General features: G+C 39.6%; 2 long non-coding RNA genes and 1 pseudogene across 2 annotated transcripts; 1 reads left to right on the forward strand and 2 right to left on the reverse strand.

Moving 5' to 3' along the window:
* Positions 1-945: 945 nt before the first annotated feature.
* Positions 946-27907, forward strand: LOC112170016 (annotated as a pseudogene).
* LOC112170018 lies at positions 15120-16328 on the reverse strand. Its single transcript, XR_002924995.1, has 4 exons — positions 16303-16328; positions 16022-16137; positions 15272-15361; positions 15120-15175 (listed from the first exon to the last, which is right to left on the reverse strand). It is a non-coding gene; the product is annotated as an uncharacterized LOC112170018 (long non-coding RNA).
* A 2646-nt stretch (positions 27908-30553) lies between the features above and the next one.
* LOC121049752 lies at positions 30554-34712 on the reverse strand. Its single transcript, XR_005801228.1, has 2 exons — positions 34652-34712; positions 30554-30879 (listed from the first exon to the last, which is right to left on the reverse strand). It is a non-coding gene; the product is annotated as an uncharacterized LOC121049752 (long non-coding RNA).
* Positions 34713-72089: the final 37377 nt, after the last annotated feature.

A 72089-nucleotide genomic window follows, 5' to 3' on the forward strand; every position in this document is an offset into this window, starting at 1 on the left:
CTAGCAGGAAATATAAAAGGGTAAAATTGGTGTTGCAATAGTATGATGTGGCAAGATTTATTATGTGGAATTGAAAATAAAATTTGTATTTGCTTACATGTCATGACACCTAGGATTTGAGGCCACAAATCTCAAGCCTCATTGAGACCCTATATCATTGCCCTTCACGGACAAACTTCACAACTTCAAAGATTTTAGAACATGGACCTCATTTATAGAGTTTTTGTAATAGTCCGTATAATATTCTTTCGTGGTAATTGTTCGATAAATGGGTGGATTTTCTTTGCATGTCAACTCTTTAATTGGCTCGTACAGCCTCGACGAATTATCCGATGTAGCAGGTCGGAAAAAACATCCCACAGATACTCTTGGACCTTCTTTCTTTGCCAACACTCTATGATCAACGCTTACGAACTTATCATTTGAGATTATCTGCACTAAAACATGCATTATCACAAACAACGAAACAGCTGCATGCAATCAATTTGTATACAATTGCCAGAGACACTTTGGTATAGGTCCAAATTCATATATTTTACCCCAAGCTACATGAATCTGAGTTGTATAACGAAACTCATACCAGGCCATATATACTATTTGTTTTTTCTTCTTTTCTACTTTATTGTTTTTATATCCAAAGAATCTGAACTACAAAATTTATAATTGAAGATCTACCTATATATTATACATGGTACGGGAAATGAATGTTTAGTAATCACCGAGAAATTAACAGATTAGAGGATTTACTGGATCTATATTAATGGTAAAGAGTGTTTGTTGGAACATATGTACGTATAGATCATAGAGAAAAGCTTGCCTGCATAAAATTTCCAATTTAACATATACTAAAGCTCAATCCACTGTTCTACTGTTCATACGGTTGACAACTGTTCATAAGCGTGCGTAATGACCGTCTTGCCCTTTTTTTTCCGTCTATTACTGGCTACCACTCTGACTAGAGGTTAAGAGGTTGGTCGGTGGCCCTCCTTTGAGAAAAAAATCTCCTGCTGTGTATCGATCTGATCTACTTCTCTCTTCTAGAGTCATCTACTCTAATCCCTCACACCTAAGTACCCAAAAATCACTACGAAAAAGAGCAACAAAGCAAGAGAGTTGTGAGCAGCCAGAACAGTGTTGACGACCATGGCTTCCAAAACAGAGCCGACCCAGAGGCTGGTCTTCTCAGACGAGTACAAAGCCACCATCTTTGCGAGGAATTCGGTTCCTTAATTTCTCTGCAAAGAATTCATCTTCTTCTTCTTTCTTTTTTTTGGATGGATTGATTGATTGGGAATTGGGTTTTCAGTGTCCATCGGTAGTGTGGAGTTTGCCATCGGAGGCTTAATCGTGGATACCAAGGTGTTCTATGGCCAAGAAAGGTCTTTTGCTATGGATTTCTGGTATTTATGTAGATTTGGACCCTTCTTAGCTTTGCTCATTAAAATTTTTCGGTGAAGGATTGGATTTGGGTTTATGTTTTGGTGAATAGATATTTGGTTCTTTGGCTTTTTCTTTCTCTAAATTTTTCTAAACGATATGTAGTGATATTTTTGCAGTGTGCTTAGCTTTGCTAATTGAAGAAGATGAATGGGAAAATGAGCTCTTCTTCAGCTTCAGAAGGTATTCTAACTGGGAAGTTTGTTGCTTCCTTCCTTTCTTTTATCACTTTGCTTCATGTCAAACCATATATTTGATAATTTGAGTTCTTCTTACATGTTTTTATTTATTTTTATTTATTTTAACTTTGTTTTCTTTATATATTATTTTCTTTGGCACATTTTTTGTTTTATTATTTTCATGGTTCAGTTAGTGTGTTATTTGTTTTATTACTTTTTGTGTAAGAGTAATTAAATTTACAGAAAATTGGATGCAAGTGTTTTGAATATCAGTTGCAAAGAAATTTGTAGTCGAATACGTATTGATGTTTTGAATTGTGATTTTGCAGGGAGCAAGACGATACTGGATCAGTACGTCTGTGCTTAAAGGAAGGAGCTTTTTTGGTGTTTGAGGGAAGTAGGATTTGGGTGAGTTGCTATGTGTGGTCATAGTGAGTTGTTAAATACACATCCCTAAATGTTCAGTGGTAGAGATCTATGTTTCAATTATAGAACTACATACTTCAAATTCATTTTAAATATACATTTGGACTTCTTCTTAACAGCTAAGTTCTGTGTTCTAGGATAAAAATCAGTTCTAGGTTCATCACATAAATGTATAAGTTTGGTTCCTGCTTTTTGAATGTTATTTAAGCTGGACATTGAGTGGTCGTGAGGAGATGTTTCCCTTTCCCTAACATTCTTGGTTTGATTTTCATGATTCTTTGTGGTTTTATAATCACAAATTATAAATATTTTGTGTCTTTTGGTTCTCAATTACATTTTTTTACAGAAAATTTTGTGGCTCATTAGGTGGGAAACATTGTAATACTCTTTGAATGAATCTTCAAGTTGTCCTAAGCTGTTCTCTTCTTTTGAAAGAAGCATTGCATTTTCTTTCAAACTTTTGTTTGATCATGTTAATCATACCACAGTATACATTACATGAAAGGAAAAAAAAATGAAGACTATCTGTTGTTGGTTGAAAAACTGTGGCTTTATTTATAATTGTACCAAGTTAATAACACCTCCAAATGCCAGAAACTATGATTTCCTTTTTGAGCTATAGATGTTATTGACACAATATGCAAGACTCCCTTTTCTTTTTGTTATTCATCAGCATATATTGTGACTGTGGCTTTTAATGATGAATTTAAACCCAGTTTGTCTTTCTGCCCAAGTTTATGTAGAGTATGGTTTCCTGTTTCTTTTATGTTTTGTTTTGGATTCTGATTTTGGGTATTTTTGATGCGGCAAATCTGATATAAAGAGCATAAAGGTAAGGCTAGGGGCGATTAAGAAGAACAAGAACGCTGTGCTGAAGTATCTGAAGAATAGTGTTGCTGATCTTCTCAAGACTGGCCTTGATATTAATGTATATGGAAGGGTAAGTTTCATGGTTCATTAAAATTTTTGCCCAAGTTATCTGTTGTTGGTTGAAAAACTGTGGCTTTATTTATAATTGTACCAAGTTAATAACACCTCTAAATGCTAGAAACTATGATTTCCTTTTCGAGCTATAGATGTTATTGACACAATATGCAAGATTTTGTTATTCATCAGCATATATTGTGACTGTGGCTTTTAATGATAAATTTAAACCCAGTTCGTCTTTCTGCCCAAGTTTATGTAGAGTATGGTTTCCTGTTTCTTTTAAGTTTTGTTATGGATTCTGATTTTGGGTCTTTTTGATGCAGCAAGTCTGATATAAAGAGCATAAAGGTGAGGCTAGGGGCGATTAAGAAGAAGAGGAACGCTGTGCTGAAGTATCTGAAGAATAATGTTGCTCATCTTCTCAAGATTGGCCTTGATATTAATGTATATGGAGGGGTAAGTTTCATGGTTCATTAGATTTTTTGCCCAAAAGCGCTTTCATATCTGGGTTTTTGATTAGTGAACGCCTATCCATAGCTAGCTTTATGATGTGTGAATTTCATCGTTGTTTTGCTTGGCCTTTTCAGTTCTCACCTAAAAATAAAAAAGCTCATTTTTGTGCTGCTGTAGGTGGAGCTGGGAGCAGCACAGCAGGTCAAGAAGTCATGCCTGATGCTCTAGCAGATATGACATAAAGGTATTTATGTTTTCCATAGACCCTTTAATTATAATAATCTAAGTAGAATAGAAAGAAAAAATTTAAAACCATTCAATTTATGTGCCTCATATCAGTGTACTTTCAACAAATTGAAGATGTTCAGAAATATTCAAAGGCTTTAACGGACATGAGAAGGGAGTTCTTTCCAAACAAAAGACATGAATGAGCTGTTAGAGTTCCACAAGAAATTAGAATCCATTCTTGAACATTTGATTGGTTGAGACACAAGTTATTATAAATCATCTTCCACTTTTGTTGTTACCGTTTGTTAATCTTCATTTTCATTATAATTACGTAATATGCCATTTTCCAATGTGCAGGTTTTATCAAGGTTTGAAGGAATCACTACAAAGAAGTTAAGAACTATGAGGACAACAGCAGCACTCCACTCATAATTAAATGCAATGATCACAGAACTACACATTTGGAAAATAGAGGCTCCCCTTTTGTCTGCTCATTAAGAAGACTGAGCATTATTTCACCAAAGTAAACTCAACCTCCTATAAAGAAAATTTCATTTCATGTATTTTGATTATCTCTGCCCTTGACTAACAAAAATGAAGCAACATGCAGATCAAAAGGAGAAATAGGTAAACCGGAGCAAACAAAAGATGAAGAAATTAAGAAATTTCAATCAAAAGACCCACCGACTTCAATATCCTCATCCGGGTAAGAGAAGTTGCATGGAGCTGGCGCTATAGAGTAGTTCGGTAAGAAAGTTTCACATATTTAGTTACTGTGTTTGAACTTTGGAAAACTTATTAAGAATCATTAAGAAAAGTGGTCAACTGACTTTGAAATAGACCTTATGTTGCAGGAAATAAGAGAAGTACAGACCAGTGGAGAGGCGTAGACTACTGGAACCCAAAATTATAAGAAGCAATTAAAAGGATGCGCTAAAATCTCAAAAATGCTCTGGAGGACTTTTCAGTATGCGTTCAAGGTTTGCACATTTGTTGGTGGACATGATGATCTTGCAATAATTTTCCAATAATTTTGATCTCTTTAATCGACTTAATTTTCGTGTATTTGTAATGTCTTCAATTCTGGAATTTTGCTTTGCTTTGATCATCAAGTTGCCAGCATTGAGTTCATTGCTTTGCTTTGATCATCAAGTTGCCAACATTGAGTTCATTTAGAAGTTTTAGTTTTTAATTGTGTTAAAATATGATTAGTTTGATGTGTGATATGTGTGAATTATCACTTCACTCAAATATCACCTCCTTTTCGGTTATGTTGATGATTTTGATTCCTTTTTACAACTAAAATGTTCACAAATAGGAAATTCTTGGCAACATTAGAACATTTATAACTAGAGATCCTTTGTTTCTCTGTTTATAAATGGGTCATAGTTTGCTTAAGTTGGAATTTATGATTGTTCAATTGTTCATTCCCAAACTTATGTTGTAATCTATTACATTTTATCAATAAACCTTGCACACATAATGGTTAACAATAACAAATCCCGCGGCAAAGCGCGGCCGCTATTTCTAGTTATTATCTATAATCTAAAGGGCGTGGACTGTTCACCGGAGCTTCACTGTTCATTCACGTTTCACTGTTCATTCGAGCCCGAATTAAATGACGCTTCTGCCCTTCATTTAAAAAAAAAAAATTACGGGTTGCCATCATTTGATTGTGTTCTTATGCTTCGGTTTTTTTATACTTTCAGACTCATGTTGTTGAGTAGAAGAGACTGAAAAGGCCAAGAATATATCTATCAGATTCTAGATCTATCTAATCAATATTGCCCTCATACCTTTGTACCATTCGTAGTCTGGGTATATAACCCATTACATCGGCTCACGAGTGGCTTCGGGAACTCTCCATTTACGTCGACTCCAGCTCCTCCACTATTTGCGATCTCCGATCAACGTCAACCTCCATAGAAACTGAGTTAGTATCATCAATCAATCACTTTCTTTCGGCTTTTTCTCTTTAAAACATGCATCTGATAGACTGTGGGTCTCTTATTTCAATTGAATTTAAGCTTGAATAGGATTTGTAAACCCATAAACACATATTTTCAATTAGAAAGAAAAATTCGAATCCGGTTTACAAATTGAAATTTGGTATCCCGTTTGCTTTTAATTACAGGATGCCATCATTCTATAATCTTCTGTACGTTTCTTTCTATAATCTATTCCCTCAATTACGGGCTGCTTAATGAGAAGTTCGATTTGCTGGTCTTAACTCGGTAGACTACATCGAAGTCTGAGACCTCGATGATCGATTGGACCGGTTTCAAGTACCGTTCGAAAGCCTTCTTTATCATTACAGCCTTGACATTGGCCCTCAGTCTTTGTTTTGTCTCTCGCTCTCCCTATGCTTCGCACAGGTAGTTCTTCATCGAATTGGATAGAGTGATAAAGAAAGTGAGAGATTGCTGGCACCCATAGAGAAAGTGATATTTGAGAAATTGGGTTCATTTGGTCAAATTGGAATATCCGATTGAGCTGGCATCCTTTTGATCAAATCGGGGGATTTGTTTGAGCAATCCGAGATCTTTGATGGATTGAGCTCCAGATAAGCTTCTTATTTGGTTGATTGGTTTTGAATTTCAGTGCATGCAGTTTTGGGTGGTGCAAATGAATTTGGGATGTTCAATTTTGTTTAGATTAGCCCTGTTTTCTTCATACTTATGCAGATAGTTTTAAAAATTCCAGGTTTGGCCGAAAATCTCCCAACTGCTGGTATCTATTGGGTCTCTAGTTGATGTGGTATACATTCTGAAACCTATTAGCCTTAATAATAACTTAATAAAGTTTGTTGCTTCTATTTATGATCATAAGGATGCAAATATGTGTCGCAGTTTAAATTTCAACTATAGTGATTTGCGTACGCATTAGATAAGATATTGGAACCTCATAGATGTTATTGACACACTCCCTTTTCTTTTTGTTATTCGTCAGCATATATTGTGACTGTGTGATACGCCCAAAATAGACGCTCAACTTAACCCTGCAAAATGTAGTCGTTAGCAATATAGAGTAAGCAGAGATCGTTCAAGCCGGGGATTGAGGGTAACTTTATTAATCACACAAAAGAAAAGAAAACTAAACTAAACTAACACTAAAAGAAACGTCACACGACAAAAAGAAAAGAGAGAAAGATGGAGGGACAGATAAGGGATAGAAGAGGGCACTGCAATCCTAAAAACGAAACTGATTTGGGGCTTTTGGGTTTTTAACGAAAATAAACAGAAAACAAAGAAAAGAACACGATTTTGAATTTAGGGTTTTGAAAGATAATGATGAAGATGTTAGGAACTCGGAAATCCACCACCAAAATATGCTTGAGACAAATTTATCATCCTAGTTTCAATTACTAAGTCGTGAAAAAGGTTTCAATCAAGAACAAACCATGAAGCATGCGTGAGTTCTTATTACTTCCCTAGATTACTCAAGCAAGATGAACGCACCATTACTAAGCCTTTAGAATAAACAATCAAGATATAGAACGCTATCCTATGAACAATTTATTCTAAGCATTAATCACATGTGGAAGTTTGATTGAAACAAGTATGCAAAACTAGTGTGGAACGCCTACCTAGCATGCAATCCTTTTTATTTGGTTTCACCTATTGTCCTATAGGTTTTACTACCATTGAAACAAGCATTATTAACCGTTTAGGAGATTAACATACCTATTTCTAGCCCCACTCACATGATCATAATATTTTATGTGCGCATTCATAAAACATAAACATGCAAGAGTTATCTGTAAACCAAAACCAAATAAACAATTTCACCACAAAGCAATCACGAAACTAGGAAGCAAAATATTGTCAAAAACATATCTTAGGGGCTTCAAACCTCGCCCCTAACAAAAGTAGATTAGCCACACATTGTCTCAAAATTCACAACTAGAAACATATAAGTTTGAATTACAAGAAAATAAAAACTGTAAAGGGCAGAAGATGAGACCCACGAATTCACTTTTAGGTAGTCTTGAACGGAAGAACTCCCTTCAAGATAGTACACGGCAAGGCTTGATGAAGATGGATGATGGTGTGCACGGTTTTTGCTCTTGCACGGTTTTTGCTCTTGGAGGACTTTTGAATTTCAAGACTTTGTGTGCTCGGTTCTATATCAGAAGATGGCGCTGTAGGGTGGTGTGTTTGCAACGTGTTCTGCTTCTCTATATATATGTGGAGCACCCCCAAGTTTCCTTTTTCAATTCTGCTTTGAAAGCCTCCCCTAGTTGCTTGAGAATTACTCTGATTGGTGCACAATTAAATGATTTTCAAGGCTTAATAATCTTCCAAAATCTTGATGAATCATTCTAGGACTCTCCTTCATATTTGCAGCAGCAATAGCCTTCCAAAAATGCCCAAGAAATCCGTCCAAAGAAGATTTCTGCCAAACTGTCCTGTTTTGACTAGGATTCAATTTCTGACTCTAAAGCTTCCTTCTTGGACAAGGAACGACTTCGGCTTGACAGGTTTCTGGATGGTTCTTGACTCCCACGTGTTCTATGACATCATATCTTCTAGAATGATCAACAACCTTCTGGAAGAACTCCAAGAAAATCGCCGGAAAAGATCTCCCAAAAAGCTTCGTGAAAACCTGACAGTTTCTGCCTTATCGGGAAGCCTACTTTGCATTTGATTTCCTGCTGCCTCGTTGACACTTCTGACCAGTTCTTTGGCTCTAGTTAGAGTATAACATCATTTCTTCAAATTTCGCTGGCCCTTTCTGCAAAGTTGCAGCTGTAAGGATGCAATAATTTCTCCTCAAAACCGTTCCCAGAAAGCTGATTCTGAAACTGCAGTTTTCTGCTTTGCAGCAACTGTTTTGCACAATGATTTCCGTGGACTTCCCTTGTAGTTTTTGGCCAAATGGTTAATCAAAATTGGTCCTCTGCATCAGTACTTCATGTTCCATGGCTTCGTTGCTCCCTTTAATCTCTTATTTCTCTTGAACTACTTCATGAACTACCTAAAAAGAAAACAAAGTTAAAACTGACTTTTTAAAGGAAATAGCTAAGAAAAGTGTAGAGGATTTCACATTATATTTGTCGCAGTTATGCTCCTATCACTGTGGCTTTTAATGATAAATTTAAACCCAGTTCGTCTTTCTGTCCAAGTTTATGTAGAGTTTGGTTTTCTGTTTCTTTTAAGTTTTGTTTTGGGTTTTTTGTTGCAGCAAATCTGATATAAGGAGCATAAAGGTGAGGCTAGGGGCAATTAAGAAGAAGTGGAACGTTGTACTGAATACATGCTGCTGATCTTCTCAAGATTGGCCTTGATATTAATGTATATAGAAGGGTAAGTTATATGGTTCATTAGATTTTTTGCCCAAAAGAGCTTTTGTATCTTGGTTTTTGATTATTGAACACCTATCTGTAACTAGCTTTATGATGCGTGAATTTCATCATTGTTTTGTTTGGCCTTTTCAGTTCTCACCCAAAATATAAAGAAGCTCATTTTTGTGCTGCTGTAGGTGGAGCTGGGAGTAGCACAACAGGTCGAAAAGGCATGGCTGATGCTCTAGCAGATATGAAAAAAGGTATTTATTTTTTCCATAGACCCTTTCATTGAAAATTATAGTAATCTAAGTAGAAAGAAAAATTTAAAACCATTTTTTCTGTGTCCCAGATCAGCTTCAAAATATATATGCTAAAAGTGTGAACAAGGGTTGTATGCTCTTTTTTGAATGAGCCTGAGCATCCTAATATCTAATCATAGTAATCTGGTGATTCTAAAGTAGCTTCTTTGAAAATGTAGTTTAAAAGTTCTGTCATCTCAATGGTTTATTAGTTTTTTGATATTCACTTCTGATCATATTACTTAGTGACCTTTTCTTTTGTTTGTTATATATAGATGGTGCTTCACCTTCTGAAGGCCATCCTACAGTTAACCTAAAGAACAAACCTACTAAAGATGTCCACAAACATCCAGACACATCAAAACCAGCGTGGCTTTTGGCTTTGGAAGTAGTGACAAGAACCACTTAATGCAGTTATACTACCCGCAGCAAAGCGCGGGCTCTCAAAGTGTAATCATTTTTGCTTTCTAATTTCATTGCCTATTAGTTTGTTAGTTTTGGTCCAGTAACACTTACACCAGAACATCACTTCTTTACAAAATGATGCATTAACATTCAGCTTCACAATTGACATTAGGTTTAAACTGAAGCTGAAGCTTCAGCCTTTGGTGTCGAGGTCCATCACTAGGAGGGGGGAGTTGCCATCGGAGGCTTGATCGTGGATACCAAGGTGTTCTGCTGGCCTAGAAAGGTATTTTGATATGGATTTCTGTATTCCGTGTAGATTTGGATACTTCTCAGCTTTGCTGATTGAAATTTTTCAGTGTTGGAGTTTTGGTGAGTGGATAGTTGGTTCTTTGGCATTTTTCTTTCTCTATCTGATTTCCCTAAACAAAATGTAGTGTTTTCTGCAGTGCACCTAGCTTTGCTGATTCAAGGACATGAGTAGGAAAAGGAGCTTTTCTTCAGCTTCAGAAGGTACTCTTTTAACTAGAAAGTTTGTTGCTTCTTTCTATTTTAGGATTTTACTGATATCTTAGATTTTATTGGGTGTGGAACTGTTAATGCTTTAGTAATTGCATGGACGGTCTTCATTCTTATTGTTTTTCAACTTTGATTTTATGCTTGGTTTTAGTTTTAGTTTCTGCGTCAAATTTGTTTCTTTTCTTTATCCCTTTTTCTTTGATTTGCCAAATGCTGATCGATATTCACACTTTTTGTTACATTGTTCATGTCAAACCATATCTTTGTCATATTTTTGTTTTCATGGTTTTTTTATTTTATTTTACTTTTTTTTTTTTAATATTTTCTTTGGTATTTAAAATGAGTAAACTTTTGAGTTATGTCTACGTTTTTGCGATTTGCAGGCCTTTGTTTGGATTTGGCGATACTTTAGTTTTAATTTTGTAAGTTTGTAGTTCCCATACCCTATATAATTAGCCTCTCACTTCTGTTAAACTTCTGATTCTCAGCAACCATCTTAGGGTGCTCTTACAAATCAAAGCAAAGATGAAATACAAAGATAGATATATTTTTGGTCTGTTTGTTCCAAATTGAGTCAAATTATCTCTATCAGGCTAGGATTAGTAGAAGATTTGGTTTGTTAGATTTTCCGATTAAGAAAGCCTTGAAATTTTAATTTCCAGTAAATAAGCAAATAACTTTGTGGGATTCCATTGCAGAACATATTGAACTAGGTTGTTTGCATAATGCTAATATTTATTATCCCATGGTGTACCTTGAGTCTTGATTGCAGCCATCCAAGATGTTTCTTTTGTGTGATTGTGTGTGGTGTGTAAGTCTAATGTTTCATTTACCAGCTTTAAAATATGCAAGAAAGTGGTCGTGTTTGAATTATATAATGAAACCTCAGGCACCAGGTGATTGTGTTTGTTTTTATTAATGTTCTCATGGTGAGCTATTTCGCTTATAGATATTGGATTGGGGTGAGAACAATATTGCCATTGCTGCTGCAACTACTACTCCTGGGGCGTTGTTTCAGCAAGTTGTTGTTGTTTGGCATAAGCTTGACCATCCAAATATTTCGAAGGTAAAAGTTATATCTATTGAATTTTCATATCAGAATGTATGATGCAATGTCATATAACAGCACACACCCTTTCAGTTTCTAACACATAAATGTGATGCATTTTTCATATGACTAAACCTGTTTCTGGCTGTTCTAATGTTGGCCTTTTAGAGTAGTTCCCAAAAGTTTTTCCAAGCTAAGATGAAATACTGTAGTTTCTCCATATATTAAAAAAATTTCAGTTCAAACTTTTAACTGTTTATATTTCACAGTTTGTTGGAGCTTCAATGGGAAGTTCGAATCTTAAAATCATTGCCAAAGGCACATCAAGTGGTGGTCAGTCATAAGTCACCTCCCTGCAGTTCCAGAGATTAACTTCAATTTTGCAATTTGTAAATATACGTCTGGTTTAAACATCAACTTTTGTAATTTGTACGGTTATAACATTTTCAATTTACGTTTTTAGCTTATGATTGTGGCTGTTTTACATACGACATTTGAGAAAACAGAAAAAAGCAAACCTGCAGGGTTGATATCCTTTGTAAACTCGAAAACGTTTTTAGAGGCAAGAAACTCTTATTCTATCACTTTGATCAAGAATCAACTCATTTTCATTCATATTCTTTATTATTATAAATTGTTAGCAACGACGAATCCCGCGGCAAAGCGCGGGGGTCATTGCTAGTTTTAATATGATTCTAGCATTCACGCTTTTTCATTATTCCTCTTTTGATTTAGTCACTTTCAGCTTGTGTGCGCGCGTGCAACAAAGTGGCGGTGGATGGGACGTACATGTTTTTTTTAATAATTCCTCACCAGAAATTCTTCCATCTTTATATCTAACAGTTCTTAGTCCCGTGTCCTCATGCTAGCTCTATATTTAACAGTTCGAAACCATTTCATGTAAACAGAGAAATGATGGAGAGAACTCGCAAAGCTCATTGTTTAGTCCTAACCTATCCAACCCAAGGCCATATCAATCCCATGCTTCAATTTGCCAAGCTTCTCCATCACAAAGGACTCAAAGTCACATTGGTCACCACTCATTTTCTCCTCAACTCATTACAACTCCATGCCGGATCCAGTAAGTGCAACATTGCCCTCGAGACCATTTCTGATGGCTACGATGAGGGAGGGTATGCAACAGCAGAAAGCACAGACGCTTACTTGAACCGCTTTTGGGAAATAGACTTTAACTAAGCTCCTTGAGAGGATGTCCAGCTCTGAATACCCAGTAGATTGTATTGTTTATGATGCATTCATGCCTTGGTCCTTGGATGTTGCCAAGAAATTTGGGATCTGTTGGAAATATTTATTATCATGCCCAAAAAGGACTGCTGAAGCTTCCTGTTAGTGGCGGTGATGGGGAAATTTTGATCCCAAGGTTGCAGCTTCCGCTTGAAGCTGTCGATTTTCCATCCTTTCACTACACCAAAAATCGCATCAGACAACGGCAGAAAACCGATGTGGGATTTGGAGTCCCACCGTTGTAGAGTGAGCCGTTGTCTGATGAAAAATCAGACAACGGTGGAACACAGTTGTGTGATAAACATACAGACAACAGGTATGTGTTATAACTGTTGTGTGATAGCTCGGCAGAGGGCTCGGCAGATGCGAAGCGCAGCTGCGCAGCAGTTGAGGCGCTGTCTTCAGACAACAGTGCCAGTTTTAAGCTGTTGTATGTTTAGCGTTTCAGACAACATTTTTTTATTTTGTCTGTTGTCTGATTGATCTTCTAACTTCAGTTCTTGGACTATATTTGTTGTGTGATGAACTTTAGGACAACAAAGTTCAATTGGTTCTGTTGTGTGATTAACTTTTAAGACAACAAAGTTCAATTAATTCTGTTGTCTGAGTATAAATCAGAAGACACTGATTCGTTAAAAACTGATGTGTGATATGATTGATTACAATGTGTTTTTGTCCTCTTTTTGGCCATTCAGACAACAGGCAGTTATCATTATATCTAATCTGTTGTGTGATCATTTGAACATTCCATTCCTGAATTAGATTGTGCATTCATTTGGTCCATTTACCAAATGAACAGTACTCTATCAAATACAAACATTCCAAACCATCAAATGATTCATATAACCAATACTTTAAACTTCAAAAACAAAAAGGGTGCATTTCCCAATCATTGAAACCAATATTTTACACAAGAAAAGCATTCTAGTGCATGCCCTAAACACAAGCAAATGAATGAAGTGAAAAGTCAAATAAATAGCTCGGTATTGATGTGCCTTGACCAGCTCTTTAGAGATCTGTGATCCACGATTGGGTTGAGATAATGAAGAGGACTTTGTCATGGTTGAAGTATTCTTGGAAGCAGCAGCATCAGCCTGCGTAGAATCAAACTAAGAAATAAGGAGAAAAAAGCAAAATGCAACACACAGGCAATGAGGTAAGAATAACATTGAACGATAGCATGTACCAGTCATCATATATATATTGATTACCCTGAATATCCGGTGAATGCCTCAAAGTAGCATGTACCAGACCAAATGCTATATTTGTGTAGAAGTAGCAAATCTGAAAAGCAAAATATTTCCATCAACAAGTGGATGAAGTTCAAAAAAGAAGACTAAGTAGACACATGCTCTCGTGTTCCTAAGCATGTGCAAGTATACAGCATACAACATACAAGCACAAGCAAGTGGCATTTTAACAAATCTGTGACAATGAAGTACTAGATGAGCATACTGATATTACCATCTGAGCAATCCTTTTATAGCACCAATGTCCATGGACAACCAAAAGTCTCTCCAAAAACTGAAACTGGGCAATAGCAAAGTCACTGACCATCACAGCCTGCAAGCAATTACGAACTATCATGAGATTCACTGTAAAATGAGAAACTGGTTCTTGCTTCCACCACAGATACCTTGCTTCCCATTTAGACATGTAATACAAACATTATCACATGTAAGCTATTATATGTTATATAAATACAGACCCAGACGACCCTCCACCCACACACACACAGACAGACACACTATCTGTTCATAGTCAGGTAACAATTCCAGCGAAGCATCACATGTCATTGTAGTATCTCTGTTACTAGGAGTACTAATGTGCCCGTAACTCCTAATATGGCTCCATTACATGCACTATTAACTGAACCTAGCCAATGAAAGACATAAAAAGTATAAAAAACAATCAACTTTATGCAACTACTTGTTTACCTTTTCAAATATTATTAGGTTTTGGTCCACATTTATTAGAGTAAATAATTTTTTTGGCTCTTGTCCTCCATTATTGCAATCTTTTTAAATAAATAAAAACAATAAGAAATGATGTTACATGTGTATAAATTTTAAAAACATTTAAAAAGAAGGGGTAAATGTAGCTTTATTATTATTCACGTTAGTGCTTTCTACTTAAATGGTTAGAGACAAACCCTATGTTGATTGCAGTTTCCATCTTATCCCCTGTCAACACCCAGATCTTGAGATCAGGTTGTGCAAGATTGTATATGCATTGGGGCATCTAAGAGAATAAAAAAAGGTACTAAGTTGCCGTAAATCAAAACGGCAGTTCCTTATTTACTACTGTAATAAGAAGCTTATCTTACCCTTTTTTGCAATTTGTCCTCCACAGCTGTAGCACCAACCATGATCAAGTCTTTTTCCATCTTCTCTGCTACTCGCTCGAGCATCACCTCCTTATCAGCCCCGATAGATGATTTTGCTTTTGAAATTCATTGTTCCAAGCAGAATACTCAGACTCCTCAAGCTTTTTATAAGCAAAGCCCTCTCCCCCTGTTTAGGATGCTTTGGGGAGGGGGGTTGAGAGAGGGAATGAAATATTGCAGAGTCAGAGTCCAAAGAAATGTTTGTTATATCTAGATATCAACTAGGCAAAAAATTGTTAAACCCAGAACACAAAAAGAACTTTCAAGCTCATATTCATGACGGCCTCCCCAGTGAACCTCCAATGTCCTCTGACTCATATAGGGTTCCAAAGCATCCTAAAATAGAAACAGTCTATTTTAGTGGCAGGTCACTCAAGGAATGTATAATGATATGATATGTCAAAAATTTAGAAGGAGGGATTCTGTACTTACAAGTTTATAAGGTGGTTCCTTCAAGCCATAGTAAGCAACAACTCTAGAAGCTCTCTGTGACCCATGGGTCCATCTTTTCTGCTGCTTACACTGCTGAATACATAAAATCAACAGACACATTATGTAACCAATACAACGTAAAAGAAATCTACAATGGAGCATATGAAATTGAAATAGTAGTCCAGAACTATTTAAATACATTCAATAGAAGCTCAAAAAACTAATGAACTGAATTCAAGAAGTCCTCAACTTCCCCTGTGGAGTACTCATCCCCTCGAATCAGACAGTAAAAGATACATAAACAACTATCTGGAATTATAAGCTTTCAAATACTAAAAGAAATAGTTCGTAATATTAGACTTTCAACATTTCATAAGCAAACACCTACATTAGCGGCTTCATTGTTATTGTCGCTAGCTAATCAAAAAACCAATAATAGGAGAATGTATAAACTTCGATCTCAAAATGTATTATAATCAACACAGGAGAAAACCCAGAACTTTCATCAACATTTTGGATTTCTAAAATGTTTGAATGAATGCACATCTAGTTCACTGATAATACTCTAAAGAAAGTAGCAATAGATGTTACAGACCAAAAGCTGTTTACTAGAAGGTGGCATTGAAGCCATATATAAAGTTGCAGAAAGACATATCTAAATAAATAAATAAAAAGGAAGAATTATTCCCAATATGCATATAGCACAACCAAAGCATGGAAGAATTAAGAAGAATAGAAAGCGGCAAGTACCTGATGATGAGAAAGGTTGGGAGTCTTAAAACAGTGAGAAGAGTGAGTCAACAAAAGATGAGAGCTTGGAGGAGAAGAAGAGGATAACATTGCTCTGGTGCTTTACAGTAGAAGGTCTGTGAAATCATTCTAGTTTGAGTTATCAGAGAGAAAACAAGAGAGTGATATACTGAACAAGTGAAGAGAAGAATTATATATTTATGCCCACTGTCCCCCAACTCATCCAATATGAAATGGAAAGTAAAGACAGACAGAGAGAGAGAGAGAGAGAGAGGCATTACCTGGGTGCAGTCAAGTTTAGAGCTTTTCGATTGCGGCTTCAGGTATGATTGCTTTTGGGTAAGGTTCAGTCGAGTTGAAGCAAAGCCCTCTCCTCCTTGGACTTGGACGGACACGAAGAAGCAGCAGTAAAGCTAATCAGACAGTAAAAGATACATACACAACTATCTGGAATTATAAGCTTTCAACTACTAAAAGAAATAGTTCGTAATATTAGACTTTCAACATTTCATAAGCAAACACCTACATTAGCGGATTCATTGTTATTGTCGCTAGCTAATCAGAAAACCAATAATAGGAGATATCAATTTGTATTAGTACATAAAGTACGATCATTACTCTAACTATAACAAATAGCACATCAATTATCTGTCACAAATAGTCCAAGCTCACTTGACTAAGAGAATGAAAATATGAAGGCTGACCTATCTTAAAACCATTATATTCAATGGTTGAATCATCTGGTCTTGCATTTTCTTTACTATAGAAGTCCATGGTATACAACATGCCCGAATATCCACCCTGTTTAACACCAATTCCCAGGCATAGATCCTCATTATGTTTGGATCTCATCTTATTGAAGTGCTTTGATGCATTCTCTGTGAGTGAAATTGCAGGTGCAATGTCGTCGGATGTTGAGGCAGCTGAAACACAAATGGGGATTAGCATTGAGCAGGCCATAATCAAATAAATGATATGAAAACGAAATGAAATTCACATTTGCTTTGCATAATGTGTTTCAAACTATTATAGACAATTTAGATCCAGCTAAATATTATCCGAAATTCTTAATTTGAACATCGTAATAAATAATTCACATCCAAACTAAATTCATGCAGCATTTATATGACGAATTTATGCTTCTAATTGAAAAAGCAAAGCCCTTTTGTTGTGGAGACCTAACAAATTTCAATTACAGCGAACAATTGGAAATCAAAACCAAATTATAGCAAACTAATTATAGAAACAAAAAAGAGCGCAGCTCACTGGAAGTTGAATTGAATGGGTATTCCATGGCTGATAGTAGTGGATGAAAATCAGAAAGAAATTGAATTCCGAGCTGAAGAGGAAACGAAGCAGAGAGGAGAGGCAGTGCGTAATTACCATATGCAGAGATCATCATAACCAGAACCAATTCTTGGCAGTAGGCCCGGAACCATAACCTGTTTCCCTTCCCTTTCAGGGCATGCAACCAAAGCCAATAACTCAGAGCTGAATCAAAACAATCGCAACCATTACCAAGCACAATCCTGCAAATCCCAAATAGCCCAAAAAATGAAATCAAAAAAGCATGCCAACAAAACATTAAAGAAGTCATAAATTGTCAAATACCAAAAGCCAAAAAACCAAATTTCTTTCCACCAGAGAATGAGAAGACCAACAAAAAAATCTTCTTGTACGATCGAGCAAACAATCCTAGCCCCCCTCTCTTTTCTACACAGATCGAGCAAACAACTGAAAACAAACAAACACCTCTCTATCTCTCTCTCAGCAAAATAACGAAGACCAAATCTAGAGAAGGAGAAAAGGGAATTACCTTCATGATGATGTTGCTCAGAATCAAAACTTCGAGCTTCTTCCTTTTTGGTTTGCAGGTGAGGGGAGATGAGAGAGGAAATGGGTTGGCTTCGGAGAGATAGACATGAACAAGAAGAGGGATCGAAATCTTAATCGATGAGTGTAGTCGAACCCTAATCTAGATGTGTTTGATAACAGAAGGTGTTTTGATGAGAGATTGATGGTTTTTGATGATGTTGAGAATAATCCCATTCATATCGAGGTACAGATTGTCATACTCGCCGTTAGGATTTGGCTTACTGGTGTGGACCAGAATCGAAACGTCGTCGATTACAACCGGTTCTTCTTCCACCACATCGACGACGACGAGTGGATACTTCTCCGCTAGCCATCTATAGAAAGCTGGAACTCCCATTGCCGATCGCGCTAAGCTCCGAGCCCAGCAGATCTCTCTGTTTCTCTATCGGAAAAGGCAGAGCGAAATCGGAGGTTGAATCAAAACCCTAAGCTGAGACTAAAACTTTGAATTGAATAGGAGAAGGAACAAACCGCGCGCCGAGCGTGATTTTGTTTGGCAACTTAGCAAAATGGTTGAGAGCTGCTCGATGAGGAGAGGAAACGGCTGTTCTGATAAAGTCTTGACGGGGAGACAGCAAATCTAATAAACCTAGCTAGCTAATTAAGTTGTCAAAGGCGGGCTTTTAATTTTTGCTTTATGAATCAGACAACATAAAGAAGAAGTTTTGTTGTCTGATTGTGAACAACTTAAACCTCAGCTAAGGTTTCAAAGAGGGAAAAGTTCCCGCTATAATATCGACCAAAGTAACATGCTAGGCAATGGTCATTTACACAACGGAAACAACTCATTTGGTTGTGTGATTATCAATCTGGTGCTATATTTCAATCAAAACTTGGAGGTTTTTGGGCGGCTCGAGTGCCATTTGGGGCCAAATAAAGGCACATCCAAATATTTCCCACTTCATCACACAACAAAAAGTAAAAAACCGTTGTATCATATTTTGCATGCTACTCTCATACAACAGATATAACTATACTGTTGTACGATGTAGTACCAATTTGGAGCCAAATTTGAGTCGATCTGGGAGGGAAATCTGCCGCTATTTTTTTGTGATTCAGACAACAGATTATTCTTGTAACCGTTGTGCAATGACCTTCTAAACAAAAACTTCAGAATTTTAACCACCTTATACAACGTAAGTTTACTAAACATGTTGTGTGATTCACTTTTCTTCATCACACAACACTTTTTTTTTTTCATTGTGCAAAAAGTGTTGTGTGTTAACGTTTTTGGTGTAGTGTTTTTGTGCGATTTGGGGTCATATCCTGCTGTGTATGATATGGTTGTTGGTCAGTTCTCTAATGTTGATGAGGCTGATTGGATTCTCTGCAACACATTTCATGAGTTGGAACCAGAAGTAAGTAATAAATATGTCGATCACTATGTATATAATTAGTATTTTTATGTTTTAGTTTCATCAAAAATACTATAAATTGTCCCCCAAAAGTGAAAAAATTGACAATGACAACTAGTAGTCATCATAAGAATGGGAGAGGATCCTCTCCTAATCTCTTATCTTCCTAACCTACCTAACCTTTTAACAACAAAATGACACCTGTCCAAACTTACATCCAATGGCTCATATGATTTAGCACTATATCTATCTATTTTTTATTCAATCATGCGACTAAACCAGTCTCTCTCTCTCTCTCTCCATCTGCTTCGACCTCTCTCTTTCCATCTGCTTCGATTCGCTTCACAGGCCCTCCAAATCGCTCTCTCTCTCTCTCTCTCTCTCTCTCTCTCTCCATCTGCTTCGATCTCTCTCTCTCCATCTGCTTCGATTCGCTTCACAGGCCCTCCAAATCGCTCTCTCTCTCTCTCTCTCTCTCTCTCTCTCTCTCTCTCCATCTGCTTCTATTCGCTTCACAGGCCCTCCAAATCGTTGTGCGCCGCCGACAAGAAATTCGCTGTCAAATAGCAAGGAGGGTTTGAGCAACGATCGAAGGTATTTCATCCTCCATCACGATCGTGCTTTAAGTTCACTGTCAATGCTTCGATTGGTTTGGTTTGGGATCTCCAGTTTGTTTGATTACTTTTGGTTGATTTTATTCTCTTTGTTTGGGCTTGTTCTTCATCCCTCGAATTTGGGGATCTGCATTTTGAATTGGAAACACTTTTTTATTTTACATTGCAAAATTAGCCCCATTCTGATCTGGATAACTCCTAATCAACAGTTCGTCATGAGGTGTTGTCATGCAGAATTTGTGTTCTGTTTTCGTTCCGTTATTATTGTTTACTCTGATTGTAGAGAATTTCTCTTGGGCTTCACATATGATAGTCGTCAATTATGACTTAATTCTAAGTTTTCCGTGTCTAGATGTGATCATTATATGTAGTTGGCAGGTCTTATTTGCCTTGATCTTATGGTCTGTAGTTTGTAGGCATATATCATGTCAAGATTTGATTATTATATGTAGTTGCCAGGTCTTATTTTCCTTGATCTTATGGTATGTAGTTTGTCGTAGGCATATATCATGTCAATATTTGATCATTATATGTAGTTGACAAGATCTCCCAAGATTTAACAAACCAAGAGTGGTTCCTAAACTTGATAAAATTGTTGGTTGTTCTTGCTATGAGAATACAGAAAACATATCAGTATAAAACTATCTAAAATGGAATGAAAATGCATAAACCTCCAAGAGCCTGCATATTCATGAAGCTATGTTAAATGAAATCTATTGCCAAGAAAATTTACAAAGACAATTTTTTTATAGAAGCTGCATATCTTCGAACTAGTTTTGTTCAGATGGTATGATCATTGTATCTAGTATTTCAGCCAAATGCTATTCCTGGAGCTAACTGTTTCGCTGATTTTGGACTTGATGGTGGCAGAGACAGAACTGGAAGAGGTGAGAGAGTTGTTTGGCCAAGCAGCATATCGTTGTTTGAACTTGAAGAAACCAGAATGAAGACGGTTACTAGCTAGCATTCTTAATGAATGGAGGAGACTGCAATTGTTATAATAGAGTGTTTGTACAATTGGCTTCTCCTTTTGCAGAATTTTTTTGGGAAACCAATTTGTATAATAGAGAGTTCTTTTGGGATACCAATTTGTGTTAGTTTGTGTATAATGCAGAATTCTTTTGGGAAACCAATTTGTATAATGCAGAGTTCTTTTAGGATACCTGATAGCTAAATTTATAAGCTATTAATTTTCCTTATTCTCCTGCAAATATGTCAATTGTAATATAGGGAAATAAGGGTCTCCCACAGAGGATTAAGTTAAACTAAAAGCTTCAACAAAAGTCACAAAACGTGACTGCAATTCCTACTGAACAGCAGTTGAGAAACAAACTAAAATCCTAACCAAAACAACCCAGAAAAATATGAAAATTTACAGAGACGTACTAGACACACAAAGCGTCCAGCACACAAAATTTGGGAATTTTTGGAGTTCGTTTACTATGAGAATAAAATACGTCAAAACAGAGAACAGAAAGAAAAACGAAACTGGAACAGATTTGAGATTGGTTGATATCAATATAATGAAACTAGCTACGAAGGAAGTACCCACCCCCAACAATCACACACAATACACTTTGTCCAATTTACTACCAATTAACTTAGTTGAAGACACTCAGATTGGCTCGGTACGCTTGAACACAACCTATTACTCTTTCTTACTTTGTATGCTAGGCAGGAAGTGCTCTACACCTAGACTATTCCCAAGCAATGCAACCTAAAGGTACGTTTATTAGATTAAACATGCAGAGATCATTAAGTTTGAAAAGAGTTTGAGCAATCACTAGGCATCGCAATTAACTTAGAGCCTTGCTAAACCTAGGGTTTTGTTTACTTGCTAGTGAAAACTACCAATTACTTCTCTAGACAATTTGAGGAATCCAGCTATTGATCCAGGCATCAAACAATCAAAGTATTAGAACCCTAGCATGCATACTACGTAGGCCTCCAAAGCATACAAACATAGAATTCATCAATGAGAAATACGGTAAACAAAACCTCAACTTTATTAATTGGAAAATAAATTGAATGTCAAAGCATGTTATGGATCATGTCTAGGGGCTTCAACTGCCCCTAACTACTGGAAATTTAGTTACACATAATTGGAATCAAAAACACAAAATAATGAAAAAGGGAGGAAGAAGAAGAGAGAGCTGCTGCAGATTGATCTCCTTTTACATGCTTGGAGGTTAGGAAATCCAAAACTTAAAAGAATTAGGGTTCACGTGCTTAGGTGGAGTTTTCCTATTGGCTCTTGAACTTGATGACTTATTCTAACCATTCACATCGTGCCATTTGTCCATCATGATTCGGAATATGAAGCACAAACTCGTCCTCGGGCTTCTTGGTGTGATTTGGGCCTCGAAACATAAATTCCCGTCCAACCTCAGATTCACGCTCAGCCTGACCTCTTGTACTAAATTGGCCATAACTTCCTCTAGAAAAATGATATTGATGAGCCGTAAAAAGATTCGGAAACTAGACATCCAAGGCTATCCATCAATATAAAGATCATCCTCTGGATGGTTCTGAGTTGGTCTCAGTGCTCTGTCGAAGTTAACTGATCTGCACAGGCAGATTTCCCGATTTTGCTTTTCAATCCCTCTTTTACTTCTTTTCTTCTTCTTTACTCCAAGATACCTATAAAAAAAATAAGCAAAGTAAATAACTAGAAAATACACTAAACTAACAAAGAAAGTATAGAGATTAACGCTATTAACATCGCATAAATATGCTCTTATCAATACCAATTTGTGTTAGTTTGTGTATAATGCAGAATTCTTTTGGGAAACCAATTTGTATAATGCAGAGTTCTTTTGGGATACCAATTTGTGTTAGTTTGTGTATAATGCAGAATTCTTTTGGGAAACCAACTTGTATAATGCAGCATTCTTTTTGAGAAACAAATTTGTATAATGCAAAATTCTTTTGGGAAAGCAATTTGTATAGTGGTGTCATGCATTTTGGGAAGCAAGTCTGTATAATGCATAATTCAATGCAAGCACACTTGAACATATTGCCTTCATGATTAGTACATATGAAATGGGTCTAATTACACTTGAACATATTGCCTTCAGCAACCTACCCTTTTAAGGTTTAAGAAATCAACATAGCCCTCTCGATCCTCTTACAAAAAATAAGACATATGCTGTACAATTGCCTCTCCTCCTAAAAAAGTAAAACTAATGCTGCACAAGTGCCTTCTTCCATTCTTACAAAACAAAACATAAGGCTATACAATTGCAGAAGTGTCTTACAAAAACGAAGCAGAAGATTGCACAACCTGCTAAGAACAAACCACAGAGGACATATTCACATAAATTATAGAAAATGAATGATCCAAATCAAGCTCATTCAAGAAGAAGGTGCAGACTTGGACAATCAAAAGTTGTATTTGATATGTGATATTGGCATGGCTCAATCAAATAACAGAACTGTAAAAGGAAAGAGCTGATTTCTGATTGAACCGCACCAATATCTCATGTTAAAGAGCTGATCAACAGTATTCAATATGTATATGTATGTGATTGAGATATCCTGTTTGCATACACTATTATTCCAGCTGAGCTGGAACCGTGAACACAGGAATATGTATGCATGAATTAAATATAAGCCCTAAATATAATTAGAACGAGATGGAAGATTATCATGATCATGACGTGACCTATATTGATAAAACTGAAATCAGCACGAAAAGAGAGGCACGTACAAATAAGTGACACAACAGTGTCGAATAATGCAACTTAAATGAAGGACCAAGTTGCTAGGTTGGAGGATTCGAAATTAATCCACATTATCGCATCCTTAGTAAAGCCATTTATATATAGGCTGGGCAGCCAATACTAATTCCTAAAGCTAAATGAAAGGCAGCATATATAATCTTATCAATATCTGCAGAAACAACAACAGTAAATGACAGAATATTAATATACCTGACTAAGTGAAGATGCACAAAAGTCTTGTTCCAGAAATTGATCTGCATTGTTTGTTAGATCAAGAGTAGCATTCTCTTCATTACATGTTGGATCAAAAGTCACCTTGTATACACCATTCATTTGATCAGGAGTAACCTGAATTATAAAAATCAAAGAATGATATCTGTAAATAAATTTAAACAAACTAATAAGGAAGTAGTTTTATAGAAATAAGAATACCTCCATTGCTTTTTTACTGGGTTGCCTCTGTTTTTTATTTTTGATCATGCTTATCTCTACTTGACCCTTGATTCTCCGTTTTCTTCCTTTAGATGTTTCCTTTTTCTTTAGACCTTTTGCATTCACCACAGTACCATCTACATTGAGTTGTCCAGGAGTGGATTGAGTTGTATGACCATTCTCATCCACATTAGCATTTATTTCAGATCGTAGCAATTCTTCAACTTCTTTTGCTAACTTCTCTGCATTTGTCATGACTAATTTGTATGCTTTTTCATTTTCAGAAGCCCTGCTTGATATTCTAATGTAGGTGGAACATAAAGATCTGTACCAAGAGGCTTGTTGCAACTTAGGGTCTGGTTGAATTTCACGCTCATGCATGTCTTGAACACTTTCATCTCGAGCCTTTTTGGTCCATCTTTTTAAGATATAATGCTCAGGAATTTCTTTGATTTGCATCACTTCTCTAAGGACCTTGATAATGTGCCTACATACAACCCCTTTCATCTCAAATAATCTGCAACTACAAGAGAGTATATCATCACTATCTCTCTTCACTTGCTGTTCTCTAGAGTAGCCATCTCTAATCACAGTATATATCTTTCCACCATCAACATCAACACAATCTGTTATAGAAGCTTCAAGAGACGATTCAAATTGATCTTGAAACTCTTCAAATATTTGTTTAGTGTAAACTTCTCTTGCTTCATATAGCATTTTGACATGCATTTTCAGAATAGGCAACCTGAAGCACATATCATATTCTGCTTGTAACTCCTTATACCTTTTATCAGCAACCATCCTGTCATAGTGTGTAAAAAACTCTGACAGATTGTGGTCAGAGTCTAAATATTTTTTCAAGGCAGAGTTAAAACTCTCACTCAATTGAGTGCTTCTTATTCCAGCTGACCATGCTCGCTTAACATACGGAAAGCCCCACTTTTCTCTTAAATCATATATGCTACTCAACCAAGTATTGTCACGCGCACCATATTTATCAAGCATAGCATCCCAAGCAGATATAAACTCATCTTCCTCCTCAATATTTTCCATGAACCTTGACAAAGTACTTGTGATTCCACCATCCTCTGTCAAAAAACTACTCCCATGCTTTATGGCATTTTGCATCATATGCCATTTGCAAAGCCTATGATATGCATCTGGCATAACATGTCGAAGAGCCTTTGCCATTGCAGCATCTTGATTTGTAAATATTGTCTTTGGAGCCTTTCCAGACATTGCCCTCAAAAAAGTCTCAAACAACCATATAAATGAATCTGCTGTTTCATCATACATTAAAGCCACCCTAAATATAATAGTCTCACGGTGGTGATTGAATCCAACGAACACAGCAAGAGGTCGATTAGATTTGTTAATCTTGTATGTCGTATCAAAACTAACAACATCCCCAAATTGGCCATAATCAATGATCATTTTAGCATCTGCCCAAAATAAGTTTGTTATTTGCTCCTCACTGTCTAATTGCATAGCATGGTAGAACGAAGGGTTTTCCAATGTTTGGTCTGAAAAATATTTCATAATATATCCAGCTTCTCCATACTCTAAGCTTCTTTGTCTCTTTGATCTAGGGTAATTTTTCACATCTTGTTTTGTATACCCAACAGCATCTCTTCCACCTGCTTGCTTACCCATCAACTCATATAGAGACGTGACACCAATTCTAGAATCGTGTGCTAAGTCTATATCAATGCCTTGACAGTCTTGTACTTTCCCTGGTGAAGGAAGCATGTGGGAACATTCTTTCACCACAAGAGGATGATTGTGCTCTTCAACAAAATGGGTAACAAAGAACTTATTGTTCTTCCTATTCAATTTAATACAAAGTTCAACATGGCAACCTGTTCGTGTCTCTGCTCTGGATTTTCTAATCATGTAATCCCTCTTATCTTTGGATCGAATACCTTCCTTACAACAAACAAATACTCTTGAAGTGATTTCACCAGTTTTCTTATTCTTAGCATGACTCTCCCTTCTAATACTAAACCCCTCTTTTCCTCCATATCTATTGTAGAAGTCATAAGCTGCTTGTTCAGAATCAAACTCCATTCCTTTTCTTGGTTTCCAATCCAATTCCAAATCAAAATTCTCTACATTAACATTTGTTGCACCCAATGCATTATCCATCTGCAACCAATTCCTTGTACAGTAAACTGAAAAGATATAATCAATATAGAGAACACAACCAATATAGCAAAAAAATGTCCCCTAGCCTCTCATACTTTTCACTTTACTAAGCAAGGCCAAATCCAATGCAACTACAGATACAAGAATCAGTCCAAAAAAAATAATAAGTTACAAGAATAAGATTGCCGTGATGCTTTGTTATGGTTTGATATCAATATACGAAAGACAATAGATACATGAATAGATCGAAACTTGAATGAAAATTGCATTTTGGGTCCTTTTTACTGTAATAATGAAGCACCGAATTCCTCTTTGTCAATAGCAAATATAGAGTTCCTAAACTCTAAAACACACAATATGAAGAGAGTTTAGAAAAGAAAACCCAAAAAAAAAAGGGGATTACACTTACATGTCGTAATGGAATGCAGGGAAAGTGAGATAGATAGAAGAATCAAAGCTAACGTTCTGATAGAAGAATCAAAGCTAAAGTTCTGAAATTTTGATTAGTTTATACTTCATCAAGAGCGCCAAAGAACAAAAGAGGGAGAAAGTGAGGGAAACAAAACCAACCTCCCGCCAACCTGAACTCAAATAAAATTGGAGATAAAAAAACCTAAATTTATTGTAGGCCATTGGATGTAAGTTTGGACAGGTGTCATTTTGTTGTTAAAAGGTTAGGTAGGTTAGGAAGATAAGAGATTAGGAGAGGATCCTCTCTCCATAAGAATTGATGTAAACTAATTGGATATACATCAGATAATCAGTAGGAGTGTTGTTTGTTAAGCAACACTCCTTCAGAAAGAATGGGGTGCTATCATGAGTGGGGTGTGTGTGTGTATTAAGCTAGCTGCTTTAGAGAGGGGCATGTGAATTTGTTCTTTGGAACTTCATCCAATAATTGTGAATTTTTTTTTCTTTTGGTTGAAAGACAAAAGCTATAGAATATTTGATAAACTAGTTACAATTTGGCTTCAACAATACGATGTCCATGTTGACGAGTTGTGAATTAAAGTAGCCAAATCTTGGTCATCATTACTCAAGTTCTCTTGCTCTATATATGTATAGGTAGTAGATTGGATGTCGAAGCTTTGGCCATTGAAGACAATAGGACCAACCATACCATCCATGTACTTGGATAACCGACTTAAAGAGGACAAAGATTATGGTGTCAGTCTCTTCAAGCAAAATAATGATGCCTGCATGAAATGGCTCAATGAACGACCGAAGGTGTCTGTTGTTTATGTGTCATTTGGTAGTGGAGCAGAACTTGGAGCTGAGCAAATGGAGGAACTGGCTTGGGGATTGAGGAGCAGCAAAAGCAATTTCTTGTGGGTGGTTACGGAATCAGAAGCGGGTAAGATCCCGAAAGGGTTTGTGGAGGAGACATCTGAGAAGGGTTTGGTAGTCTCTTGATGTCCCCAACTGGAGGTCTTGGCTCATGAAGCTGTTGGGTGCTTCATTACACATTGTGGTTGGAACTCTACATTGGAGGCTTTGGGTCTAGGGGTTCCAATTCTGGCGATGCCACAATGGACTGACCAAGGCACCAATGCCAAGTACATTGTGGATGTGTGGAAAATTGGGCTTAAAGCTTTAGCTGATGAGAAAGGAATTGTAAGGAAAGATGTGGTTGTGCATTGCATAATTGAAATAATTGAAGGAGCGACAGGGAAAGAGAGGCGAAGGAATGCTATGAAATGGAAGCAAGTGGCTAGAAAGGCTATGGATGAAGGTGGAAGTTGATGCGGGAAGCGTGAACACGAAAGTAAGAGGCTCTGTCAAGCGTCGAAAGCCATATGAGATGAGCTAGAATCCACTAGCAATTACAGGCACAGCCGTAAGAAACATAGAGAAAATTCTCTAATATTTGGTTTTTTATTGATAACTTGAATTAAAATTACAATCGAAGAGGTGCCTTATATAGGGCACATAGTATAAACCTAATACAACTAGAAAACAAAAAGAATAATTTATTATAGACTAAAACTAGAAAATCTAATTAAACCTCATTAAATAAAAATCAGAAATAAAATCCTAGATACTAAAGAATATTACGCAAATATATAATTGGAATCTCAATCAAGATTTTGTTCGAGAATCCCGATATATCCAAAATAGTAATTTATGATTAATTCCATCATTAAGAAGTCTATTTGAAGACCAGTTTTCAATATTCAAATTATTCTTCTTAATGTGAAGACGCTTCTTTCTTTTCGAGGTTCTTTGTTGAAATTGGCTAAAATCTCGTCCTACATCAGTCTCCTCCACTTGAAAAGAACTCGACCTCGAGTTCCTCTTGAATGCAGCTCGATCATTACTAGGAATAAAACATGATAAGCCATCAACTTCAATATTCTCGAAATTAAAAGGTATCACCATGAATCCAATACCGTAGACAAGTTTAGAATAAGCATCTTGAAACTTGAACTCCTCCACTTGAAAAGGAATGGGCAATGACTTCTCCTTGGGTTGATCTTGAACACAATTAGGCATGCATGACATGGATATCGATGTGATGAATGAATTAGCTTCCTTATCCTTAATGAGTTTATCTTCAATCTTCAAAGTTGCTTCTTCATGTTCCCTTTCACACACCTCAGGATGGTCATTCTTGACGTTCTTCCTTCTAGGTATGATTTTAATTTTGTGCGACTCCCACCTAAATAAATATGTGTTGTCTTTGCAATAACCACCTTGGACGCTTTCATGCCATGGTCTTCCAAAAAGCACATCAGTGTCGTCCATGTCAATCACATGACAAGTAATCTCTTCTTTATAAAATTTTCCCATATATACAGGAACTTTACAAACCTCTGTTACTTGTGCATATTCATCCTCTCCAAATGGAATCCAGTATGGATCTCTTAGATTCACTGTCGGTAATTGAAAATAATCCACAACTTTATTTGCTACAAAGTTCACTCGTAGACCACTGTCAATTATTACAGAGCATACCTTGTCTTTGATGATACATGTAGTTCGGAAGTCGTCGTAATCCGGTGTTGTGAATATCCAACGTTCCATGTTTTTTTTTTTTTTTGGATTGATGAGGTTGTCCTAGGGCGAATCCCTTGCCTTGTTCCTCTTCAATGAAACTTTCTTTGATAGATACTCTACGACCAGCGTCGTTGAGGTTGGTGATAGTGAACTTCTCCCTTGGATCGTCGTCTGCTAAAAAGCGGGCGATACCCGCTCTGATAACAAATGATGTGGGAAGCGTGAACACGATAATAAGAGGCTTCGTCAAGCGTCGAAAGTCATATGAGATGAGCTAGAATCCACTAGCAATTACGGGCACAGCCGTAAAAAACATAGAGAAAATTCTCTAATATTTGGTTTTTTATTGATAACTTGAATGAAAATTACAATAAAAGAGGTGCCTTATATATAGGGCACATAGCATAAACCTAATACAACTAGAAAACAAAAAGAATAATTTATTATAGACTAAAACTAGAAAACCTAATTAAACCTCATTAAATAAAAATCAGAAATAAAATCCTAGATACTAAAGAATATTACGCAAATATATAATTGGAATCTCAATCAAGATTTTGTTCAAGAATCTCGATATATCCAAAATAGTAATTTATGATTAATTCCATCATTAAGAAGTCTATTTGAATACCAGTTTTCAATATTCAAATTATTCTTCTTGATGTGAAGACGCTTCTTTCTTTTCGAGGTTCTTTGTTGAAATTGGCTAAAATCTTGTCCTACATCAGAAGTTCTGACGAAAACATTGGTGAGTTCATGGCAAAAGTAGTACAGCATGTGCAGCCCTAGCTATGTACTTCTAGTCCATAAGAAAATGTTATGCAATTAGGTTCCACGAATATCATTTTTTGATAGAACTATGGTTTTATTGTTTTGAATTTGGTTAGAAATTGTCAAATAATTGGAAATGTTATGTAATATATAAACTTAGTCACGCATCTCTAAATTTTCTGGCATTTGCATTTTGGTTCAACATATCTAATCAAGAATTAGTTAACATGGTAGCGAAAAAGTTTGCTGCTTATGATCCTGAAAATCAATCACAAGATTGTTTTAATTTCTTCACTTATTACGTTATATTTCATGCACATAGAAAATCTTTTTCCGTATCATATGGTTGATCAAATTGGAACTTGTCCATGGATATAGAGTTTGAAAATAATTGTGATATAAGAAATCATCGATTCGATTCAAATGATCGATTATGATCTAGATATGTATGATTCATCAGTTTAAAATGAATTGATATGAATTTGAACTCAAGAGTTTTTATAATGAGATTGTAAATGAATCAGGTTTGAGCTAGTTGATTCAATCGAAATCTAGTTCGTTGACAGCCCTAAACAAAGAACCATTTTTACGATTGAACTGCATTATAAAGTGACCATGAAGTGGATGCAAACTCTTAATCCGTTCAAATTAATAACATAAATAACAAGACACGTATATGTTCGGAGTAGAATCAAACGGGATGAAAATAAACATATAAAGTGGAGCTTGAGGGATGATCATGACGATAAATTGACAACAATGCTCAATCAGTCATCCTTGATGGCAAGCAGTCCTCCTATGGAGCTGTGCACCAGTCAACAGCGGCCTTCATCTTCAACATTGCCGCCTTTATGGTTGCAGTTTTCTTGTACATAAGCCACTCCAATCCAGATCCCATGAATGAGTAAGATGCTTACAAAGACTAGGCTACCAAGAGTGCAAATGACCTGGATTTTACATAGACACAGATTAGCAACTTTTTAAAGATACTAAAGTGAAAATTAGATACAGGCATAATTCAAAGGTGACAGAAACAACTGAAATAAGATTTGTAACTGTTGTGTAACTTAATAATCCTTTCCCAGGCATACCACACAAGTGGAAGCCTTCAGTTAGAACATCAACTGTAGAGCATTATGACTTGAAAGCTTTTAAAGTAACAACGCATGCAGGAAATCCCAAGTTCACCACATACCACTTCATTGCACATTTCTTGCAAATACATGACATTCCACACATTTCATATTGCTACATATATCAAGTTCTATATCACTTCACAAGCCACCCCTTAAAATGCACCAGCTAATAGAACCATCAACAATGTAGTGTTCCACTCGATTCTATAGATTCTCCTGAAGGCAGCTTCCTAGTGAGACGTTTTGTGCTGGTAAATAAAAGGATAAAGAACTTCGAGCAAGTGAAAGTGCTTCGGAAAGAGAGATTCCTAGAGATCTATCATTGCAGAGGGTTGATGTTGATTTCCAACATTTGATCTGCATGGTTTTGGAGGTCATGCCGCAACCAATATAGGTCTCAATCAGTTCTGATTCATCTAATTGTTTTTGGAGTCACTAGAGCATGTGCAGCCGCAACACCATAGAACAATAAGTTTGGGTTTCACAAATTCAAGTACGATATGTCTCTCAGGCTAAGAAGCACCAATACGGGTACGAGTATCTGGATACGATACGATCGGATACGTGGATACGACAAATCTTAAATATAGTTGGATACAGGTACGAGAAGGATACGTCAATTAAATAATAATATATATATATATATATATATGTATATATATTTTATGCTTATCTTCTTCCTAACATATTAGTGGCAACAACTAATATTTTTTATGGGTTTGAGTGGCAACAACTAATATTTTTTATCAAGGTATTAAAATATCCTTATCCTTTTAGCATCAAACCCATAAAACCATCAGAACCATCAGATTGTCACCAAAAAAAAAAAAAAAACAGAACCATCAGACCTTTCTAGTCGAATCGAAGCAATCAAACCCGTATAACCAAACCATCAGACCTTTCTGATCGAATCGAAGAAATCAAACCCATAAATCCTTTCATCCTTATCCTTTTATCATCAAACCCATGAAAGCATCACACCCTTAAAACCAATCGAAGAACTTGTACCATCACAGAAGCAATCAAATTCATATGGGTAAGAAGAAGAGAGGAGATAACGTAACAAAGCGAGCCTAATTGAAGCTCCAACCTCCAAGCTCCAGGTGAATCGAAGAAGAGGAGAAGAGAAGAACAAGTCTGATTGATCTGTAGTCTGTGACTTGCGAAGAAGAGGAGAAGAGAGAAGTGAACGACCAAGCGGCGTATCCGGTTTATTTACATATTACGTACCCGCAAAGGATACGGACGTATCCAAACCGTACCCAATTTGGGTCCGCGTATCCGAGCGTATCCAAGCGTATCCAAGCCATATCGTACCCGTATCCCGGATCGATACAGGATTTATTGCCATATCCGTGCATCATAGGTTTAGGGGATCCTTAAGTGCTACAGTATTAGATTTCCATTGCAAAACCACAACAAATGTTTGCATTAGCACCACTGACTACTAAATCATATACTATTGTGTTTTACCTCACCTTCAATTTGACTTTATATCCATCTGCAGTATATTCATAGATTACAAAGAACCAATGTTTTAAAAGGCTGAGGCGTAGCCGGGAGAGCCTCAGCAAGGCGTTCGCCTTGAGGCTTAAGGCGTAAGCCTTACGTATAAATTAGCTGTATTTATGTATAGAACTAGTCTTATATATAGAACATGTATTGTAACAAAAAAAACATTATAAATTGTCATCCATTCATAATAAGCAAGTACTAAAACCACATGATTCAACAAAATCACCAAATCTAAAATAAATCCAAAGATTTGAAGTTGAAAGACCAAAGAACAAGAACAATTATTGAAACCAACTTCATCCTTGGAAATCATCATCCTCATCAATTAGAAGATAACCATCCAAACTATCTTCACCCAAACTATCATCTCCATCACTATCATCACCCAACTATATACACTGACCTCACTCTCCTATAGATTTGGAGGACAAGGCTCTGTCAGTAGTGATTACATTGTTTCTATTGTGCTATTCTTTATTTCTTTTTATGTTTCATGCCTTTCTAAAAGAGAGGACATGCAGAATCTAAATTAGGAAAAACAAAAGCATATATGTATCATATTCCTAATCAAAACACAATGCCATAAACCGTATTCAAAATATCACCACTGTTAATTAAAACAAATGGAGACACATATAAGACTCCACATATCTGTAAATTTGTTTCAACTAGCTAAAACTTCAACTAATCATCAATTAATGGTAAAGGATAGAGAATTTAGCTAAACTGACAACATCTAATTTCTCTTCCCCAACTTGATCATCTAATTTAACTCTCTAAAACTCATGAGTAGGTGTTGAGGAACCCAGACTCAGCAGGAATTGGGAATTTGGGATCGAACTAGCAGCTAAGCTTTCAACAATCAGTTTCGATCTGTTACTCAATATAAAGTCACGGACTCATGGTTACTTCTGCTTCACAGTGCCATCGAAAACAGTTCATGTTCAATTCCAAAGAAAAGAAAAGAAAAAGAAACACGAAATATTGCAGAGAAACACGAAATATTGCATTGCAAATCCAAATTTCAATTCCAATTGCACATAACAAAACAAAGAAACATGAAATCCAAAGAAAACAAGGAAATCGAAGCATGATCATAACTTAAATTCCTTTTCTTCAAATTGAACTACAACTCTCCAACTCTCTTCAAATCGAATTTATTTCTTCCTCCAATACTGCAAATAGCCTCCTTTAGAACCAAATTCTTGAGAAAACTTATGGGCTTCATGATTTTATCAAATTTTCGAGTAAGGTATTGGGATTGGCTGCTTTGATAGTGAATATGAGGGGGGGGGGGGGGGGGGGGGCGGGGGCTGCTACTGATTTGGGGCTTGGCTCGACTTCAGAACTGGACCTAAATGAATTTTTCTCCCAAAACACCAAAACGACGTCGTTTTGGTGTTTTAAAAAAAAATAAAAAATCCCCAGGCGTTCGCGCAGGACGCCTTAAGGCTCGCTTAGAACGCCTTCCACGCCTCCATCTCCGCCTTGAGCGCCTCTGCGCCTCATCTGCAAAACAGACTCACTTTTCTTCACGCCTCACGCCTTTTACGCTTGAAGGCGCGCCTGACGCGCGCTTTTTAAAACATTGCAAAGAACCATGACCTCTGTTAAACCCAGTAACTTATAGCGATTCATCCTTCAAGAAACAAGACCCCACTTTCCAAAATTGGTATCAGACAATTACCAAATATGCCTTCATTTTTTTCATTTCTTTTAAATGACAGGACACAAGTTCAATACAAGCACCAAACAAGGCAGTCAGAAACTCAGAATATCTGTGAAAGATTCTAGTCAGAATCTCATCATACTCATAATTGACTATGACTCTACTAAGCCGCAGAGAAGGTGTAAATCAAAAACACCCTTTTCAAGTTACTAACTGTCTATGCAAATTCAGCACTAAAACTAGCACCTCTCCTCACTTCATACCGATGACCTGAGAGCGTAAGCATCCACACAATCTAACCCATGAATGAAGAGCATGCAAATGATCTTTAGTTCATATGGAATTGAAATCAATAAAAGCATCATAACAACCAAATACATCGAAAATTGTGTACATTACCTCAAGATATGCCTTCAACATCCACAAAAACACCAGCATTAGAACTCCATCAACATAAAACCACACCTACATGAACAATTCAGCTATAAAAATCCAATCTTTTCCGAAACCAAAAATTCTGATTAACAATTTACAAGCTCGTCTGACACATACATCTAATTGAATGTTCACCAACTTGCTGGGGATTGCAACAGGGAGAACCGATCGTACGTCCCTCCTAGCTCGCTTCATCTTCAAAAATGCCGCCTTTATGGTTGCAGTTTTCTTGTCCATAAGCCACTCCAATCCAGATCCCCTGAATGAGTAAGATGCTTACAAAGACTAGGCTACCAAGGGTGCAAATGACCTGGATTTTACATAAACACAGATTTAGCAACTTTTTTAAGATACTAAAGTGAAAATTAGATACAGGCATAATCCAAAGGTGACAAAAACAACTGAAATAAGACTTGTAACTACTGTGTTACTTAATAATCCTTTGTCAGGTATACCACACAAGTGGAAGCGCTCAATTAGAACATCAACTGTAGAGCATTATGACTTGAAACTTGAAAGCTATTAAAGTAACAACGCATACAGGAAATCCCAAGTTCACCACATACCACTTCATTGCACATTGCTTCCAAATACAAGACATTCCACACATTTCACATTGCTACATATATCAAGTTCTATATCACTTCACAAGCCACCCCTTAAAATGCACCATCTAATAGAACCATCAACAATGCAGTGTTCCACCCGATTCTATAGATTCTCCTGAAGGCAGCTTCCTAGTGAGATGTTTTGTGCTGGTAAATAAAAGGATAAAGAACTTCGAGAGAGTGAAAGTGCTTCGGAAAGAGAGATTCCCAGATCTATCATTGCAGAGGGTTGATGTTGATTTCCAACATTTGATCTGCATGGTTTTGGAGGTCATGCCACAAGTAATATAGGCCTCAATCAGTTCTGATTCAACTAATTGTTTTTGGAGTCACTAGATCATGTGCAGCCGCAACACATAGAACAATAAGTTTGGGTTTCACAAATTCAAGTAAGAAATGTCTCTCAGGTTTTAAGATTGGTTTTTCAAGTATGAGTAGATGTAGAAGCTTGTCCTACTCAAATAAGGACGGGACTGATAGATACGCGTATATTCTTGACCCTCAAGACGCTTGAGAGATCATTATGAATAGAAAATCTCTGGTCATTGAATTTCTGAGTTTTTAACAACTAACAAAGTCCTTCATTTTCTTAACTGTAGCTTACCAGTTTAATTACTGTCGATATTTGAGCTATCCTTGTCAAAGGTTTTCTAAACATAGGAAATGCAGCACTCACCCTAAAACCAAGCTTCTAAAAATAGCATGTGTCTAGAGCTTATCACTAGAAATTCAATGCATATAAAAACTGCTCATAGTACTAATTTTGGTATGTGCGAATGTTGGCATGCCTATTTATTCCAGGATTTCCAGCCTCAGTTATCTTTTGCTCTTAGCAGCCACAGCTCACACATAGCTAAACATTGTTATTACAATTTCCTGCTATGTTTTCCAGATAAATTGACATTGACAAAAAGCTAACTCTTCCCATCCGTATCTGAACTTTCCACAAAGGGTTTAGGGGATCCTTAAGTGCTACAGTCTTAGATTTCCATTGCAAAACCACAACAAACACTACTACAAAAACTGCATCACACAACGGTGGAAATCTGTTGTGTGAAGTGCACCATGTCTGTCGTCTATCTCGATGTTGTGTGATGAGCACACTCACACAACGGTGAAACACCGTTATCTGAATATCATAGACACAGCGCATTGCTTATAACTGTTGCACCAGTTCTGCGCATGCCAATGCCAGAAATTGGATGCGGCGCATTTTCGATGGTGATCAGACAACAGAAGTAAGTACACGCCGTTGTTGGTTAACTTCTCACACAACAGAAACATAACACTCAGACAACAGTAGTAAGTACACGCTGTTGTTGGTTAACTTGTCACACAACAGAAAAATATGGCGACTGTTGTTGGTTGTTCATTCACACAACAGGTATCATAAGTAACTGTTGTATGTGTGAGGCCCAGTGTTGAATTCTTCACAAGTCATACAACACATTGTTTTTATACCGTTGGGTGATTTAACTTTGGACAACTGATACATATTTGTACTGTTGTGTGAGTACTAATGAGACAACAAAATTTTATAGAGACCGTTGTGTGATTACAAGTTATTTGTTGTGTTATTAACGACATATGCGTATTCATACCACGTAATTTAATTCACTATTGTTCATGCATTATGGATATTGTACCTGGAATATTTGCACAAATATAATGCTCAATATATATTACGTAATGAAGTACTCTAATTCAAGCGTCTAGTGTACCAAAAGAGCTAGCAGCCTTTGTCAATCATATATACATTCATGTATCCACACCATAAAACCAAAAAAGAAGGCATTCTAGGTAGCTTGATAGCTACTGCCTTCTAGCTAACATTGAAAAATAGCAAAAGCTGTTACAAACAAATCTTCACGAGAGAAATATTTGCGACTAAAGTTCTCTCATACTTGCATAGTGTAGTGTTAAGGGAGCTGCACCTAGTGTGTCGGGTGGAAGCTCCAGTTCCAACTTCTTTTTCAAAATGATCTGTTTGAGCTTACTTGACTTGAGCTGCTCCAACTTTTACACTTCAGCCTCAACCTGCAGAAAGAAAGTTAATACTATTAATTAGCTCAACATATTTCTGCTCCAAATATTGCTCAAATATTTCAATGCTTTCTGGCCTATAACCAATATAAGGGATATTGTTCCAGCACAAATATAGCCAAGCCTAAATCGACTAAATGAAACTTATAAATGTCACATTCCACATCATACAAAATGTAATTTTGCTATACTAAACCCTTAGCAGCTAAATCAAGCTTCTACTCATAATTTTCAATCAAGTATAATTAAGAATCTTAATTAAAATGCGCTTGATTTCATCTGATCTTAGGAAAAGAAAAGCCATTATACACCATTAACCATAAGCATGCACAGAGGTATTTTCTCTCTAGTTTTGTAAAGGCCATATGCTCTGCTATGATTATATACAATGCCGATATGCTAAATCTATCAAAACCCGGGTGAGTTTGTGTCATCCACTTTACCAATTCCAATCCCAAAATAAGCAGATTTCATCTAAGAGACTATTTGTTTCTTTAAATAAACTACATTAGGATATCAAAATATGGACAAAGTTCCCATGGTAGCTAACATGATACTACCTGCACTCAAAGCAAACTTAATGTCCATATTTTGATATCCTAACGCAGTAGTTCAAACCCAAGTTAAACTTACTACACATACCAAGACCTGCTCCAACCAAGGGGACAATCAATCTCTATAGAACTCCAAGAACCAATAAAGTTCATTCTTTATGAACTGACATAACTTTTTTTTTTTTTGAAAAGTGAACTAATATAACTTTCAAAAGTTGAAATTCTTACTGGTACAAATTACAACTTGGAGGTCAAAGTACTCACAGAAGCAAGCTCCAAAGCTGAGCATTGTATATTATTCCCGTGTTTCAACACCTATATAAAAATCATAATAAAATCAGACATAACTAAAAAGAGATGTTACTGCCTTCTCTCTTTTTGGTTGTAAGATGTTTACTACTTCTAGAGCAACTTGATTGTGTACCTGAATGAACTGGCTAGGAAGCTTCCTCTGACTGCTCTTATGTGGAATGCTAAAGTAAAAACCTTGCATCTTGTTAATGTGAGTTTCAAATTGTGGAAACTGAAATCTTTACACTACTTGTTAGAAAGATTATGTATAGCTGTAAAATATAAATTGTCCAAATGTTAGCAGCTAAATCACAATATGAAATTGGCCGATTACAAAATTGAGAGAATGAAACCAATTAGCTAGTGACAAAATATACTCATCAGTCACTGTGAACAACATACTTTCTGTGGGAGCCTGCAACTTGGTGGCATTCCTTCCAGTTTTGAGCTACAAAGAAAACCCAAAAAGGCAATTAGCCCTGCAAAGAAAACCCAAAAAGGCAATAAAGCATGAAGGTTTTGGACTTAGGTTGCTTGGTTTAGTTTGATTGGGCTGTAGAGAAGAACTATATTCCAGCATAATAAAAGATTACTTTAGTCTATTGCCTTTATTGATGAAGCCATTTGATTAATGTCAAACAACCAAGTTTTTCTACTAATTGATGCAAGACCAGAAGTTCTTTTATCTATAAGCGTTTTGTAACATAACTTATTCCCAGCTCCCGGTCTTCCATATTAATTATTAACAAACATGACTCATATGACGAATGATATGGCATTTAAATGTTCATAGCAAAGAAATACCCAAGGAAGAAGGAGAGAAGAAGATCAAGATGGTTTGGTTCTCTCTCACTCGTCTCTGTTCTGTATCTCTTTTTCATATATTTTGCTTCAATCATAAAATTGATATGGAAACAATCATAAATTCACTCAGAAGCATATATATACTCCCTCACTTCATTAGGTGAAGCACAATCAATACGACAACTCAAAATCTTGTGGGGTTCTCAAGAAAAATGAACCCAGAAAAAAATGCAAGTGAACATGAAGCTAATCACAGAAAGCAGACCATGGAATTTACAAACCCAATTAAGCATCCAATGACAAGCGGAGAAAAGAAAAAGAATAATGATAACCTGGTTCAGCAATTGCCAATATCCAACTAACAACTTAGTTACCAAGCAATATAAACTGAGCAAAAAATAAAACAAAATAAAAAAACCAACAATCAAGAAGCTGCCTAGCAGCAACACCAGAAATCTCAAACAATTTGAACTGAATAGAAGCCCAATTGAACCCTAGGAATTGAATTAAACCTAACTAGACACTAACTAATCCCAAAATTGAACCTAATCAACTAAGAGAAACGCTTACAATAAACGAAAATAACATAAGCTAAACACTAAACCCTCACCGAAGAGAGAAGGCTTACATGAACAGCACTATCAATATAAGAAGCTGCTTCGGACAGTCCTTTCAAGCTCGCCTGCCACATCAAAGCTCAAAATAAATAGAATCGAATCGAACAAGCTTCACTTCAAATCAATCAATTACAGCTTAATAATAAAATACTAACCGCGAGCTTGGCAATGTCATCTGGGAGTGCCGTTTTCTTGGGTACAGACGACCACGAGCTCTCTCAGGTTAATCGCCTTGAGCCAAAGAAGAAGATTTCCATATTCAAAAACTCAATTATTCTAAGGTTTTGAGATCCATGAGGAACAAACTAATTAAGGTTTTGAGAAATTCCGAAAAGACTTACCATTGAGACTGAGAGGAGAACATCCTTAACATCTCGGAGAGTGGTGGAAGGGACACCGTGAGACACAAAGAGGCCATTAAACCCACAAGAAGCAGATCCCCAGACTTCAAGTACTTAGGATCGATCTTGCATATAATCAATTAGATTTCTCAAAATCCTGAATTTGAAATTCCCAAATCGAAAATCAAATTAGGATTTGCCAGAAAACCTAGAACAAATTGGGGCTACTATGCTAGAGTAGTGGAGAAAAGTGAACAGACATGTTGTCGATGTCGCCGTAGGAGTGGAGATCGGAGATGTTGAAGATGAGGCGGCAGTCCTTATGGTTGGGGTTGGCCTTGAAGTAATCTGTCGTAGGAGAGAGAGAGGTTCACAAGAAAGAGAGAGAGAGAGAGAGAGAGAGAGAGAGAGAGAGAGAGAGAGAGAGAGAGAGAGAGAGAGAGAGAGAGAGAGAGAGAGAGAGAGAGTGTCGAGAGGCTAAATGCTAGGTTTTGTTTTTCTTTCCTTTTGGACACGATGTGGCAGTTAATTAAACCTAGCAAAAAAATCTCAAAGTCACTCCTACAACAGAAACATAAGAAACTGTCGTATGACTGCACTAACATAAAATCAAAATGTCAAAACATGGAGGGAAACATGCCGCCTACTGCATTTTGGCTCAAAATCTTGCCGCCTATATTCCTGGTTCAGACAACAGAATTGCTTAAATCTGTTGTACAATTTCTATAGCTTGCACTAGGTGTACCTAGTAGAAGAGATTCAAGCGAGCTTCCTCAAAATTTAGCTCCTAATTTTCAATCATACAACAGAAGTAGCTATACCGTTGTACTTAGTAGGTCAAATTTTAGTGTTTGAAGAGGCAACCAAGACTCTTGAGTGGAGAGAAATCTGCCGCTAAATTTTTTAAGACTCACACAATGGACAATTCTTATTTGCGTTGTGCAATGTAGTTCTGAGAAAAAAGTTATCATTTTGTTGACATTCACACAACAGAACATCATTAATACCGTTGTACAATAGAGTTCACTTAAACACACAACAGAAAATTTTTGTTCTGTTGTGTGATTGGTGTTGTGTGATGCACTTTTTGTAGTAGTGAAATGTTTGCATTAGCACCACTGACTACTAAATCATATACTATTGTGTTTTACCTCACCATCAATTTGACTTTATATCCATCTGCAGTATATTCATAGATTACAAAGAACCATGACCTCTGTTAAACCCAATAACTTATAGCGATTCATGCTTCAAGAAACAAGACCCCACTTTCCAAAATTGGTATCAGACAATTACCAAATATGCCTTCATTTTTTTCAGTTCTTTTAAATGACAGGACACAAGTTCAATACAAGCACCAAACAAGGCAGTCAGAAACTCAGAATATCTGTCAAAGATTCTAGTCAGAATCTCATCATACTCATAATTGACTATGACACTACTAAGCCGCAGAGAAGGTGTAAATCAAAAACACCCTCTTCAAGTTACTAACTGTCTATGCAAATTCAGCACTAAAACTAGCACCTCTCCTCACTTCATACCGATGACCTGAGAGCGTAAGCATCCACACAATCTAACCCATGAATGAAGAGCATGCAAATGATCTTTAGTTCATATGGAATTGAAATCAATAAAAGCATCATAACAACCAAATACATCGAAAATTGCGTACATTACCTCAAGATATGCCTTCAACATCCACAAAGACGCCAGCATTAGAACCCTATCAACATAAAACCCCACCTACATGAACATTTCAGCTATAAAAATCCGATCTTTTCCGAAACCAAAATTCTGATTATCAATTTACAAGCTCATCTGACACACACATATATAATTGAATTGAATGTTTACCAACTCGGTGGGGATTGCAATTGGGAGAACCGATCGTAAGGCCCTCTTAGCTCGCTCCGACACCTTCTCAGATACATTCTGAACAACGCTCACCAACAGAGGCAAGACAAACCTCACCAACCAGCGCCTATCGACGTCCTGTGAGAAATTGGAGAAGCAAAAGAGTTAGCGAACCATCAGATTGAGAGACTGAGAGGGAAAGAGAGATAGAGAGAGTACCGGAGTGGCTTGGGCGCCCTTAGCCGTCAGTTCTGTTTGGCTCCAAAACCAGTTGGCTTGCAAACTGTCTCTTTTGGGCGAGTGATTGAGCAGGCGTGTCAGCACCGTGGGGTGCAGTCGTTGGGCTAGTCCCTTGACCTGACTTCTTCTTCAAGCGCTGTAGATGAGGAGAGCACCAACCTCGTCACAGGGTTCTTCTCTTGCCTTTCGGGAAAGGACTTTTGCCTTACGGATAAGGACTTTGGTTGTGATCTCTTTGCGTTCACTGTATCGATACTCAACGTTGTAGGTTGAGCAGAGCAATCACTGGGAAGTTTTTGCTAAAGCGTGACTTTAGCTTCGCTGGGTTGCGAGGGCGTTACCCTTGCTTCGCTGGGTTGTATCGGTGGCATTAGTACTGGCAGTCGGCTCGCGAGGAGACTAGGACTGGAAGCACGGTCGCCGGGTTTCAACGAGGTTGAAGGTTTTCTCCGGGGAGGCTTTGTAATCGCTGGGATTGATTGATTTGAGAGAGATCATTTTTGTGTCCTTGAACCCTAGTATTTATACCTAGGTCTTCGACTGTTCCTTGCTACCGAAGGATTATTGATTGAAGCTTCCTATTCAATCTCTGCTACTCGATTCCAATAAGGTTTCGTTTTCCTTATGGATTACGGAATGGGCGAAGCTGTAACCCAAACCCAAGTAGGCTTATTTTTGGGCCGCAGGTATCGGCCCGCTACGCTAAATCCACTAAAGGATCTTGCCAAAATTACTTTTGGGCTCAAACATTGCCCCCCAGGCCGCGAAATCAGGCCCGCTAGAGTGTAACTGATTGAAGGGGACTTAGAAAAACGTGCCGGTCGCTTGAAAGGATGCCATTACTGAGGGTCGCGTCCTTTCATTCGTGAAACGCTTTCTGTCGCATCGTTTCCCTCACAAAAATCCTTTATTTAAACTCACAGCCGCAACCTTGTCACTTCAGAAACCCTTTCCAGTCTCTTAAGCCTAGAAAAACCATTTCCGCCAAAACATTCTCTGCACACTAACCAGAAATGGCTCCCCCTAAGAAAATCATCATTGATCAGGAAGAAGAATTAAATGAAAATGCCGCTCGGACTTGGGGCACCAGCATCGGTGCCCGCATTCATCTTGAAACCTCAATTCATCGACCCCTACTCCTTCGTTTTCCCGATCATCATGCCGGGTTAAGCCCAGCACCGCAGGGCGTTATTCCGGACGATGCCATCGCTCTATACGGCCTTTCCATTCGCCGGCCCATTCCAGTCCTCCGAAGGACTCCTGGAGACTTTAGCGGTTGGGGTGCCCAGAACCATTGAGCCAAGATAGGGAATTGGCCATCTTCCATTAGTGCACAGGAGATTTCTTGGTATCGCAAGACGCGGGCACAAGATCTAGCTCGCTGGAACGCGGCAGGTATCGCCGCTCGCTGCTTTCCTCTGTTTTTGGAATACCGCCACCAACACATTTGACTTTAGATTTGGTCAAATGAGCATCACTCTGTTGGATATCCTCGCCATCACTGGCTTGCCCATCGATGGTGAGCCTTATGTGCACGGCCAATTCGACTCTGTCAACTTCACCTCAACTATGGCCCAACCCGGTCGCAGCTCTCACAGTGGCTCCCACCTGCGCTGGTTGGCGTATTACAGCTGGAAACACAACCCGACCGGTGGAATCTCCTTTCTTGAGTACTGGCTGTGTAAGTTCATATTCTGCACCTCTTCCTGTAAGCCCACTGGCACCTGGACCTTCTTAGCAACGGCCCTCTACAACGGCCGCAACATTGGGCTCGGTCAACCGGTACTGGGAGCCCTCTACCGCATGTTGTACCAAGCGACGATGCACCCATTTGAGACCAACATATCTGGGCCCTTCTGGATTCTAGATTTCTGGATCCAGACCTACTTTCAACTCTTCCGCCGCGAAGATATCCCGCTACTTCCATCGGCCGACCAACTCTTAGGTCGATGGTTCTGCCGCGAGGACAAGTACTCATCTCCTCCTTATTCTGAATGTTTTTCTTATCTGTACTTGCTGGATGATATGCCATACTGTGACCTAATTCTGAGTAGAACATTCCCATCTGTGCTCGAATATGGCTTTCTTCCTGGCGATCCTCGTTATTCCGACCGCGCTTGCCTGGCTTTTCGCCTCGCAGTCTCTTGTTCGGATATTAGGCTCGCCGCCGACGAACTCAGCTACGAGCTCTATGCTCCTAATCATTTCGCCCGTCAGTTCGGCCTTATCCAATTGGTACCGGTCCCTTTATACGACGCGTGGAACTTCAACACCTCTTGGCGCAGATTCGGGCCCCCCTCTGGGCCTCAGCCGGCACAATGCACACTCGCGCTAGTCGATCTCCCTGATTGGGCCCAGGTCATTGATGCTGTAGACGGAACCGAGGAAGGCTATGAGATTTGGTGGGCGGAAGTCTCCGTCAATTGCTGGACCCCTCCAGACGACGAACTCTTTGCAACTATCTTTGGCGAGCTGAGGAATCCTTATCCTATCGATGTCGACCTGCTCGCTCGCTTTTCTGAAGACATTACTGGGCCCCGGCCTCTTCAAGTGATCCGTCCGGCGCGAGTTCCTCGCCCGGCCCAGGCTGGAATCGTAATTCGCGAACCTCCCCCGGAGGTAAGTATTACAATTTTACCCTCTGCGAGTTCCTTCACTGTTCACTCCGTTTACTCACATTTCTTTATACTAGGGGAATGCGCCGTGCCCCGGCAGCCGCACAATCAGTGCTTCCCTGGCCGCCGGACAATCTGGAAAACAGAAAGCAGTGCTCGCTGAACCTGCAGCCGAAGATTCTTCTTCTTCTGATGACGACAATCCACAAACCGTAAGAAATCCCCTATCCTCAGGATCTCGTTCTGTGCTTTAAGTCCTAACTCCTTGATTTTGACAGATCGCAGCTGCTCTAGCTCGCAAGCGCAGCCGCCCGGACCCTCGTGCTGACCCCTGGGCAGAAGACGAACCACCAGCTGACCGATTGGTAAGAAGCAATAAGCTCACTCAAAGCATTATCCACACCTTCGCCCGGACTTCCGTAACCTTCTCTTTTGCAGGTTCGTCGTCGGCCGTCTGGAACAGCTGGGGAGGGCTCTTTAGCTGCCAGTCAAGGAACGACTGCTTCACAAGTGCCGGTGCTCGTGAGCCCCGAAAACCTTCCACCTCCTATCAACACCGTTGGCGACTCGGCCGCAATTCCTGTGCAGATCATAGAGGACAGCTCACCCTAGCTGGAAGGGAATGCACCCCCGCCAGATGCACCGCCCGAGGAGCCGCTCGATGTATAACCCCCCGGCAGACATATCGCTTAATCTTGACCCCAACGCGGCAGTTGGAGAACCTGCAACAACACCAACTACAGACGAGTCTTCAGTTGCACAGGTAACCCTCATTCCAAAATCCCTACCTCATCTCTTGATTGACCCTGTGTATCATAATAGACTTTCCCCAATCATAGAGTAACGTTCCTGCTGAGGAGATCGCTATCGCTGATCCTGCTGAGCCCGCTGGTGAAAGCACGGTGGCTCAAGGACCTGCCCCCCAAGCTCCAGAAGTAGGAGCTGAGATAATTGTAGCGGTCCAAATCGTCGAGCCCCAAGAAGTCCCTGCCTCGGCCGCTGTTGACGCTAGCGCTATTGCCCTTGTTCCGCCTCCCGAACCTCCTAACAGGCTGGAAAGGCTTGTTCGCGTACTCGAAGTGGCTCCTCCAGGAGTCATAGACGAAGCGAGGGAAGGTCTACAACGACTTCTGGGCCCTGACATTTTACTACCGGGCGCGTCTGCCAGAGCTCAAGAATATTTGATAGTGCTTCGCCGCGAGCGCACTATCACTGATGCTGAATTTGTTGAGGTATAGGAGCTCCTGCAAAACCTCCCTGCGTGGATTAATGAGAGAACGACCGCGGCTGCGCAGGCTAGGCAAGTTCAGGCTCACTATCGCGGCCTTGTGCAACAGGCAGATGCATCTCGCGACTCCTTAGGTGATCGAACTGTTCTCGTCAGGGACCTACGGATCTCGCAGAACCACCTCCAAACCCACATTCAGGATCTGCAAGCCCAACTGATCAAAGCAAAGGCCCAGTTGGTGGTGGTGACGGCCCAACTTGAGCAGGAAGAACCTCAGATAGAGCAACCCTTAGCAGCCTTCGAAGCGATGACTCAGAACTTGGCTCAAGCACGCGAAGCCGTCCGACAAGCGGAGCGAGCTGCTGCTAACGCTAGTTTTCGTTTAGATGAACACTTACTTCGCTTGACCCATGCGGGTCGTAAACTTTAGGCCTCTTACTTCAGGCCCATTTTGCTTTGTATGAACAAACCAATATTTAATGTTTAATATTTAGCCCGCTTCGCTCGGCCCAAATATCACTTACAGTCTAACAATTAATGATAAGTAAAACTGTTGAAAGGATAAGCCCAATTTGGGCGGTTACCTCCTTGGAGACTGTCCTGCCTCCCACGCGTTTTCAATATCTTCCATTTTCGAGATTATAGCATTTAACTGCATTGATTCTCTCATTGATGGCGTTGAAAATGCCTCAACTGCTTATCGCGCGGTGTGGAGTTGGTCCTATAAATACTGGTTTCCAAAGAAAAGCGATAACCAAACCAATATGTCTTCCCCACAGATACCCTCGCAAGACCTGTTGCTATTTCTTCAGTTTCTAAAATCTTCCCTTCATGATTTCAACCTTAGCCACAATATTCCTAGGCTTCATGGCTTAATCTCAAGACCTGGATAGACCTCATGGCCTAATCTCAGGTCCAGTGGCATGTCTTTGGTTTTCTGAAAATCTGGATGAACTTGCCAGTCTCAGTTAAACTGAAGAACACGCCACGCTCCTAACGCGGCAGCACCAGATTCTGAAGAGGCTGTCTCTTCAGATCGTCCGCGCGGAGCATGGGGCAGAAGGGCGGAAGGCCATTTTGAGGCCGCCTGCTCTTCTCCCGCGGTCTACCTCCTTGGCCTGGGTGCGAGGCTTCTGTTTTTCCCCAGGAGGTAGATGTGGTTGTGAGTTGCGCTCGCTCCGGACCCCAACTTCTGCCTGGAAGAAAGGCTCAAGGAAGGAAAATGATGGATTATTTCCTTCCCCCTTCTTCTAGTACCGATGACAGCAGTGGCGACTCAGATCGGAGGAGAATCTGAGTAAAGGGGGAAAGAGTGCTCTGAGGTAGCGCCCAGATCCTTCTCCTTGCAACCCGATCCAGTCACTTTTAAATTTACGTTCCTGTCAAAGCCACTTTTGGCCTTGTAATTGCATGCGAAATTGTATTGCTTAATTCTGTTGTATGCTTCTGGCCGCAAAGCCACTTTATGTATGAAATTCCTTCTTTAAATAGAAATCTGCAAAATTTGTTAGTTAAAACAAAGCCTCTTGTATAGGCATCTATTCTTCACACACTTTGTCAAGACATTGAAAAAATTTGAGGTTAACTAGTGTAACTTGGATAATACAGTAATGATAAAATAAAGCCTCATTTATAGGCTGTTATATAATAAAGCCTCGTGTATAGGCTATTACATATGGAGTTGCCCCCAATGTTCATCGGGGAGGCAGAGATAAGAATTATAGGCCACATAGAAAAGGCCGAATAATGTGAGCCGATGAAGATTAAGGTTGCCCCCCAGCCGGGGCAAGAACAGGATCAGGTGGATCTTCGAACTCCCAGACACTTGGGTAATATTTCTTCAGGAAACGGCCGTTAATAGGGTTGCGATGGATGTTGCCATCGACGTCTCGGAGGTGAAAAGCTCCGCGCTCCAAGATCCGGTGGATAACAAAGGGCCCCTCCCATCGCGGCGTCCATTTACCGCGACCGTGTAACTTTTCGTTGAAGGGTAAAATGGCCTTCCAGACGAGGTCACCCTCTTTGTAACTACGACCACGCGTCCGCTTATCATAGGCGCGGGCGATACGTTGTTTTTCCAGCACCAAATTGTCCAAAGCTGCCAAGCGTTGCTCGCTTAAATCTTCGTGCTCCTGCCACATTGCTTGAACGTAATCCTCGCCGATCAAATGATGCTGTTCTTGCACGTGTTGAGAATGAACGTTAATTTCTAAGGGTAAGACAGCGTCATGACCGAACATAAGTGCATACGGCGTCGTGGAGGTGGGATTCCGTTTAGAAGTGCGATAGGCCCAAAGCGTCTCATACAAAGTGTCATGCCATTGGCGAGGGTTCTCTACCAACATCTTCTTTAATAAGGTGATGATTGTCTTGTTGCTAGTCTCCGCTTGACCATTAGACTGAGCATAATACGGAGTGCTATGTACGAATTGAATACCAAAATCATTGACCAGTTCCTCGACGGGGCCTCCCATGAACGCTGCCCCCCTGTCCGAAACCAGCACCTCAGGGATACCAAACCTGCAGAGAATGTTACGGAAGATAAACTGGCGAATGGTGGCACCGGAAGCCTCCTTCAAAGGCTCTGCTTCAACCCACTTAGTGAAGTAGTCAGTGGCAACGATGATAAACTTGTGCTGAAGGGAAGAAGGAGGATGGATCATTCCAATCAAGTCCAGTGCCCAGCCTCGCGCAGGCCAAGGCTTAATAATAGGCTGCATTGGAATGTTAGGAACATGTTGGACTGGACCATGCGCTTGACAGTCCTCACAACCCTTGGCAAAGGCGATACAATCCTTCAAAATGCTGGGCCAATAATAACCATGACGGCGCAGAAGCCAGCGCATCTTAGGTCCAGCCTGATGGGCTCCACATATCCCCGTGTGCACCTCGCGCATCAACCGTTTAGCTTCGCGACCGTAGACACAGCAAAAATCTATTCCATCCTCCCCACGTCATCGCAATTCATCGCCGCGAAGGAAGTAGTTCAATGCGAGGAAGCGAACCCTCCTTTCAGCGCTGGGATCTGGTTGTTTGAGGTACTCAATCAGCGGGATTCGCCAATCCACATCAATAGGTTCTAGTACCGCGACCACAGGATCATCTGGTGGATCAGGTCGCGCAAGCCACGACGGTAATGTGCGACGCTCAACTTTCAAAATGCGCTCGCGCACTCCATACTTCAATGTGATTCCTGTGGCCAACTGAGCGAGCTCATTAGCTGCAAAGTTACGCTCGCGTGGTATATGTTCCAGATCGACATCAGTAAATTGGTCCAGAAGCTCGACGGCGCGATTCAGATATGGCATGAGCAACCAACTCGCACATCGATATTTTTCCTGGAGCTGGTTTATAACGAGTTGAGAATCGCCGCGAATCTGAACGACCCGTATGCCCATTTCCAGTAAGACTTCGAGTCCAATGATAAGAGCTTCATATTCAGCCTGATTATTAGTACATTGGAATGTTAGTTGGAAAGAATAAGAGAAGCGGTCACCAGCCGGGTTTTCCAGAACAATCCCCGCGCCAGCTAGTGTGTCCGTTCTTGAGCCATCAAAGAATAAAACCCAAGGCTGCAGGTAGACCATAGCTTGATACCAAACCGCGTACTCAGGGATGCATGCCAAATATGGTCAAGTTGTATTAGTGCATGCAATCTCTAACTCCTTCAGCGCGGGTATCTCTAACGTAGGATGATGTGCAAGAAAGTCTGCGATGGCCTGCCCTTTGACAGCTTTCTGTGGCACATACTGGAGCGAAAACTCTGAGAGAGCCAACACCCATTTGCCAATGCGGCCTCTCAAGATAGGTTGGGACAAAATGTATTTGACCAGGTCGGTTTGAGCGATGATGCAAGTGGTAAAGGATTGCATGTAGTGTCGTAATTTGCACGCGGAAAAGTACAGAGTGAGGCACAGTTTCTCCATAGGGGTGTACCTTGTCTCGCAGTCTGTCAATGTGCGGCTAAGGTAAAATATAGCATGCTCGACACCTCCCTCATCGACTTGAGCGAGCAGGTTGCCAATGGAGGCCTCTGCTGCTGAAATGTACAGTTTTAATGGGACCCCGGCTCTGGGTGGAACCAGGACTGGTGGGCTTACTAAATAGGCCTTGATACTGTCGAAAGCCTCTTGATGTTTAGCTTCCCACACAAACTCATTCTTCCCTTGTAACCTTAGTAATGGCGAGAACGGTTGGATTTTGCCTGCAGAGTTAGAGATAAAACGTCTTAGGAAATTGATCTTACCCAAAAGACGCTGTAATTCCTTTTTCGTCTGCGGGGGAGACGCGTTGATAACTGCGCTCGCCTTGTCTTCGGGGACCTCAATCCCTCGCTGATGAACTATGAACCCCAGAAAGTCTCCTGCCTGGACCCCAAACACGCATTTGGCCAGATTCATCTTGAGTCTATGTCTTCGCATGTGCTCGAAAACTTTCCTGAGATCCGCGATATGGTCCTCCTTCTTCTGAGACTTGACGACTACGTCATCAATATATATCTCTAAAACCTTTCCCAGTATGTCATGGAAGATCAAGTTCATGGCTCTTTGATACGTCGCACCAGCATTCTTCAAGCCAAACGACATAACCACATATTCAAAAGCTCCCGCGAAGCCAGGGCAGCGGAAAGCGGTCTTATGTCTGTCTTCTTTAGCGACTGGAATCTGGTGATATCCTGCAGTACCGTCCATGAAGGACAATAACTCATGGCCTGCCACAGCATCTACCAACATATCCGCGACCGGCATGGGGTAAACATCCTTAGGCGTAGCGAGATTCAAGTCTCTATAATCGACGCAGACTCTCATCTTGCCATTCTTTTTGCGGACAGGCACTATATTGGATAGCCACTGATTATACTTGGCGACCCTTATAATACCCGACTTGTGCATTTTCTCTACCTCCTCTTTAACGAGAATCTGGGTCTCCGAATTCATTCGTCGAGGTTCCTGCTTGACGGGCCTCTTGTCAGGGAGAGTTGGTAGTTGATGACAAACCAAATCTGGTGATAGGCCGGGCATGTCTTCATATTTCTCCGCGAAGCAATCCTTGAATTCTAGCAACAAATCAATGAGCCTCTGTTTCTCGCTAGGCTTTATGTAAGCGCTGATAGATACCTCCATAGGCTCGCTCGCTGTACCCAGATTGACCTTCTCAGTAGGGTCTCTAACTTTAGGAGGCGTATCGTCCAACGCTGCCGGGGCAAGTTGAATGCGGACTTCTTCTTCGTCCTCCGGATCAGAAAGTTCTTCATTAACGACCTCTAAGGTCGCGATGCGATCATAAGCCTCTTTTTCCACCATGTATGATGACAGTCGTTCATGTATCGAGTGGAAGGCCTCTATCCCCTCCTTCGAGAGGTCGTAATCCATTAATCGGTTAAGGGTTTGGGCACAGCGTGACCAGGCCTTTCCAAGCCTTCTTTTGCGAGCGTGAGCCCCCACTGTGCCAGTTCAGAGGCCGTCACCCCTGTGAGGAGGCCCTTATCATCGATGCCACTAACCTGTAATGGAGTGATAGGCTCCAAATAGTATCTGGCATCTACATAATTTGCGGAGACCGGGAATGGACGGGGGTCTGCTTTGACCACCTCCGCCGTATCTGTTCCCCTATTCCACATAACCAGCTCTTGGTGAAGTGTCGAGGGTACACAGTAACTCCTGTCGATCCAGTCTCTGCCCAAAATGGCACTGTAGGCCGCATAGCAATCCGTCACGAAGAAGGCATAGACCCCCTCTGCTGGGCCTACCTTAATTCGCAAGAACAATAGCCCTAAGGTTTTTGTTACTGTGCCTGCGAAATTTTTGAGTGCAAGAGACGTGGATTGGATTTTCTCCCGCTTAATCCCAAGCAAGTGCATGGTCTGAGTAGTGACGACATTCACGGCTGCTCCGGTATCAATCATGATTTTGCTGACTTTGATACCGCTGATGTCTGCCGTAATGTATAGTGGTTGCATGTGCTGGACCATAGCTGGCGTTGGCTTGGCGAAGTGCATGAGTGACCCCTTGTTCGGAATCTCTCCTGTTTCCTGCTGGACTCCATCTTCTGCAGGCGTCGCCGCTGCTGAAGTGACCTGCAACGGCTGTACACCTTCTTCTTCTGTCCCCACACACTCCTGAGTAGCGACTGGCAATGCATATCTCGCGGGGAGTACATAAACCATGTTGCAAGAAACACCAGCGCTCTCTGTCCCTTCCATGTCATCGTCCAACTCAAGCTTGGGTTCTTCGCCCGGGATATCAGTTTGGAATTGCTTAGCCAAACGATCTACCAACGACTCTTTCGTGAGTCCTTTTACCTCGCAATGTGCAAGCTCTTGTGATTCCAGTTCCTGCTCCACAACAACTGGCTTAGCGCTCTCCGGTTCCAAGCGCTCCTCTGAGGCAGAGATGACCATACTTTGGACTTTCTTAGGTCGCCACTGCAAGGTGTCACCAGTTCTGTCCTTGCCCCCCAGCCTTTCAAAGACTGAAGCTTTGAACACTGGTGCTTCACAGAATAGCTGGCGCCTGACATGCAGACGCCGAGTTGGCGAGCTCTCCGTTCGCGCAAGAGGTGGTGAGCGCTCCTCTGAGATCCTGCAAAACACACTGGGCTTTGAGGCCCCTGTTAGTGAATCTGTTTGTTTGTTAAAGCCACGGGGAGGTCTTAATGGTTTAGCAGCCAGCGCTTCCATCTCTTTCTGGTATTGTTCGGGCAATTTGACCAGTTGGGACGGTTTGATCAGGCCCTGATCTAAAGCCTCTAGAGCGCGCTTGGCTTCTCCAAATCTGCGCTGCAGTTTCCGTTTCCTGGACAGGCTAATCTCCACCGCCTTCCCCTTTTCCCTGGTGTACCATCTGCCCTCCTTGATAGGGTTGGCTGACGTAGGTGGTATATAGGGCTTGGTCAGCACATCTTTGCAATCGCTCCTGGACTCTTCTTGTTTTGGACCAACCGCGGCTGCTTTTAGCTTCATGAATAAGTTGGAGTCTCTGGGGGATGGTGGTGATTTCGTCTTCTCCCTTTCTCTTGGACTGGAAGGCTGATAGTTCCGTGACGAGGAAGCCCACTTGATTGGTGGCAGGGAGCCAAAGTGAAATGTCTGCTCGACCTCCTCGTGCGGTATTTGGATACCGCACTCCTCTTTACATCGCGAGCATAGGATCACGGGTGAAGCGTGGTTGGTTGACTCAATTCTACCCCTGGCTGGCGTTTCATCCACGATAGACTTATCATTCTGCTTGCTCGGAACCAAATCCAGAGTTGTTTTCCGTCACTGCCGTTTGTTCCAATCCACGTTGACCATATTGATCCCGGTATCAGGAAAGGGATCCACGTCAACTAACGCCGCCGCTGTGCCTAGAGCCTCTACCTGCAAACTACCGTTATTAAGCCATACCTGAATCTGGTCTTTGAGTTTTACACAGTCCGCGGTATTATGGTTCCACAGATTATGGAATTTGCAGTACTTCTTTCCTTTCAACTGCTCTGGCCGCGGAAAAGGCCCAAAATCAGTCTTCACCATCTTCGCAGCGATCATCTCGTTGAGGATCTCGTGAGCTTTATTGGCGTCATAAGTATATGTCGCGAACTCCGGCTTGGTGAAGGCCATTGATTTAAGCTTAACAGGCTCCTTTGAAATCTTCAACTGCTTCAAAGATGGGCTCTTCTTCTCGGTTAGCTCATAGGCTGCTATATCATTATCCTCGTCCTCGTCATTGTCCTGGGCCGCTTCTCCAGTATTGTGATTATAATAAGGGTCGTAGGTGGCCGGCTGGTAGCTCAAGGCCGCCACAGTACGGTGTTTACCTGGCACGTACGTCCCTCTGGAAGCATTCTTCCTCGCATCTGTTTCTCTGAGGAGATGCTCGAAACTGCCCACCTCTATGATGAGCTTTCCCATTGACTGAATCATGCTGCCATGCTGCTTCTTTCGTTGTCGGGGCTCCAAACCTTTGACCGCCAACTTGACTAACTCCTTCTCGGGCAGAATGACATTCAGTTTGGCTTTCTGGATTTGAAAGCGCTGAAGATAAGCGACTGCCGATTCTGTAGGCTGTTGGGCCATCTGGGTGAGAGAGGCGAGGTCTACTTCAGGCTCAATAGTCCCAAATGTCTCACGGAAAAGTAGTTCCATTGCCGGCCAATCCGTCATAGTCCCTGGTCTGAGCTTAGAAAACCATCTAAAGGCAGCGCCCGACAGCGAAGTGCCAAAGATCCTGCACTTGAGGACGTCATCATTCTGGTATTGGCCACATTGGACCCTAAACCTGGCCAGATGAGTCGCCCCATCTTCAGTGTCCTCCCCTGAAAACGTAGAGAAGATAATGTTCTTATAACCTCGGGGGAAGGGTGCGAGCATGATGTGTGGCGGGAAAGGTCCCTCATAGACCCCATCTGGCAGGCCTCTATGGTTTGCCAATCTGATCATCTCCTCTACCTCATCACGTCTTACGTAATCTAGTCCTGGAGGCGGAGGAGGTGCCATTGCGGCTCGGTGGGTAGCTTGCCCAGATGCTGCCTGGTTTCCTATTGCTGATCCTGCCCCAACATGCACAGTGCGGGTAGTAGCCTGTTGCTGGAGCGTTACTGCAGGCAAAACCTCTTCCTTCGATAAAGCTGTTATCCTGACCGGGGCGCCAGTCTGGTCGAGCGCATAATAACTCCCCGGCAGTTCCTGATATACCACTTCTGCTCCATCGCTGTCGTACTGGACGAAAGTCATAGATTCCGACGCAGTTCCTGCGCCATTCGAGACTTGGTGTTTCTTGGTGGCGTGTCCGCTTGATGAGGCAGTCTTTTCTTTGCTGCCATTGATAACCAAGGCTTGTTCTTTATTCTTCACCGGAGCAGTAGCAACAGTAGCTGAGGAAGACACAGCATTTTGGTTAGTCTTTTCGCGCTGATTTGGTGACACGTACTTGCCTGAACCGGACGGCTGGCCAAGAGAGCCAAGGATAGCATTAGGATCCCCTAGGGCTTTATTCAGTACATCTCTCGCCTGGTTCAATTCGGCTCTCTGCATGGCCACCTCGGTTGCCAAGTTGGCCCCGTCCTTGCGCAGATCTATTATGTTTGACGCGGTCTGCTTGGTATGATCCGCTATAGCGTCCAAAATTGCCTTATGACGCTGATCCTGTTCTCTAGCGATACCTGCAGCGTGCGCTTTCAAGGCACTTTCTGACTGTGTGATCTGCTGCCGGGTACTCTCCGTATGTAGAGTCATTCGCTACTCAATTTCGCGAAGAAGCTTTTCCGATTTTGCGGTTTCCCTGGCAAAGTCGGCATCCATCTTCTTGCGATGGTTTTCGACGTTCTCCATGATGATCGCGAACTTGACCTCAGCGGTCGCTCCTTCCGGAATAGGCTTCGAGACAAAAACCTCTTCTTCTCCGCCTCCCACTGTAGTGTTGACAGTGGTGGGGATAACAGACTCGCTGGTCTGATTGACATTGACGCTCTGACCCTCAGTAGCGGTCGAGCAATTCTCACCTTGTGCAGTTGACATATCGAGTGATTGGGGCTGATAAGAGAATCGTTGCGTCACTTGTTCTTCAGAGAGACCACGACAGTCCGCACGAGAATGCGGTCTGTAACTAGAGGTCTTATGCTTTGAGCAGTTAGCGTAGCCCTTTTGGTAAGGGTTATCGCTAGACTTCCCAATGGTTGCGTTCATAAAGAAATACTATTGTGGTCCCACTGGGCGTGCCAAAATGTTTGGCTCGAAAACCAGTTGGCTTGCAAACTGTCTCTTTTGGGCGAGTGATTGAGCAGGCGTGCCAGCACCGCGGGGTGCAGTCGTTGGGCTAGTCTCTTGACCTGACTTCTTCTTCAAGCGCTGTAGACGAGGAGAGCACCAACCTCGTCACAGGGTTCTTCTCTTGCCTTTCGGGAAAGGACTTTTGCCTTACGGATAAGGACTTTGGTTGCGATCTCTTTGCGTTCACCGTATCGATACTCAACGTTGTAGGTTGAGCAGAGCAATCACTGGGAAGTTGTGAGAAAGCACGGGTTTTGCTAAAGCGTGACTTTAGCTTCGCTGGGTTGCGAGGGCGTTACCCTTGCTTCGCTGGGTTGTATCGGTGGCAGTAGTATTGGCAGTCGGCTCGCGAGGAGACTAGGACTGGAAGCACGGTCGCCGGGTTTCAACGAGGTTGAAGGTTTGCTCCGGGGAGGCTTTGTAATTGCTGGGATTGATTGATTTGAGAGAGATCATTTTTGTGTCCTTGAACCCTAGTATTTATACCTAGGTCTTCGACTGTTCCTTGCTACCGAAGGATTATTGATTGAAGCTTCCTATTCAATCTCTGCTACTCGATTCCAATAAGGTTTCGTTTTCCTTATGGATTACGAAATGGGCGAAGCTGTAACCCAAACCCAAGTAGGCTTATTTTTGGGCCGCAGGTATCGGCCCGCTACGCTAAATCCACTAAAGGATCTTGCCAAAATTACTTTTGGGCTCAAACAAGTTCCTCAAAGTTCTCTTGCAAATTACTCTCCATAATCTTCTACGTTTCTTCTTTTCAACTTTGTAGTAACAATTACACACCACCATCAGATCATATATAATTTAGCAGAAGAAGAAGAGAGCACGTAGGAAAATTACGTTAGGAAGTTTCAGCAACATTAATTTTCTGGGCATGGTGCATGAAGAGTGAGGCATGGTCTGAACCCCTCAAAAATAAAAATGATATGTACTTTCTTGGTCCGTGTAGCTCAAGTTCTGTACCCAACATAGGAAAGAGTTAGTGGAAGGAGGAAGAAGGAAAAGTAATGAGGATCCGAAATTTGGTGGGAGCCAAACGCGGTTTCTTCATCTCAAGCTTAATTCTTGGTCCTAAGAAGGTTTTCGGATACCAGGAGCAACCCGAAAGTAGGGTGTCAACAAAGAAAAAACAAAACTTAATTCTTGGCTTTGTGTCATTTCCTGGTATTTTGGGGAAGAAGAAGCTGCGGGGTCAACACTCTCAGGTTCTACTTTTGGTGTGAGATTATGAGGGGGTTAAATAGTAATTAAAATCAGAGCAGTTAATTATGGTTTGAATTTTGTAATATAATAATTGAGCCTCAACTATCACCGCGTTTTTATTGGAAATTATTCTATACACCGACGGTGTAAGTAACCCAGCCCCTATAAAATAATCTCAACCCTTGATATTTATTATCAACTTTATTTTTAATAAACAAAAAGTGTAGTTAATGCAATCTAACCATTCATTTATGTTGGTGCAAGTGCACGGCGGTGCTCTGAATAATCTCTCCGTTTTTATTTATCAAGTCGTTTAATAAAAGGAAGAGAGGAAGACTTCAAGAATACAGGTCTAGCAAGTCATTTTATAATATACTTGTGTGGTGACCCATGTAGCTGCCATGATAAATGTTTTTGTTTCTCAGAGGAAGAGTGTGTTGTTCACTCCTGATCACTTTTCACATGATGTGAGACAAAGTTGGCGCGTGTAATGCATTCAGAATTGTGCGGATTAAGTATAGTCGTGACGTATAGGAGGAGTCTCTATTGCAAGGACTAAAATATCGAATATCGAGAATATATCGATAGTCTGAAAAGTTGAAATTTCGATGGAAATATCGAGGAAATATCGATATCGGTAAATATTCAAGAAAAAAGATAGAAATTTAGGGAATAATTTGGAAATTTTAAATGAAACTTTTGCATATGTTAATTTAATCAATTATCTACTACATTTCAAAAGAAAATGTTGAATAAACATTTTTACATATTGAGTTGTAGTAATTTAAGCTAAATTAGTATATGCTGAATCATATGATATTTCTTGAAATTTAACTAAGAACTCTCAATGTTTTTTTATAATAAATGGAATGGTAAACATAATTAATTAGCTCAATAAAATAGACTATAGAAACCAAGGATTAAGTAATATTAAATAATTATGTACCTAATTTTGTATTATTGAAATAAGAGCAAAATAGTTTCTCAAAAACAATAAACAAAAATAAGAGCATAAGATATATTTGGTGTGTACCATAAAGCTGCGGAAGATGATTTGGGAAATGAATTCAATGAAAATGTTGTTTTTCTATGGTAAAAGGTTATTCATAATTTACAGATCAGGTATTTATATAAAAATATGTAGTGAAGAAAGAGTGACCATTGTGGAAGGAATGGTTGAGTTGCCTTGATTCTCCTCAAGCAACCAAGGTTCGAATCACGAACATAGCGCGTGCATTTGATTTTTGTCTGCAATTTCAAGTCAGTTGGGCACGTGGGCTTTCAGGCTTTGGGTTGGGCCACATGATAGATGAAAAATTGGTCTGGAATTGCGCGAAAATTTCCCCAAATCACGGAAATTTCATATATTTCACGAAATATTCGAAAATATCATGAAATATCCATAATTTCGGCTGAAATTTATCTGGTAAGTAAGGATAATATCGAGGTCTCCAAAAAACGAAAATTTCGCCGAACTTTCGGCAATTTTTTCGATTTTTTAGTCCTTGCTCTATTGAGTTTGAAAACAGTATTTAAAGTTAGGCCAATTCTTAGGTGCGGGTAGCACACCACGTGTACGGTGCTGCTGCCCAGTCAAATCTCAGAAATTTTTGTGTTTATTCCGAAATTGTCTCTGGCTTTAAAATGTGAAATACCCAAAATACTCCTATGCTTGGGCACTGATTGGTTAGCCGCACCACGCCCCACACAAGAATCACTCAGTTAATTTAAGTTTATTTGTTGACAAGTATTTAAATTGAAAACGATACTGATGCAACACGATAGCTTATTGTTTCAAATTTGATTGAACATATGGGTTTATTCAAAGAATTAAGAAAAAATTGGTTAGTTTCAACAGTATATTATAAAAGACTTTGTGGTTCACCAAAAGATTATAAAGATTAGATAGATAGCCCGCGTTTTACTGCAAGTATTTTTATTATTGATATATGTTTTCAGTTTAGTAGAATACGTAAACAACAACTTTCTTTTGGTAGTCTAATCGTAAATGAAGCTAGATAGCCTGTGCTTTCTTTCTGGATTTTTTGAGTCAAAAGAGCAACAGTATGTTTCAATGCAAAACCTATGGCAACTGTAACTACAATCCCCAAGGGCTTCAAGATGGATACAGTAGATAATTCAACTAAACTTGACTGCTGGGTACCACTGGTGATAATTGCAATATAATCCCCAAAAGTTTAGCATAGAAACCATGTCTATACAGCAACCTGGAAAGCTGACCCAAAAACTCCCTGAAATAGTATCAATGAAAGTTTGAGTCAGTTTTAAAGCAAGCAACATATGATGGTTAATTTAGGTTATTTACTTACTCAGTATAAAACAGCTGACAACCTTTAATCTAGGGTTTAAGTTGTTAACTAGCGGCACATAACTGAGAAGGAATGAGAAATAACATTACTGTTTCCTACTGCTCTATTTTGGATTTAAAGTCTACCAAATACTCAAGGAAATACTGATAAACTGGTATTTACTACAAAAAGAAGGATTTATAATGAGAAAGTTGAAGTGATAATAACCATCAATAGTTATAGCAGCAATACTAATAACTCTAAGTAAAAAACATATTTCAATTTCTTTTTTGACAAAAAAGGTATAAATACTGAGCTATATTAACTGGATAACCAGATTCTGTTCATTTTTTTTCTCATTCAAAGTACTTGCTTGCTCATTCATTAAGCCTATTTAAACTTGAATTCAACTCAAACAAAAGATGCAAACTTTATCAAAAATCTAACTCAGACAAAAAATACAAAAGAAAACAATTCATAATTAAATTGAAATTGAAAAACTACATCAGGAACAGTTTGAGTTGATTGGAAAAATCTTTGGCAATCTGAAAGCATATGACAGAGTTAATATCTTCAAAAAACATCTAGTTTGCAATCAAAAAGAGGTATATACCAAAGAACTCTGGTTTGTTTAAAACCCAAAATCACTGATATACTGATATATATATATATATATATATGAAAAAACATAGAAACAATCAATCTAAAAAAACACATCCAATATATTGAAAATGTTATGATGATCTTAAAAACAATGAATCAGAAGCCAAAATATGTTAATGAATCATGTTGAATCAAATCAACTGCTCTCTGGGCTCAAGTTCTGAAGCATCGTTACTTTCCGAATTGTGCTTTTTTGGAAGCATCTAGGGGTTCTTCCCCATCTTGGTTATGGTCCAGCCTTTTGGAGGGTCGTCCTCTGTTTGCTCGAGGTTCTTTGTGGCAGATTGGTGATGGTTCTTCGGTGAATTTGGGAAGAGATAATTGGCTTCCTTCTCTTCCTTCTTTTAATGTTTCTCACTGTGGTCTTCCTGATTCCCTTTTGGTCAGCTCTATCATTAACACTTCGACATCTACTTGGGAGCTAGACACCATCTCTGACTTTATTTCAATCTCGGAACAGAATGCAATAAGAGCTTTGCCATTCCCTCCACCACTCCCTCCTGATCGTCTGATATGGCCCTTCACTAAATCCGGTGACTACTCCGTGCGTACAGGCTATCATCTCCATCACTCTTTTAGTTTCACAGGTCCACAAGTTCATCCTCATCAATCTCATGTGGTGGCTGATTCTACTTGGAAAAGTGAGTGGAAGGTTCATACTCTTCCTAAAATTCGTTCTTTTCTTTGGAGATGTTTTGCTGGGGCTATTGCTACTATGGATGCTCTCTTTTATCGTTACATTTCTTCATCTCCATTGTGCTCTATTTGTTCTTCTGTAGTGGAAACAATTGAGCATGTACTGTTTACTTGTCCGTGGGTTGCCTGTGCTTGGTTTGCACATCCTATGAGTTATAGGGTGCCTCTACAATCCATTACTACTTTTGATGGTTGGTTTGAAGCTTTATTTTCCAACTCTTACTCAGATTCTTTTGTTCTTTCAAATCTGGCAACTCATATGTCCTTTATGGTTTGGCATATCTGGAAACATAGATGTTCCTACCTTTTTGATCATCTTACTCCAAACCCTTTACTTGTTGCGCAAAAGGCTTCAGCTGCTGCTCATGAATTCCTTTCTATCTCTCATCGCTCTCTGGTTCACAGTCCTTTACCTTCTTTGGCTTCCTCTGTTCATTGGATTCCTCCTTCTGTTGGTGGTCTCAAGGTGAATATGGATGCTTCTTGGGATAGTAAAAGTTTAAATGGAGCTGTTGCTGCCTTGCTTCGTGATGCTTCAGGCCATCTCCTTGCCGGTTCATCAAAATCAGTTATGGCTACTTCTGCTATGGCTGCCGAGGGTTACGCTATTTTGGAGGCCTTGACTCTTGACTCTTGCTTCTTCTTTATCTTTATCCTCTATTTCGGTGGAGTCAAACTTTTTTCAGCTTATCTCTGTGCTTTCCAACTCTCGTTTAGTTCCGGATTGGTCTGTTACTCCTATTGTTCATGCTATCAGATCCTTGTCTCTTACTTTTGTCTCTGTTAGCTGGACTTGGTCCAGCAGGAAAGCGAATTTGGCAGCTCATTGTGTTGCTGCTCTAGCTTATAGGAAAGTGTGTCCCCTAGATTGGGTTTCCAATCCTCCTCTTTCCTTGCTTAATATTTTGTTGTACGATGCCGGTCCTATTCCCCCATAGTTTAGTTTTGTTCGGGGGGGGGGGGGGGGTACGACTCTGGTACAGGCGTATGCCTTTGTATCTGCTTTCGTTCTTTTCAATAGATTGCTTGTTTACCAAAAAAAAAAAAACATCAATGTGATTTGCGGTTTTTGCTAATTGTCTAATAAAGTTCTAAGTACCAATATCAAAGGTTGAAATTAACAGCAATTCCTATAGTAGACAAAAAAAGCCAACAAAATATTAGGCAATGTTGCAAAACAGAAAAATTTTGAGAGAGAGAGAGAGAGAGAGTTTGGATACAGAGAATCAGATTGTGTCTATTCATCTCACCATGAGGGGGTTTATATAGGAGTACATGATGTATACAAATAGGCAACGTTTAAGAAGCAACGTCAATTACTCCTATTCACAATCCTATCAATCACTAATCTATAGTGAAAGGCATATATGACTCTCCATCTATTTACATGATATTAGCCATAATTATTTACAACACTGCCCCTTAGATATTTCATGTCAATAGTGTTGCCTAGGCTGAGCACTTCTAAGTTGCCTCGTCAAAAACCTTGCCAAGTAATAAAAACCCTGTGGGAGAAAAACAATCTTGGTCGAAGGAGAAAAAGAGCACAACGCGCATGAATGTGGAGTAGTCGTATCACAATAGAGATAGGCAAAGTCTTCTTATCAGCATCATAAGTAGATAGTATGTCTACGAGAGGGATGCATTAGAGTTGTTACACCAAAACCTTGCCCGGTAAACCCAGTGGGAGAAACCCGTGGTTGAAGGGAAAAGATGAGCAAATGCATATAAATCAAATCAAAGCATCTTCAGGATGTACTATAATTGGGGTGACCATGCTAAAGATGTGCCTCGTTAAAACCTTGCCAGGTGACAAAACCCAGTGGGACAAAATAACCCTGGACGAAGGACAAAAAGAGTACACATGGTCAAGTGGATATGCTTCAGGATACTCCCCCTGATTTCGACTCCCCTTGAAAATTACAAGTTAGGTAATTCAAATAGTTTATGTAGACCAATATCTTGAACATGCTTCTAGAATGTATACTTTGGTAGTGACTTGGTGAAGAGGTGCATGATTGTCTTCAGATCAAATCTGCTTAACTTCAATCTTCTAGTGCTCTTGTTGTTACTGATTGAAGGAGAACTTCGGTACAATATGTTTGGTGTTGTCTCCTTTGATGAAACTTGTCTTTATCTGCTCTATGTAAGCAGCATTATCCTCGTAGATAATGGTTGGTTCATCAGTGGTGGAATGCAGTCCACATGTGCTTCGAACATGCTTTGTAACCGCTCTTAGCCATGTACATTCACATACTGATTCGTGAAGAGCTAGTATCTCAGCATGATTCGAAGAGGTAGCAACAAGTGTCTATTTCGTAGACCTCCAAGAAATTGCAGTATTCCCAATGGTAAAGACATAACCAATTTGGGAACGCGCCTTGTGCGGGTCTGATAGATAGTTTATATAAACATATCCAACAAGGCGAGCATCATTCCAAGGGTCAAGGGGATTTGATTCATTCCTTGATACATAGGGATAGAATAAGCCCATATCCGCCTTCCCTCTAAGGTAGCGAAAAAATGTCTTTTATGCCATTTCGGTGGCGGCGTGTTAGCGCAGAGCTATATCTAGCTAACAAGTTTACATCGAATGAAATGTCCTATCTAGGGCATTGAGCCAAGTACAATAATGCACTTATTGCACTTAAATATGGGACTTCTGGCGCCAATATCTCTTCGTTATCATCTGCAGGACAATACGGTTCTTTCTAGACTTCGGACGACCATGGGTGTGCTTGCTTTTATCCTCATTAAAGGGTCTTAACATCTTCTAGATGTAATTTGGTTGATGGACCAAAATTTCATATGCACTTGTCCTCAGGCTTCAGGTCGAGACAATAATTTGTTTTTCCAAGGCCTTTCATCTCAAATTCCGACTTCAGGTGCTTTGCGGTTTCCTTGATTTCTTCAGGAATATCAATCAAATTCATGTCTTTGACATAGACTGCTATAATTGCAAACCTGGAACTTGTTTCCTTAATAAACATGCATGGGCATAGTTTATTATTCACATATCCCATCCCGATCAAATAGTCACTTAGACGGTTATACCACCTCCGTAGATTGTTTCAATCCATAAAGTGAACGCCTCAAAACTAATCGAGAGCTTGTTCCGTGGTCTAGAACTATTTGCATCGGGTATCATAAGTCCTTCAGGAACTTTCATGTATATCTCTGTATCGTGATCCCCATAGAGAAGAGTTACAACCACATTCATAAGCTGCATATTCAGTTTTTTGGAAACTACCAAACTGGAAAGGTAGTGGAACGTTATGATGTCCATTACGGGAGAATACGTCTCCTCATAATCAATCATAGGGCATTTGAGAAAATCCTTGCGCCACTAGACGAGCCTTGTGTATCACAATCTCGTTTTTCTCATTACGCTTCCTTACACATACTCATTTAAATTCTACGGGTTTAACATGGGGAGGTGTGGGAACAACAGGTCCAAACACCTTTCTCTTTGTCAAGGAATCTAATTTGTCCTGGATTGCTTATTTCCCTTTTTAGCCAGTCGTCTCTTCATTGATATTGATCAACAAAGCAAGGTTCAATTTCATTGCTTGTTATAGTTTCGGTGACCACCACAAATACAAATACATCATCGATGATGATCTCATTCCAATTCCAAATCTCACTAAATTTACCGAGATTTCTCTATTCTCGGGAGTGGGTTCAAATGTTGGAGCGTCCCCCAACATAGTCTCTTCTAGGACATACCCATAATCCGGATTTATCTCGTGAGATGAATCGATTTGAGATTGCAATGTCAAGAGGATTCGTTTGTGCCAAGTTTACCCTCTTCTAGGGATAAGAATCCTTCAACCTTAATGGTCTACCTCACTTCTGGGCAAGGACATATGACTGGTTAGCCGCCATGGTTGTACCTCGTCCATCTGGGATGACACATCCTATAGGGACGTCTATCCTTGCAGGCACATTTGCAGCAGGTATATATGATCTCGTCACTTTTGCTAGATCAGAGAAAGCATTTGGCATATTTTGGGCTACACTCTGTAGATCTAGAATTCTCCACACTTCATTATCACATTGTGCGGTTCGAGGATCAAGATGAGACATAGTGGGGACATTCCACGTCAATTCACGTCGTTCATCAGGAACTGTAATGTTCTTATCTCCCCCTAACGGTGAGAAGACTGTCTCATCAAAGTGACAATCCGCAAATCTAGCGGTAAAGAGATCGCCTGTCAAGGGCTCTAAAGAGCACATAATGGATGGGATTCATAATTGACATATATGCCCATCCTTTGTTGAGGACACAATTTTGTACGTTGTGACGGCACAATTGGCACGTGGACTGCATACCCAAATGCGCTTAAGTGTGAAACATCAGGTTCATACCCAGTCACCAACTGTAACGCGGAGTAAGGTTGGGTAGCAGTGGGCCTCAACAAGACCAACATAGCTGCATGCAAGATTGCATAGCTCCATGCAGAAATTAGAAGCTTAGTGCGCATTACCAAGATTCTATCTGCGAGACCATCTTGGGTGTGAACATAGGGAACTAAATGTTCAGCATCAATCCCAAAGGATATGCAATAATCATTGAAAGACTTCGATGTAAACTATCCGGTATTATCAAGTCTTATGGACTTTATGAGATAATCCGAGTGGTGAGCCCTCAATTTCATGATCTGGGCGAGAGTTTAGCAAAAGCAGCGTTTTCTTGCTGACAATAGTGTAACATGTGATCACTTTGTCGATACATCAACCAAAACCATTAATATTTAACTGGTCCACATGGTGGTTGGATATGTCCACAAATTTCCCTTGCATTCTGTGCAGAAAAATGGTGGTGTATGTACTAGTCTTTGCATATGATGGTCTAGTATTAAATATTCTTAACGAGTATGGCATAATGTGTCATTATATACAGGACCCTTATTCAGAAGGGGATGTACATGCGATGAGTTGAGGATACAGTGCATCATACTTTGACCTGGGTGTCCCAAAAGGTCATGCCATAGCAAGTAGTTGCTTGAATTAGTTAGCTTCTAGCTAACAGATTTCAATTTCTCCAATGTACTCTTCTGGCCGCACACTCGAAGGTTATGCAAAGATATTCCACGCATTTTTCTCAGTGGTTTCAACGTGGTAATTGTTGGTTCGAATATCCTTAATACTCAATAACGTTCTTCTGGAACGTGGAGAATATAAGGCCTCATTAATGGTAAGTTTAGTACCATTGGACAACATAAAGTAGGCTTTGTCGTAGCCCTCTATCAGGTTGGATTGCCCTGATACGGTTGCCACAGAGGTATGAATAGACAATAAGTTTGAAAAACATCTCCGATCTGGGAGTATGGTGTGTGTAATAGCACTTTTAACCAGACAACAAACTTCCCCACAGAATATGTCTATTCATTTATTTAATTCAATGGATGACATGTATAAATAAGTTTATTGAATTGAATACATTCGAACATAACCACATTTTCATAATCCAAAATGATTGAAAACATAAATCACCAAAAATAATCCGAAGATGTTTCATTCATTAAGATGAAATAGATATGACTCAAGGGACCAATTATACCCATGTCTTCGAGTTCTAATCCTCGGTATGTTCAGTAACTGCCTGAAAATCCATGATCTCTAGTGTGGAATCGATAGAAAATTACCATTCAATAAAGTTGGTATTTCGAGTTCCGCGACCGGCGTAATACTCATCTACTGCTTCGGCTATCGCACAACAGGTGCGGGACCAGCAGTCAATTCCTCCACATCGATAACAAAGATCATGCTGATTCTGGTGGCGACAGGCCGAACCAATGTTCCTTTCTACTTGGGCTTGCTGAGTTATGGCATCATAGCTCCTACCACGTGGAGCCTAATTACGTGGCATCTTGGACTTTGGCCAAGTGGCAGACGGTCATAAAGGTTAATTTCGTTTTGCCAATCATGTCATGCTTCAAGCAAGAAATGGTCATCTGATGGTGAAAGTGCTCTTCCGGAGCGACCCAAAGAGTCTGTATATCCTCTTCATCGGATACTCAACTTGGAGTGTTTACTCCATATGTTTCCTTTTTGAAAATTATGGCACTCATATTAAAAGCCTCAATGACGACATTGTTAGCATTGATTGTTGATCTCATCTTCTTTGCAGTCAGTTGAATTTTTACACCTTGAGTTCACTTTAGACAGTTTCTTCTGGAGACCTCCAGAGCAACAAAGTCAAACATGTTGAGATTTGACATTTCTTACAGGAAAGGAACAAATAATATTAGTGCTTTGGATAATATCATCCATAAGCAAGTAATGAGAACTTCAGGTTCTATAACATAGTATGAAAAATCGGATTAGACATGTAAAATCTACTGGTTTTATCATGTGTGGTGAATTTATGAAAGAAACTTCAAGTTTGTTAAATGGCATTATCAAAACTACAAGTTCGATTTATGTATGAACTACTGGTTCATCAGATACCTGCATTTTCTACACATATATTCTAATGCGAAAATTTTCTACACATAATTTGGCAAGTAACAAAATGATATTGAATAGAGCAAATTGTAATAATATCTCACAAATTGACTAATTGGAAATCAAAAATCGGCTAATTGGAAATCACAAATCAATTGAGATCACTAGTACACAAAGTGAATCACACGACATGTATCAGACGACATACGACATTTTGGTGTCGTCTGAGTTAGTCAGACGACACATTAGTTATACTTGTCGTTTCTTCTCAAACTCAGCCAACACATTGTAATCAATTGGAGTTTGGTGAAATTGATAACTGTAAGACAACAGTTATTAGGACATGTGTTGTCTGAGAAATCAGAAAAAACCAAAAAGTTTAATTTATATTTATTTTTTGTAGCCAAAAGCCCAAAACACAAATCGGTCAAATCCTTTTGAGCTAGCAGATCTCCTTCCTTGGTCGTATCGAAGCCAAAAACTTCCCTCCGTTTCTTGAAAGAAATTAGGTCATTCTCCCTCCTTTTTGCTCTCACCATCTCACCATCTCAGCAGCCTATCGAAACCAGACCTCACTCTCTCTCGCTCTCGCCTCACTCTCTCTCCGCCTCTCACTCTCACTCTCTCTCCGCTCGAAGTCACTACCTGGTCGAGCTCGAAGTCGCCGAAGCTTAGTCGCTACCCAGGTGGTTTACTCTCTCCGCTGCCTGAGCTCGAAGTCGCTGAAGCTTAGTCGCTACCCAAGTGGTTTACTCTCTCCGCTGCCTGAGCTCAAAGTCGCCGAAGCTTACGGCCGCATCAACTCTGGTCGATTAGTCTACAGGTACTGTATCCCTCTTTAATTAGGCCTTTGTTTTATTAGGGTTTGGAAATTTTCAATCTGGGTTTGTTGGGTATGATTAGGTTTGGGTTTTATTTGAGTTTGAGATTTTGAGATGTTGATGTCATTGCTTGTTCTAGTTGTAACGTGAATTGGGTGGTGTTTGGGAGGTCCAAGGGTAAAGAAGGATAGCCGACTTGTCTCTCTTCTTCTCCTCTGGTCTGTCTTCATCTTCTTGTTCTGATTTTGTTTGGTTACTGTCTTTGTAAATGCTCATAGTGATGTTTGTTTCTAACTGCTTTTACTAGCTAGACCAAGACCCCAGAATGTAGGTGAGTCCCTAATCTTGAGACATTTCCCATTCCATTAGCATGAATCATGTGTTCAATGAGATTGGATAAGATTGGTTCTCTAATCTTGGGAAACGATTATCAAAGGTTCACCCTGCAATTGGCATTTCAAATATCTGGTTTTATTGAGTACGAAGGTTGTGAAAGTCTAGAGCAGCTGGGGATTTGGAGGCTGGAGGTCAAGATTTGTTTCATGTCCTCATACTTGCCTCTGATCTTGGTTAAGAGCTATAGGGGTGGAACCCAATTTGACTTATGTTGTTTTTGTTGTTCAAACTCACTTGGAAGGGACATCTTCTTTGTTGCCTTATATACAGCTGCAAAGGGTTGTTGGGAAGGAATTGAATTAGTCTCCTGTGTCTCCTCCCCCATACAGAGGCAGCAAATCTGTGTTGCTCCTCTCCTGAATTTCCATTTTAGTTGAGCATTTTTACATCCATTGCTGCACTGCACCAGCAAGAAAAAAGGTATTGCATTTTTGGTAGTTTAGGTATGTCAAAGTTATCATCAGACACACCTAAAAGTATAGAATCATTATAGAAGTATTGAACCATTGGTATACCTGACCTGACTGCAGTTATAGCTGTTAGGCTTCCGGTAGATATTAGAACATCTAGAAGGGTCTGCTGCTATCCATCATTGGACTTCTAGGAGATTGACAAGATGACACGTCCCTATCAGAAGCTAAGATCTTGTGGCTAATGGTATTGTATCTATAAATTTCTATTTTCTGTTCCTCGTGTACTCCAAGGATGGCACTAGTAAATAGCTGATCCAGCATCTTGTAGAGGACAACGCTAAAATTTTCTTATATTGCTCATGCCTGAATTCTTTGTGTACCAAAGATTTCATTTTGACAAGCTGGTTGAGATGTTTCTTAAATTTTTTTTTTTTAAAAAAGTTGTTTCTTTAGTCAGCAGATAAAGATGGTGGCAAACTGATAGTAAACATATTCTTGTTCTTCAAAAAGCTTCAGTTCCACATGCTAGAGAGATGTATAAATCGTCATTTCATTATCAACTAGAGTTTTTAGCCCTATGAATTGCTCACATGGATAATGAAGCTACAGTTTACTTGAACTGACATTTTTTGATGGATAATTTTCAGTTATCCTAATATTGCAACTTTCTGATCAACAAATTCCTGATCTTTTATCATCAGAAGCTATTGGTAGTGCGTAATAGATCAAAAATTTATATCACTTGGCTACACTTTTAGCTTCTGAGCAGTTCTTTTAAGGGTTTTGGTGTTGTCAACTAGGTGGTGATCACTTGTGAAAACTTAGGAGTGTAGTTAGAGAAATGTTTAAGAGTCATTGAATGCGATTTTAGACTATGGTGTATATGATTAGCCTCATCTTTGGGATAACAGTAAACATAAAAAAGGAAAGGTCAACTAAGGTCAAGTGGGATGCAATTAAGTCAAGAGTCCATCTTTGCATGACTTCATGTAAGTGGAACCAAGCTTGATTACTGAAACTGTGTTTAGCTGCCTTGTTTTCTAATATGCGATTCATTTCAATTTCTGTTGTTTTAACTAGGATCAAAAGCTTCTGGTTGTTGCTCTTAAGTTGTCATCGGCTTTGCTTCTTTTCAACTCATATTTGTAATTATGTATTGCCAACTCGATTTAGTTCAGGATGAAGCTGGTTAGTTATGTTTCATTATTCAGATTGTGTGTGTGCATTGACTTAGGGAGAGGAGGTTAGAAACTTAGAATTGGATATGGGTTGTGTTGGGTATTAACCTGCTGTATAGGTTTGAAATGGGAAACTGCCACTTGTAGACCTTGTAGTGTGAAGAGAGTATCATGCTTGGTTTGTCTTATCGTCTAATAGCTCGGGCTTCCCTTTGTATTTTTTGCTATGCTTGTCCTTCATCTTGTCAAGACTATTTGCCACACGTTTTGTTGAGTTGTGAACATGCTCTGAAATAATAACTTGTATACCGAAGAACCTCTCCTTGTTATCTAACTTAAAAAAATGCAACTAATATAAACATGATACTTTATCAAAATAGAGATATATAGTGAATTCAATGGTTGCTTAATACTTTGCAGTAAGTGAATTGTGTGATTACTAGCATTAATTTGTTGCGCTGGAGCAAAGATGTGGTTATGATATTGATCTTGAAATTTGTTACCATGTTAGGTAGATTTGCCTAAAGTTCAAAGGGTTGAAGAAGGTCAGCTGGTGTTGGTTGGACTAAATTAAGCTTGCTATCCTTAAGGTATATCACTTATTTTCTTCTTTGGACATGAATGTATAAAAGGCCTCATGACTGTGGTTTGCTGCTTGTGGTTGTCAGTTATGTAATGTATATATATGCTTTATAATATGGCTTAATTATCCTTAGTCTATAAATATAGTAATGGCCGGTTTGGAAATTAAAAGAGAATATGTAGCAGCCTTCTAATATGCGACGTTTTATGTTTTGGTGGAATACGGAAACATTTGAATTGAATTGGCTTCTTCTATTTTTTGGTTTTCTTCGTCTTTTAAAGTAGCTGCATTATGTTGATACATATATCAGATAATGCTTTTTGAAGTTGGCAGATGTGAAGTTTTTTATTTATTTTTAATATGGATAAGTACTCGTGTATATATTGTGTTGATACATTAGAGAATGCTTTTTTAAGTTGTCTAAACTTAAGTTTGTTTTCTTTTTAAGATGGATAAGTCTTGGATGCATGCTGATAGGAGATCACATACATATAAGCTAGGTGTTCAGGAATTCCTTAAGTTTGCTGTAGAGAATGCAAGCGATATAGATCATATCTGCTGTCCCTGCGCTAAATGTGGGGGTACAGATGGGTTTTTATCAGCTAGGATGATAAAAGATCATCTATATTGGAATGGTATAGATGAGAGTTACAAAGATTGGGTATGGCACGGAGAACCTTCTAGGGCAACGATGAATGCCATTGAAGGGATATCTGAAGCTACTGTTGATATGGTAGAAGATGGAGATGGGGCAGATAATATAGGGCTGGAAGATCAGGGAGAAAATAGGGCTGGTGAGGATGAGCAGTTTATCGATAATGGTGAGGAAGAGCAGTTTGTTGATAATGGTGAGGATGAGCAGTTTTCAGTAGAATCGAATGACTTCATGAAGCTAGTTGAGGATGGAGAATAGCTTTGTACCCTGGTTGTACAAAGCACACAAAATTAAATGCACTTATACAGACCTATAACCTTAAAGCAAAACATGGCATGTCTAATGTGTGCTATTCTGACACGTTGATCATGATCGCCATGTTTCTTCCTGAAGGTAATGAGATACCAAGTTCACATTCTGAGGCCAAAAAGACTTTGGTTTCATTAGGAATGGACTACAAAAAGATACATGCATGTCCTAATGACTGCATTTTGTATAGAGGACAGCATGCTGATGCAACTAGTTGTCCTACATGTGGGGAGTCAAGGTGGAAATTAGGGAAAGATAGTACTGTGAAGCAAGGGGTACCTGGGAAGGTATTGTGGTACTTTCCCCCAATCCCAAGGTTCAAGCGCATGTTTCAGTCCACAAAAACTTCCAAAAGCCTAACTTGGCATGAGTATGAGAGGAGGAAGGATGAGTTTATGCGTCATCTGGCAGATTCCCCCACTTGGAAGTTAGTGGACCAAAAATGGCCAGACTTTGGCAATGACCCTAGGAACCTCAGACTTGCAGTTTCATCCGATGGTTTCAATCCCCACAGCTCTTTGAGCAATAGATATTCTTGCTGGCCAGTTATACTAGTTACGTATAACCTCCCACCATGGCTGTGCATGAAAAGGAAGTTCATGATGCTAACTATGCTGATTTCAGGACCTAAACAACCCGAAAATGACATTGATGTGTACTTGCAGCCCTTAGTTGATGATTTAAAAGCTTTGTGGGATGGGATAGATGGAGTCTATGATGCATTTAGAGGAGAATACTTCAAACTGAAAGCTGTTCTCTTTTGGACAATTAATGACTTTC

This window comes from Rosa chinensis, chromosome 6 (assembly GCF_002994745.2).
Source record: "Rosa chinensis cultivar Old Blush chromosome 6, RchiOBHm-V2, whole genome shotgun sequence".
Taxonomy (NCBI): Eukaryota; Viridiplantae; Streptophyta; class Magnoliopsida; order Rosales; family Rosaceae; genus Rosa; species Rosa chinensis.